A 72,089-nucleotide genomic window follows, 5' to 3' on the forward strand; every position below is an offset into this window, starting at 1 on the left:
AGAACTCCTTTGCCTTAGCCTCTTGGGTAGCAATAGGGAAGTAACTGTTGAAGAAAACCTCCCTAAAACAGCTTCAGGTAATAGCCGCAGGTTCTAACTGCTGTTCCTCCACTAGTTTTGCCGATCTCCACCACCTTTTCGCCCCCACTAATTTAAAAGTGGCATACAGCACCTTCTGCTCCTCCGTGCACTCCAGCACACCTATTATTTCCTCCATTTTCTGAACCCAATCTTTAACTATGACCGGGTTTGCTCCTTTTACAAAAATTGGCAGATTCTTTTGGGTAAACTGCTGAAAAGTGCAGCCCCGACCAATTGGTGGCTGATCCTGCTCTCTAGAGTCCCTTCGGTTCTCCTTCCTGGCGTGCCGTGCTATACTTCGCAGCACTGCTGAAGCATCCATATCATCCTCACTGGAAGTATCCACGTGATTATCCCCTCCAGCCACGATGTCCTTCCCCCTGGAATCCATCCCAAAGAGAGGATAGAAACCAACTTAGAAATTCCACATTTATCATGGTTGACGCAAGTATGGAATGAATAAGTAATATAACATATCAGTTGTAGTTAAAACAATCATTTAAACAATTCTGCCACAAAACCGTCAAGGTATCGGCCTTTAATCACAACTGTGGGACTATACACCTACTCACCCAACCTTACATTCCTACTTAAGTTTCCAAGTTCCAGTCTCTCAACTCAGAAATGAAACCATCGATGGATTTACCATGGTTTTCCTAAAATCGTCATTCCAAGAAAAACATAGAAGATCGTCAAAGGATTTCCACCTCTAAGCTTCCAGATCAAGACTTGCCTAATCTACCCATTCCTATGTTTAACTTATCTTAAACTATACTTTGGTAATTATCAACTGTCAAAGTCTGCAGAACCTAGCAAACCAAGGCTCTGATACCACCTGTAACACCCCGACCAGCCACGTGGGGCCCAAGGTGCTACTTTAGTGACGTCCATGTACCTGATCTCATATTCATTATAAAAATGCAGCGGAAATAAATGATACATTCTCCAAAACACATTACTAGAGTTCTAAACTACTAACATATATAACAGTCTTCCAATATCCATATTACAGACCATAATATAATACCAAAAATCATCTCAGCCCATACAACCCTATTACACAACCAGGGACTTTAAACATACTTAATTACATTAGAGTTCTTACAGAAACTCACAAAAATTGAAACTAGCTATCACCCTGCCTCGGAGCTTGCTAAGTTGTATCTCGAGATGGTCCTGAAAAGATAATTTGTACATTGGGGTGAGACATTTTTTAGTAAGGCAGATTAAGTTAATATCAGTGTGTGGCCAACGTGAGTTTTAGTGTATACAAAATATCATCAGTTGATAATTAACCACAGTTATAAAATCATTCTCCGACCACACACACACACACACACACACACAATTATTTATCATCGAAAGTTTCCGATGATAAGGGAGATTACACGCCCATACATATAGCTCCCCTCTGCTCTAATACGTTATGCAACCTAGTATGGCTACAATTGATACTTATCAGGGTATTCGCCTACTTAGCAACTCCTCGGGTAAAGAGTTTACCTCGCTATAAAATTTTATACATTTTAATTCATGTACAAATATTCACACCTTTACAGTTGAAAAATATGCATTTACTTCCTCAGTACAAACCAGTTCAATAAATAATAACACTGTTTACATAAATCAACAGATATGCGTAGAAGACACTCCCTGGGACTAACACACCATTTACTTTCCCCATGGTATTGGTTGTGCGGCCCAAAGGCTGGACTTATACCCTGAGGGATCAGCCTAGACACAGTCAAAGTAACCATTTGCAAGTACATCTGGAGGCATCCATAACAAAGTTACAGGTCCGCTAGTCTTACCACTTCCTGGCTCGGGTCCCCATGAAAGGTACTTCGTCCTTATGCAAGCTAAACGACGGAGACCACCCTACACCTCTTAGTACAGTGTGGTGCACCGATCTCAATATAATTCCCTAGCAACGGTGTCGTGCTCACAATACAACTGGTCCTCAGGGTTCTTAAACCATATCATGCAATTTCGGAAATAAAAACTGTAATATAAATCTCATTTCGTATAGAACCTGTCATTTAATAAAACTTGGCCCCTGACCGTTAAATAAAACCTAGCTCACAGCCATTAAATAAAACCCAGCCCTCGATCGTTAAATATAACTCGACCCCTGGCCATCAAGTAAAACCCGACCTGCAACCGTTAAATAAAACCCAGTATTTTGTAAAGGTAGTTCCAGTATATTTCACAAACAAATCAGTATTTTTCACAACCATGCCCTAATTCAGTTACACCATAACCCATACCAATTATTCACCTGCCACACAATTTCAATATTTGAATATAGCCATTTAAACAACCAAAAAAACACAGTTTGAAGTTTGTAAGATAAAACCTAATTTTCCACCATTCGTTTTATCCAAAATGTCATATCATATATCATAAATTTATAAAGAACGATTGGTTTTCCAAATAACCCTTGAGATCAAACATATATATAGCAATTTAATCGGTTCAACTTTAATAAAAGTCTGACTTAACTTAATCTCCTTACCTGTTTTCCCAAAGCTATGCTTGCAGGGATCCCAAAACTGCGCCTGCGACGCTCACACGAACCCTGAATTCATAAATCTTAGTTTAATCAACTCAACCGTAGGTAGAATACTATTTTAACATTCCCTAGGCCCACAAATTTCAAATAAATTATTAAACTCCCAAAAACATCAAATTTGCTTAATTCCCTAAATCTTACCCTAGCCTTGGAGTGGTGCTTGGAAAGCCCAGTTCAAAAATCTACTTCGTGAGACTTATAGAGAAACGCTCCTAGACCATCGTGGTGGTTTCTGATCGTCAGTTTGGTTAAAGATTTGGGAGAAATTGAGGAGAAAGAATAGGTTTACCTTATCTTAGGAGTGGTGCCTACGACGCTCCTATGATAAATTCACTCTAGTTAAAATGTCGGTGGCGGAGAATGGAACCCAGGGGTATTTTCTATTCTTCGATTGGTGCACATTTGGCCAAGAAAATCAAGGAGAGAGAGAGAGAAGGCGGAGAAGAAAGAGAGAGAGAGAGAGAGTGTGTGAAGAAATGTTCAGGGAGGGGGGGGGGCTCTCTATTCCTAATTGAATCAAAATTCAATTTCAATCAGGAAGCTTCTAGCTTCGTGATTGTTAGTTTATCTATATAATATATAATTATAATATTATATATATATATATATATATATATACACACACATATATATATATCTTATTACATTATTTATTTAATAAATTCAATTTAACAATATTTTATTAATTAATTAATTAATAATTAATTATTGTTATTATTATTATTATTATTCTACACTTCCACACATATTATTTTTTTTGGGCATTACATATAAATTGTGTGGTTGTGTCTCTAAGTGCAGGTAGCTGAAAGTTTGAGATTGAGAAAATTTTTAATTTAAGAGAGTACATTGATTAATCTTTTGCGGAAACCTTAAAGGGAGTACGTTGATTAATCGTTTGGGGAAATCATGGTTAAAAGGAAGTGCATCAATATTCATATATACATGGCTTTATTTAAACTCTAAGCCCTGTTTTGCAAACGCTGAATCAAGGAAGTGTTGCAGCTCATATAATTGGTTAAGTATCGCGTGGTTGAATGATTGGTTGATTGATTGTTATTGTTAAAGGTATTTGGCTTGTGTTAATATTGAGTGTGGATTGTGGTTGGTTTAATTAAAAATCAAATCATTCTTGTTTGTTTGCTAAACTTACAAACGATTGTGAATTTATAAAAATATTTAAAAGAAACTTTTAAAACCCAATTCACCCCACTATTGAGACTATACCTTAATTTTCAATTGTTATCAGAGCGGGGTTATAACAAATCTTAATTAAAAGCTATATAAAGATCTAAATGGCACACCTAGGCGTAGCTCCCTTTGCTGAGGGCCAATCCTCAACTAGGTCTCCTATCTTTTATGGACTTAACTATACTTATTGGAAACAAAGAATGAGAATCTACCTTCAAATCATGGACTTGAAAGTATGGAGGCTTGTCACACATGGTGATCGTATTCGTACCAAACTTGTAGATGGAAAAGAAGTTACCAAAGAAGAAAAAGACATGACCGAAATCGACCATAAGATGTTACATGTTAACTCAAGTTCTATAAATGCTTTATATTACACTCTTGACATAAATGAATTCAATAGGGTCATGGCATGCAAAACAACAAAAGAAATATGAGACAAACTAGAGATAACCTATGAAGGTACCGTTGATGTGAGAGATAATAGAATTGACATGCTTACCAACGAATATGAAGCTTTTAGGATGAATCCGGATGAATTTATTATAAATATGTATACTAGGTTCGCTCATATCATAACCTCCCTTAATGCTTTAGGAAAAACTTACTCTACTTATGAGATGATCCGAAAAATCCATAGAGGTCTTCCACTCATTTGGGAACCCAAAGTCATAGCTATAACAGAAGGAAGAAACCTTAAAAATACTTCACTGGATGAACTGATTGGATCTCTTCTTACCTATGATATGGCAATAAATGAAAGAAGTGGAAAATCTAAAGCCTAGGAATCCATTGCATTTAAAGCCTCAAACGAAAGCTCTAGTGATGAAGATGAAGAAGAGGTGGATGTAAATGAAATAGCTTTCATAATCAAGAAACTTGTAAAAATCCTTAGAAAGAAGAATAAATTTACAAGAAAAATCTGGAACTTAAAATTAGATGAAGATGAAGAAAAGGAAATCAGTAAGAAGAAAACAAAGACTGAACTTCCAACATGTTATAATTGTATGAAAGTTGGACACATAAAATCAAATTGTCCACAACTTAAGAAAGATTCCAAAAGGAAGAAGAAAAGGGCAATGAAAGCCACTACATGAGATAATATTAGTACAAGTAGTTCAGATAGTGAATCAAGTGACCAAGAGGTTGCTTGCTTTATGGCATGGAATGATGATGAAGAATAAAACTCCTCATCCAAATCATTTAATGATTATTATGATGATTCATCTAATAAATCTAATAATGAGAGTATGCCATCTTATGAAGAACTGCAAAAGGAACTATTCAAGGTTCATAAGATCCTAGTTAATATGACTAAACGATACACATCATTGAAAAATAAGAATGAAGATGTAATAAAAGAATTGGAATCTAAAAAACTTGCTGAAAGAGAAAAAGATTTAAAAATTAAGAGATTAGAAAGTAAGAATGAAAAGCTGATAAAAGAATTAGAAGATCTAAGATCCCAAACTTCCATTGATAATGAGATAGATCAATATATCTCTGAACTAGAGAACAAAATCAGCAAGATGTCTCAAGACCAAGTAAAGCTACAAGAGAAGAGTAAAAATACACAAGACTCAGAAATCAGTGATCTTAAAAGTAAAATTGAGGACCAAGCCAAAATTATCTATAATTTTACTAGAGGAAATGAGAATTTTGATAAAATGATTGGTGCACAAAGAATGTCCTTAAATAAAGAAGACATTGGATTTAATGGAGTTGAGAATACAAGGAAAAAAAACCTTTACATGGGGTATTTTACAAAAGCCTCCAAAGATTATGCTAGCACCTCTTCAAATGCTTACACACATACCACATGTTTTCTATGTAAGAAGAAAGGACACATTAAGTTTGAATGTCCATTAAAGAGAAAGGGTGTAAAAACTAGACAAGTTTGGAGAATAAAAGAAACATCGCTTGCTAATCCATCCAAACCCAAGGAAGTATGGGTACCTAGATAAAAAGGACTTCGAAGATATTAGGATTAGCTATTCATTTTTTTAAAAAAAAATAAGAAAACCACTTAATCCAATTTAATACAAGAATATTGAACTAGTTGAAATGAAGAAAACTTAAAGAAAAGCTCATGAGCTTATTTACAAACTATAATATTAAAACAAACAAATACAAAATATCATTGTTGGCAAAAAAAAAATCAAGAAAACTTGGACTGTTTGAAGCTTATCTTCAAAGATCAAGGAAGCCATATGCCTCAAAAGCCAATTTGAAAAGATACTTGAAGTTTGATAATATGATAAATCAAAAGAAGGAAGAGTTCATGTTGAGTAAAAAAGGAATTTTTAGAAAGTTGAGAGGGTCAGACGACTAAACCTAAAACCTCAGTCAACCGAACAAAAAAAAAAAGGGGGGGTCAGGCGCCTGAGCCTTCAGACCTCAGGCGATTGATGTGCTACTTCTTGCTGAAAAATTAATTTTATACATTGTCAGGCGAATGAGCCAAAACTTCAGGCGCCTGACCTGACGGGTCTTATATATTTTAAGTGCGAAAGCCCTAAACTTTTCAGACTCTAGGCTACTGACCTTTGTTCCATCACTTACCCGAGCCTCCTTCTCTTGATCTCCCTTAAATCTTAGCTCCAAATCCCTCAAATCAAAGTCTCCCAATCACTCTCCTACACCTTTTCCCACGATTTCTAGGGTTTCACTAGGCTGGATCGTTTGATCCTTCAATATCACGATGCCTCGCTCAAAAACTACAGCAAACCGAGGTCCTTCTTTAGGGAGAGATGATAATAACATAGAACAATGGCTCGAACTCCTCAATCGAAGCATTGATACCACTCTCATCTTTGTTCTACGGAACCAATTTTTGGTAAGGTCATAGATATCTTCTTTTTTGATTTAGAATTTTTGAAAATCCTGCCAATGTTTTGGAATATTGGTTGGAAGAATTTTGTAGCTTATCAATCCAAAGGCCTGTATCCAAACCTAGTGAAAATCTTCTATGCAAATATGATACATGGAGAAAATGTACTAATCAATGAAGTTAGGGGAAAGAAAATAGTTTTATCTCCACAAACTTTAGCTTATATTTTGCATGTTAGCCCAGGAGAATTTGAGTGTCCAGCATTTGCTCAAACATGGATTCTAGAGCAAGGTTTCACTCTCGAGGAATTCTTGCCACTAATTATGGTAGAGGAACCTATTTATTTTGGTCATCCTCCAATATACAAACAGTTGAATCTTCAAGTTCAAATACTTTAGAAAATTATCACAAACAATATCCTACCAAAAGCAGGATCATATGATCACCTCTCCTACGTAGATTGTTTTGTGTTATGGTGTCTGCTAAAAGGGAAGAAACTCGATCTATCTAACTTAATTCTAAAGTGGATGTGGGAAAAATTAGAGGTTATTTGAGTCACTCCTCCGTATGGTGGTATTCTAAACCTTCTCTTTGCTCACCTCAATGTTACTACCCCTACTGAATTGTTCATTAAGTGTACACGGTACGACCTTTTCAATTCCACAACCTTGAAACAAATGGGATATAAAAAGCATGAGCAGGGTTGGTTTTTGAAAGGAGGACAACCACAAAGGCCAGCAGCTATACCCCCTCCTCCTCTAGAACAGGAACAAGGACCTCCAGTTGACACTCCTTGGTTTGTACCCTTTCACCATGAATTCACTATGTTCAGCAGAGATATGTGTTCTGGTGTTCAGTCCCTTCAGGAGAATGTGTCCTCACTCCACACTACTTGCTCCTTACATGACCAACACCTTACAAGCATAAAGTAGTATAGGGCTAGCACATCTCAGAGTGTTGATCCCATGGATACCAGCTTTGCCCCTCATAATGATGCTTCATCTAATGAAGAATCTGAAGAAGGAAGTGAGGAGGGTGATGAAGAAGAAGCTGAAGCTGATGATGATAATGATGTTGATGATGATTGTTCTTTTTACTTATTGTGTTGTATTGCCATTATATCTATGGATCTTTTTTTTTTTGTTGCTTTGTTTGCTTTTTTTTTTTTTTTCTTTCTTTTCTTTTAAGTATGGCTTGTAACTCCCTTGGTTTTGACTTTTTGTATTGACTATATGCCTATGCTTTTTATGTCATACTCTAAGACTCTTTGTGACTATGCTCCTTATTTCTTTTTGCTTGATGACAAAAGGGGAGAGATATTTTAGAGAGCAAACATGAAAACATGAGTTTCATAGAGAGTATCTTAGAAAGCAAACATGAGAACATGAGAGCATGAATGACTTGACACAAGCATAAGCTATAAATATTTGAGATAATACTTTAAATAATGACTTGACAAATGATCTTAATACTAAGTATGCTAAAATTAGCTATAATACTATAATACTTGATTATGACTTATCGAGCTTTGAACGTACATTTGAATTCAACATTTTACATATTGTTTAAAGGTATGCTTATTGTAAGTGGGAGCCTTATCAAGGTTCTCATCTTTGCTCCTTATTTGTCATCATAAAAAATGGGGAGATAATTAGCTTAACATGACTTTTGAATCTTGTTTTGATGATAAAAAATAAAGGTTAATTTAACAAGTTGTTGGTTAAGTGATGATGTTTCAGGAAACCTAGTATGACAAAGTTCAAAAGGTTCAAAGAAATGAAAATTTAAGATCACAAGTACCATAAAGCTATACTTCATCAAAGTGATCAAAAGAAAAGCTCAAGAGAACTAAGATGTTCAAAACATGTGAAAGCTTAAAGAAGACTCAAGCTCAAGTCAAAGATGACTCAAAGCAAAAAAATACATGAAGACTTCAAGCTTAGAGAGTTTTTAAGTCTTTAGGAAGTCTTATGTAAATACTTCATTATAAATATCATTTTGAATGCTTTGAAGCTCATTAGGGGTTGATATGGACTTAGAGACCTTACTTTGAAAACCTTGGAAAATGCTTTTTAAATGTATTAAAGCAAGATGACTAAAGATTTTAAAAACAAACCTCAAAAACAGGTTTTATAACTGTTCAGGTGACTGAGCTTCAAACCTCAGGCGACTAAGCTTCAAACCTCAGGTGACTGAAGATTTTTCTGAACTAATTTTGAATAGGCAATGAAGGTTCAGGTGACTGACCCCTGAATCCTCAAGCGCTTGACCCTGTTTTAAACTGAAATTTTACATAGTGTTTAGAAGGTTTAGGCGATTGACCCCAAAGGGCTTAGGCAACTGGCCCTCGAACAGCTAGTTTTTTAAACATTTGTAAATTCAAATTTATGTTACTTGTGCCCCAAACTTTATATAAACTTGGGAAATACTCCATGTAACTTGGAAAACACGAATTAAACACTTTTTAAAGCCCATAAATATATGGTTTTTCAAATCAAATCAGTACTAAAAATTGAAAATCAGTTTTCAAGCCATATTACTCACTCTCTCTCAAAGCTCTCTTGCTCACATATTCTTATTGAGATTTTCTAAGATATATTGAGTCTCTGATCACTCTTTTCTAAGCTCAAACTTCTAAGTTACTGATTCATATCAAGAGAAGAATTTCGGTGATACATTCTTGAGCTTCAAATCTTATTCTCTTTGATATTTACTTTGAAGTATATTAGTGCTATAAATTGTACTAACCAACTCTATCTGAGAGCATCTCTTGTACACAATAATCTTTTCTTATTTCCTTGTTTTTTTTTTTTACAATTCAGGTTTATTGAATCGTTGTATCGAATGTGGGGTATCGCTTGGAGAGGGGGCTCCACCCTAATTGAAGGAAGGATTCTAACGGTTTGTTCCGCCCGTAAAGGAAAGCTATAATAGAATCCTTAGGTGGTCTTGCCTAAGGCGATGACGTAAGCTGGGTATAAGCCAAACCTCCTAAAAAACTAGGTCTCACTCTCTACCCTTACTCTTTAATTTTTCAGCATATATAAATTGTGTGGATGTGTTTCTAAGTGCAGATAGCTGAAAGTTTGAGATTGAGAAATCTTTTAATTTAAGAGAATACATTGATTAATCTTTTGCGGAAACTTTAAAGGGAGTACATTGATTAATCGTTTGCGGAAATCTTGGTTAAAAGGAAGTGCATCAATATTCATGTATACAGAGCTTTATTTAAACTTTAAGCTGAGTTCTGCAAACGTTGAATCAAGGAAGTGCTGCAGCTCATATAATTGGTTAAGTATCGTGGTTGAATGATTGGTTAATTGATTGTTATTGTTAAACGTATTTGGCTTGTGTTGATATTAAGTGTGGATTGTGGTTGGTTTAATTAAAAATCAAATCATTTTTGTGTGTTTGCTAAACTTACAAACGGTTGTGAATTTGTAAAAAGATTTAAAAGAAACTTTTAAAAACCCAATTCACCTCCCCTCTTGGGATTACACCTTAATTTCTATGTATGTTTATTTTTTTCATATAATTTCAAAAACACTTGTAATAATCTTTTGTTTCGATAAAAATAAATAAAATAAATTAAGTGAGAAATTTCACTTCACTCCTAAATCTCTCATTTGAATTCCAAAGAAATTTCATTGTACATTTAAATTTTTGACAAATTATTCTAAAATTTCAATATTTGGATAAATTTCAAATAATCCATTGAGATTTCAATGGAAATTATGCAAGATGGAAATCGACTACCATTTCAAATTTAAGGGTGACAGAAACCGAAAATTTGGACAGTTCCATAAAAATTTAAGACCATGCTTATTAGAAAAGTACTTTTTCAAAATTATTTTTTTTTGAGTGGAAAATAAGTAGTTTTTAAGAGTATTTTTCATTATTCCCAACTAACCTCCAATATCAATGTCCACATATTTGTTCATCTCCCATCATAGAAAATTTAATAGAAACCAAACAAACAATAAGCAATTCCAATTCTAATAAATCGGGCTTTAAAGGGACCATGCACTTGGAATAAAGTTTGACAGAGGGATAGATGACTGTCTGATAAAATTAATTTTAGAAATTGAAAAGCAAAACTATAGAAATTCAGTGGCGTGAGAGCTACGGAAAAAAAGATAGATTTTATTAAAATTCGAAGTGACATTTTCCTCTCGAATAGAGTGTTTTTTAGTAGTTTTTCCTATCTTACATGAAAGATAAGTTAGGAAATGAATGCTCACTCTTATGAAGGCTCCGGAAACGGATGCTCATTTCAAAGTTTTTTAACATTCACAATCCACAAAGGAACGATATTCTGATTAACCAAAGAAAAAAAAATTGAGATTGTACTTAGAATTCTATTGTTGACTCAATTCCTTCCAACCAAACAAGTAAAAAGTTTCACTGGATAAAATAAAAATATGTCTTGGTCCTCTTATCTTAAAAAAATTCATACTTCACCATCCTCTGAAAGTTGATTCATTAGAATGCTGTAATTTGTCATGCGTGGGGAGTAATAAATACTGTGCTAATTTGAAAATTCTCTTTATTGCTATTAGTAGGTTATGCTGGTTCATGATCCTCAATCCCCTTTGAACCAATCGGTTCGACTTCTACGACCCGTTTTCTCGGGGCTAAAATAGACCGGTTCTCTTTAACTATTTGGTTCCCGTTTGACGGCCAGCCGCACAATTTATCACTCTTTAGTTTTATTTTGTTTTTCTAGGGTTTATACGCGGCCTCCCAACCAGCTCCTACCATCCCGCTCACGCTCATACTCGTTTATCCGTATTGATTTGCTACAGATCTCGCTGCGAATTCGGGATATTTCTATCTCTTTCCAGTACGCTTTTTAATTCCTTCTGTTTTTAATTCTTTGTGTTGGATTTTCTTCGTTTTTTGGTTTTTTACTTGATTTGCAGTTGGCTGATTTATTTGGTTTCAAGTTCATTAATAAGTTCGCGTAGACATTTTTCTACGGTCTTAATGTACTGGAAGGAACCGTTCTTTTGCTGTTTTTTGTTGCCAGTTTCCGTCTCCTCTTTTTTTTTTTGGGGAGCATTTTGTGGGCCTTTTGAGTGATGCTTTGTACCGTATTTGAGAAAAATTTAAATGCAGCGCTTTTAATGAAAAAATGAAGAGTTAGGTTGGTAGTTTGCATCTGGTTGCCGACAAAATGTTAAAAAAGAAGAAAATTTAGGATTTTGAATGATAATGCTCATTAATTTGAATTGAAGAAAACATAATTTTCATTGTGGTTCATTTTTTGACAAGAAATATCCCATTAAAAGTACAATTCACCTGTCAGACGATTTTTTTCCTTAAGGACAATGGAATGCCAGAATGAGCTCTATTTAAGCTTCACTGCTAAATGTCCTTTTTAATGAATGGAGTGGTAATCCCGAAATTTTTTTCTTGAAAACTATTTTCCTTGCATTTTTTTTCATATGGGGAAAACAAATATGGCTTTGGATCATGTTTGTGAGCATTTTAGTAGTAGTCACCATAGGGACAAAGAACTGCATGTAACAATTCATTGCCACACTGACTACTAAGCCCATGAGAACTGTTTGTCTTTGTTGAGTGGAGTTGGGTCTTTTTTCAAGAAACAAAAAGAATTGGACAAAAAAAAAAAGTTCTATTTGTCTATTTCGTGGCAATTAACCAAAGAGATACGTGTATAAGTTTTCATTCATTCAATCTTTTTCACATGGTATTTAGTGTTTAAATGTATTATATTGCAGGATCAGTTCTTCATTTTACTCTTCTGATTCTCATCAGCTTCATATCTGATGCAGGGATGGAGTTGTGACACTTCGTCACACTGTATAATTTTGAAGTTTTGGTTCATAAATTTGTGCTTGTGCATATTTGATGATCCATTATGGAGATACAAACTTCAGGCAAACCAATTGATTCACTGTTAGAAAAGGTTCTTTGCATGAACATTCTTTCATCAGATTACTTCAAAGAGCTTTACAGATTGAAGACATACCATGAAGTGATTGATGAGATTTACCTTCAAGTTGATCATGTGGAACCATGGATGTCTGGAAACTGCCGGGGTCCGTCAACGGCATTTTGTCTTCTGTACAAGTTCTTTACAATGAAGCTCACTGTCAAGCAAATGCATGGGCTATTGAAGCACCCAGATTCTCCTTATATCAGAGCTGTGAGTGGAGCCTTTGCAAAACTCATTAACATTATTCCTATTGCTTTAATTTGTGATACTGCAGGGGGAAAAAAGGAAAATTCTGGGAGTGATTTTGTGTGCACATGTCTGCATGCATGTGTGTACGCATTATACATGGAGATGTATGTCGTGTTTGGACTTGAGGGATATCATCTTACTGAATACGTAGCTTACCAGAAAAAAAGTTATTGATTTGAAATGATAACATGTTACCGGCAACAAAAAATTCTTAAAAAAATTTGGAGGCCATTAGTTCAATTGTTGCAGGCCATGTAGAATTTATATCTTGAATTTATGCACTTGCCAAATGATTTTAATATGAAGTAGAGTATTATGTAAGTACTATGTTAGCAGATGTGGTCTGACGTCGCTTGAACACTTGTACAGTGAGCTGGTGGATTAGAGGCTTGTATGATTTCATAATGTCTTAAGAGGCACATAAATTTCATAATTCAGCTTAATAAGTCTATTTTTTCGATTTAAAAATATTTTGGTTGGCTATAGAGTGCAGAGCATTTATTCCGCTGTCAATATCTGATTGTTAATTTGTTATTGAACTAGAAATGAGGTCCAACATAAATTTTAAATATTAATTGTGAATTTGATGTGGTTTAATTTTTTTTCGGAGTTGGTTTTGTATGAGTGATGTTATTGGTGTAATCCCAAGAAGGGAGGGGGTGAATTAGATTTTTAAAATTTTTTAGGTCAGGTCTATTCAAATTCTATCCACAACTAGTATAACTCAACTTAGGGTCTTTTCTAAACAATTTCAATTCAACAGATGCAAAGACGTTTAGACAAGCTAGGCAGATAAGACAGTTCCAATATTTTCAAACAATCACAAATATGTATCTAAATACCAGTGCAATAAATTCAGCAGATAGCTATGAGCAAGCAATCACTAGAATGTGAAGAAAATAAAGGAACAGTGACACACGATATGTTATCAAGGTTCGACAACTGTGCCTGCGTCCCCGCTTCTAGCTAACCAGCCCGAGGATTCCACTAATGCTCACTTAAGGGTGGAGCGACACCGGTTACTACCTCCTCTCCTTACTGGGTGAGGAATATCCCAGCTCACATTCATAGGGTTGAGCCCAACCTATACAACCACTCCTTCATAGGGCAGAGGGTGTACACCCTCTTCAGGCCACGCCTGGAATACAACAATAAATAAAATGTGTGTACAATAGAGATGCTTCTTACACAAGAAGATATGTACAACAATACAACCAATGCACTCTAGTATGATAGGAGTTTAAGCTCAGTAGAGATTGTGTGATATCTCTCAAGTATGTATATGTATATATGAAATATTGTGAGAGATGCTAGTGAAGATGATCTTTGAATCAAATATGTAAAGATCACTAAATATATATATCCAAAGATCTTTAAGAACCCAAACAATAAAAATATTTTTCAAATGTGAAGTGAGAGATATTTAGGTTTAGCTTGCCAAAAGTATTTTTCCAAACCAAAGCACAATGGAAGCCTTTGAATCTTGCAATAAGTATGCAAAGATTCACTGGCCAAGGAGAGTCTTCCCAAGAAATATATATGAGTTAAATAATAAGGGAAGAACTCAAGCTTACTCTCTTGAAAATCAAATCAAAATGAGAGTGTAAGCTTCTAAATGAAATATGTAAAATTCTCAAGAATAAAAGTTCAATCAATCTATAATTTGCAATGTCTTTGCAAATGAGAAAGATGATCTTTGTGCACTCTTTCTAAAGTAAATTTGCAAAGAGAATGCAAGAAAGAGTAAGAATGTAAGCTTGTAAGTATGGGAGTATGAAAAATAGCACAAATAATTTCAAAGGATATCTTGGCTGATCAAGTTGCTAATTCAGCTAATGAATGGGGTATATATAGACCCCCCAAGAATTATAACCGTTAGGGACATGACTGGTATTTTGAAAATGTTTAATTGTAAAATTAGATGTGTTTAGTGTGTAAAAATATCGGCAACCTGAGAGGGTCGGTTGACTGACTTAAGGGTTGGTCGGCTGACCAAGCAGAAATTCAATACCAACCCAAGAGGGTCAGTTGGCAGAGTATAATGGTCGGTCGACTGACCAAGAGGCGATTTTTTGAACCTTCGTAGGTTCGGTTGACCGGGGCTATTCCTAGGTCATTTTGGCCGGTTGACTGAGTACGTCGAAGAGATAGTGTAAAACAGTCAGGCGATCGAGGAAGGTGTGTTCATTTAGGGTTGATTGGCCGAGGCTATGTAAACAGCCCAGCAAAGAAGGTCGGTCGTCTGAGGCGTTTATAACCCAAAGAGGTCGGTCGACCGAGCCCTTTGAAAAATCAAAGTATGCCCTAACTTTGACCTTATAAATTTATCCGTGTTTGTATAAGTATGGCCTTTTAGCTTGGGGGACATTTTCATGAGATTTTTGGGAACCTAAGGTCATTCTAAGGTCTTGAGCTTAATCATCCCATTATGCACGCAATGCATTATTACAGACCATATATATAATTATTACAGACCTAAAAATTGAATAAAATTACAATTGAAATTTGCTTTTCACATGTCATCCTATGGTGAGAACTTTGAGTTCCTGATAACTTCCATTGTGTCCTTACCATCCGTGCATGCTAAGAGTTAATCTTGTTCAAAAGCTCAGTGCATAGGTAAGATATAAAGTGATTTGTCATTATCAAAATGGGATCGGACTCATAGAGTCAACAATGAGAAATATGGTAGGTTCTATTTTTGTGAATCTGCTTCACCGAGAGTTGTGATCCGTTGGGGAGTTTAATTTTCGTTGATTGGTTCTTGGCCCTATTTAAACAATCTTTATAGAAATTATGCTACAGAATTCTTGGGTAACATGAAAATAGTGGAGTTTTTTATAGGATTTCGTAGAATTGCTTGTAGAATCCATAACCTTTGGAGTTGCTACCATCAAATATCAACTTAATGATAAAGTAAATGTAACTGCCAACTAAATATGGATTGTGGACAATTCTATTTGTCTTGATGCTCACGGCCTTAATATTTTATATGACAAATTTTAAGCAGAATTTGTGAGTCCCGTTCCCAAAATTTAACAAGAGATTGGAAATTTTTATACTTGTTAAGCTCTTCTTTATTAATCTATTATCTAGTTACTGAAATATTTTGGTTTTTGTTGTTCTTCATTTAAACATTGTTTTAGATTCTAACAACCTTGATATATGATTTCTTCCTGTTTGTAGTACAGTATGGTTCTAACGCTGTTGTCAATGGCTTAAAAGAGCTTGAGGTACTTTGAGGCATTGAGAAGCATTTTGACATTATTAGTGAGATGCATTCAGTTAGGTATATGCCTTTTTAAGTGGGCACCACCTTGGCCTTGATTTAAGTCAGATGAAACGGTCACTTTTCTCTATCTTCTATGGGGCTTTCATATGCTGATTCCATATCTTTGGCAAGTGCTAACTTGTTTATCTTTTTCTAATTATTACATAATCAGTCCATGGGATTTTGTATTTGTTAAATCTGCTTTTTGTTTCTTATAGAAATTTAGAATGTGGCAGTATTAAAAATGAAATTAAGAAAATATTTTGGCCATTTGAATGTTATTTTTAATTACTTTTGAAGGAGATTAGAAAAGTTGCATGATAACAAAAGCTTGGTTATCGCTAGCTGCAGAATTGATTCTTTTACTTTCACTTTGTGGCTTCCAATGTTCGGTTAGTGGCACTACAGAAATTTATGCTTTGACAATGACTTCAAAATTTGATGATAGCTTCCTTTATGTGGGGCAAATATGGGTAACTTAAACACACAAAATAAAGGTTGGAAATTTAATGTGACTGGCCAAAGTTGATTTTAGTTATAGTAATGAAAATTTGTGCATTTAGGACATTTCCTATGGTCTTGTAAGGAGAATTTCCATCATACTTGAAGGTGAATTTCCATCATACTTGTTGGAAGACCAAATTGTTAAGAATTTGATTATATATATATATATATATATATATGTAGTATGGTTTTGCGTGTATGAGCTATAACTATGATCCTGTGCATGTCTCGCATTACCTAGAACATGGAACGTTCTAGTTCGTGGAATGGGAACGAGATTGTGGTACCCATTTTTTAAATTGTGGAATGTGAGGGGTATACATAAATATATCTACTCGTGCAAAAAGTGTAATGGCACTTGTATATGTTGGAGAGGATGTTGAGGTGTTTCTAAATGAAGAAGGGATTTTCTGTTGATAAATAGATGAATAAAGGTAGATGTAGAATTAAAATGTGATGATCTCCACTTTTTGAAAAGCTATGTAAAAAATATTGAATCAAATTGGATTGTTAGATTTAGGGTTCCAGAATGAAATTGTTCCCACGTTTTTGGAACATTTTTACCAATACGTGGTTCACTAGGGTGTTAGTGTTTTTTGATAACCATGATCCGATATCATCCAATTGGCTAATGGCTAATGCTTATGCGTGTAACAACAATCTTAATAGTAGTTTAGTTTTCAAAAATGGTGCCAATCCATTTAATTATTTAACAGTAATAGACATGGCTGTTTTGGATGTTAATTAATGTATGATGGATGCTGCATTTTTGAATTTGTTCATCACATTAGCAAACTCATTAAAATTGATACATTTGCATGGTTTGACTCCAAAATCTTGCAGAGTACTAATGTCTAAAATGGTTTTTTTTTTCAAGTCAAAATTTATATCAATTTACACATAATATATATTAAAAATGTTGGATGTTATATATTTTAAGGGAAAACGCCTTTTTTTTTTGTTATAATTCACCATTTCTTTGAGTGTCAATGCAATCTAAACTAGGAAATCATAAAAATAGTGCAACATCACCCACAGAACATATTCATGTTTCATAGTTCATAGCATAATCATATTAATTTACAAATATTTAATCAAAGGACAAAAGATACGGACCAAAGACTAGAGGCCTTGTCTTTAAAAATAAGTTCTAATACTTCTCTTCCCAGTAATGGAATGGTGCTGATGTATGTCACAAATATAATTTTTATCAACAGAAGAAAAAAATTTCCAAAAGCACCTTTTGTCACCCCTGTTACGGCTGGTTTGTTACCTTCAATTAACTGAATATTAACTTGTTGGTTAGTTTTTTGAATGTATGTAGCAAATATGATGGTATATTGTTTAAATATTCTTGTTTTCAAATTTTAAAAGCTTGAAATTTTGTTCTATAAAAGTACAAAAATTTGTATAGAATAGCTGTTTTAAGCAATTTGCACTGGGGCATAACTGCCTATAGAGGATTGTAATAGCCTATAATTGACTTGTGGCACATTCAAGTGCCAGTGGGCATTGATACCATAACTCAAAGCCATTGGCAATGGGGTGGTTGGTGTACTAGGCCTGTTAATGGTCCACATGGTGTTGGCTTGTGGAAAAATATTAGTCAGGGATGGCCTTCTTTTTCTGGCCACGTTCTATATGATATTGGAAATGGGTCTAAGGTGAAATTTTGGCAAGACCATTGGTGTGGTGAGACGTCTCTTGCAGTCAGCTATCCTGATTTGTATAGATTTTGCCGAGATAAAGAAGCTAGCGTGGCTGAGCTTATGACATTTGATAATGGAGTCTTGTTTTGGGATGTAAGTTTCTTTAGGGCTATGCATCTTCAGGAATTAGAGGCCTTGACTGGTTTTATGGATACCATATATGGTGCATCGATGAAGGGGTTCGGTGAGGATAAGATATGCTGGAAAGCTGATAGAGAGAAGGGCTTCTTGGTTAAAGGTTATTATGGTATTTTAATGGGCTCCAAAGATTGTGGCTTTCCTTGGAAAAGTATTTGGAAACAGAAAATTCCGTCTAGAGTAGCTTTTTTCGTTTGGACTGCTGCTTTAGGGAAATGCTTAATGATTGACAATTTACGAAAAATAAAGGTTTGGATATTGGATTGGTGCTACATGTGCAAGTGTAATAATGAGACGGTTGATCATCTTTTTATTCGTTGTCCGGTTGCAATGGACTTGTGGGTTATGGTGTTGGGTTTGTTTGGAGTGAGCTGGGTTATGCCGCAATCTGTATTGGGACTTCTAGCATGTTGGCAAGGCAGATTTGGTTGTTATCGAAATGGGTTTATTTGGTTGATAGTTCCTCATTGTTTATTGTGGTGTCTTTGGAGGGAGAGAAATAGTAGGTGTTTGAAGATTAGGAAAGATCCATTTTAGACCTGAAGCTATTTTTCTTTACAACTTTGATGGATTGGTTGGCTGCTTTGCGAAACCAATCATTTTCTTCTGTTTTTGATTTACTAGATTCTTGTAATTTCTGTTTTTGATTTGTTTACCCCATGTACACTCCTTGTGTATTTGGTGTTAATTTTTGATATCAATAAACTTATTACTTATCAGAAAAAAAAAAGGAATCGGATTAAAGGGTGTCTTGGTTCTATTAATATGTTGGCGATTGTTAATGGTCATTCTAGGGAGTGGTTTAGGGCTTAACCAGGGGGGGGGGGGGCTTAGGCAAATGGAACCTTGGTCTCCTTTCTTGTTCACCCTAGGGTGATGGTTTAAGTAAGTTGATTTCACATGCTCTTGTTTAGGGGTGATCAGAGGCTTATCAGTTAGGGGAGAGGAGGTTGATGTGTCCCATCATTAGTTAGCATATGAAACCATATTTATTCTAGAGGGTAACATTGGCAAATTACCAAAGCTTCTAATTTTGTTAAGAGTTATTGAGAAGGGTTCTAGATCAAAGTTTATCATGTCCAAGAATGGGGCGTTGGGCATTAATTTGGATTGTATTGATTTGGAATTTTAAGTCTATGGCTGGTTCTCCAGAGGACTGAGATAAGGAGTCCCTTTGTCCCCCTTCTTGTTCATTGTGGTGATGGGGGTGTTGAGCCTCATGCTGAAAAAAGCTACCAAAGGTGGGCTCCTTAAAGGTGAGTTGGCAGGAAGTGGAGGTCCATGGATGTGTCACATCTTGTTTGTGGACGATACCATCTTTTTTTGTTTTTTTTTTTGGGTAAGGATGACCCTCTCCATATTCTCAATCTGTGATGCATTTTGGAAGGCTTTGAGGCTGTCTTCAGTTTGAGAGTTCGAAAGTAAATCTTGGAAAAAGTGAAATTATTTCGATTGCATTAGTTTGGGAGGGCCTTTCCTTGCTGGCCTTTTGGGTTGCAAGATGGGATCTTTCCCTATCAACTACCTTGGGCTATTTCTTTGTGCCAAATAAAAAGATAAATGAGTGTGGGACCCTATTATTGAGAAGTTCTAAAAAGGGTGGCAGGATGAAAAAGGAACTTTTTGTCAAAAGGTGACATGCTCGGTCTTATTAAAAGAACATTGATAAATCTTCCCATTTATTTAATGTCCCTCCTCGGCTCCTCCCAGTTTTGGCTTCTATTGCCGAGAGACTAAAGGAATTCAATGAAGGTTCCTTTTTGGGGAGCTTGGGGGGTGGAATACAAGTTCCACCTTGTCAAATGGGGCATGGTGAAGCTACCTATTTGTTCTGGAGGTTTGTGTTTGAAGTCCAAACCACCCCACCCCCACCCAACCCCACCCCCCCCCCCGCCCCCCAAATTTTTTTTTTCGATGAAGCCCTTTGGAAATTGTTGTGGAGATCCATGATAGATAAAGATCATCTTTGGCAGGGAATCATTTCCTCAAATATGGGTTTGAGCATAATGATTAGACGTCCCAGGCTAGTGGTGGATCACACGGTGTAGGGGTGTGGAAATTCCCAAGGAAAGGCTGTAATGACTTTTCTTGTGTTAGAATCCAAGTGGGGAATGGGGACAACATTTACTTTTGGCATGATGTGCGGCACAGTAGAAAATTGTGCAAAAATGTGTTTGAGTGGTTGCTAGTCAATGTTGTCCAGCTAGCATAGTGGGTTTGTTGCGTGAATGAATGCGATGTATGTAGTTCTTGATTTTTATAACACCCTTTTGGGTTGTTGACTATCTGTACTCCAGGCTGGCATCCCCTTGATGCCTTTTTATTAAATTTAATTTGCTGATTGAAAAAATAAATAAATTCTATGGCGGGTTGTGCTTCTTTGACTTGGCCTTTATCTTACCTAGGCCTCCCTTTAAGGGGCAACCCTCATTTGTTGCTTTTTGGGATCCAATGGTTCTGAAAGTGGAAAAGAGATTGGAAGGGTGGAAGTGATCCTACTTATCATATGGGTTGTATTACTCTCTTTGACGCTTCACTTTCTAATATTCTCATTTATTTTTTATCCTCTAATAGAGTTCCCATGAGTTTGGGCTTGTTTTGGAGAGAACAATGATAGACTTCTTTGGTCTACATTTGGTAGAACAAGAGAGATCATCTTGTAAATTGGGATGTGTGTGGGAGGCCCAAGTCTGATGGGTTTGGGGCTTGGAAATGCAGTATCTAAAAACATCTTTTTAATGGGAAAATGATTATGAAGGTTCCCCTGGAAGTTGACTCTATATGGCATCATGTTATCAAAAGTAAGTCTGGAATTCATTGGTTTGGGTGGGATACTGGAGGAAGTGGCAATATTTCTCATATGAGTTCTTGGGAGTTTGTTTCTCTTGTTCCTTGTTGGTCTTTCCTCTTACTTGTTTCAAGGTGGATAATGGTATTACGATTTAGTTTGTTAGGACGACATTTGGGTGGGTGAGTTGCTGGAGTTGTTGATGTTTTGTATTTTTAAATAATCCATGGTTTGTAATACACCAGATACAGAATTTTTCTTTTTTGAGGAAGGCTCTCTTTCCTTGATATTCAAGCCCTTTCTTTTATTTCGTTTCTTTAGAAGTCTCATCGAATGAGTGCTTGATGAGCTTATCAAGCTTACCTTTTTGCTGATTGTGTTGGATTCCTTCATTCCTCATAGTAGAGTTGATGTCAGGTCTAGTTAGGGGATTCTTTGGTTTCCCTTTCTTGTAGATCTTTCTTAGTTATCTTCTGAGACTTGCAAACCATAGTCCTATTCCCCTTTGTATCATATTGTTTGGAAGGCCAAGGCTCCTTCTAAAATCCGGTGTTCATTTGGACCCTGACTCCTAACAGAATTAATACGAATGACTTGTTATGGATAAGGAGACCCTATAAGGCTTTCAGCCCTAATTTATATGTCTGTTGTGTTGCCAAATGAATGAGACTGATGAACATCTCTTTTTGTCATTGCTGGGTGGTGAGACAGCTTTGGAGTTCTCTTTTCTCCTGTTTTAGTTAGGCATGGGTGGCTTCACAAAATGTGTATTAATGCTTGCTAGTCAGCTATTTGGGAAGAGTAGAAGAAGGAAGGCTTTATGGATTGTGCAGTACATGCAATTTTTTGGATGCTGTGGCTCGAGAGGAGCGCAAGGATATTAAAAGCTCAGATAGCTTCCCCTTCTATGCTCTGCAATAGAGTTATCTTTCTTGCTTCTTTCTGGGCTCATTCTTTTGTTTTCTTGGGGGAATGTCATTGTCTGATCTTTGAAGGGATTGGAGGGCAGCATTCTTGTAATTTGCAATTTGTGGAGGATGTCTTCTTCTCCATCTACTGTACCTTTGTTTAGTTTTTAATGGAATTTTGTTATTTAAGAAAAAGAACCCCTGACAATAATTCTTGGTATCTGACTTCTACCTTGTCTTGTTATAGATAAAAATTTCCCATGCTAGGGTTGGATTCCCTGTTTTCTTATTATGGTAAACCCCTAGTTTCTTGTTCTCTAATATTGTTGTTCAAGACATATTAACAGTAAGTTAGTGCAAATTATTTTTTTGCTAGATCCATTGTTATTGTTATTATATGAGGGGCCTTTGCTTGTGCTATGCACTATGCACTTTTTATTTTGTTATATATGGTTTCTGCCTCACTGCTTTGAGCTTCTAATGTACTGGTGTTGATGCTCCAAAATCATTTTTCAGGTTGGTTTTTTGTACTTGAGATATGCTGCTGATCCGAAGACTTTGTGGAACTGGTTCGAACCATATGTGAAAGATGAAGAGGTTCGTTTTTTGGCTGCTTTTGTTATTGTAATCAATTATTAGTATTTTATTCTCATATTTTGTTTGTGTTGGTTTGAACTATATTTTGAAAAAAAAAATGGCCAATGTTGACGCGGTTTTGCTTCTATTAGTGCTGTTCTTTCCAAATTTGGTTCCAATAATATTTTTCACGTGTTCCAGACCTCGAATTTCTTGTTTGTTTTCTTACCAAGGACAGCTAAGGTGCTTATAGCTTCCATAGTTAAATGGTTCCTTCATGCCCTTTTCTACAGTTCCTGTTGTATCTGAGTGTTTGGTCTTTGCCAAAACAAATTTATATTAGCGTGACGATGCTTTAACGGCCTGTTCATGGCAGAAAAATCAAAGAGTGATTATCTTTTTAAAGCTTCAAATCCTTAGCTTTTAAAAGCTCCCCAAAAAGGCTAAAAAGCTGGCTTTTTAAAAGATGAAAAATTTGTTTACCAAATGCGTTAATTAATATGCATTATTATATTTCTTAAAAATACATATTCATTTTAGTCATTTTAAATATTTTTAGGTGCCTTATAACTTTTTTACCAAACACTCAAAGCCAGCTTTTTTCTTTCTAACAGCTTTTACATGGGTGACCAAAAATTTTTTACAACGATATCAATCAGCTCCTTTTCTTTAGTTCATTTTTAAAAGGTTCTTTTAAAAAGCCACCCGGGGGGGGGGGGTTTCTTAATAGAAAAAGAAGGAAGTCATTAAGAAAGAAGAAAGTACAAAGAGGATAAGAAATCCTACAAAACAAAAGAAAATTGAAATCATAAAGCTAGATAAAACAGAAAAAAAAAAAAACTGGGCTAAAAGGACCAACCAATTACGCTGAATGTCAGAGAAGGCCATACCACCAAACCACTCTGTAGTTCCACCCACAAAGAGGCCAAAAGTCAATCATGTCTCAAATCAGATCTATAGGCTTGGCACAATGTTGGAGAATCGAAGCATTCCTCCAACCAGATTACTAAAAAAACTGCAAAGACCGCACACCACTACAAAACTTTCGCCTTCTTTTGTCTCCCAAAGCCAACATCAATCAACAATAAAACCTCCAGAGACCGAGGACAAATCCAACATTTCCTCAACAAACAAAAAATCTTAGCTCCATCAGCATCGAGCCATACATCAATGTAGAAATAAATAAGCATGATCCTCTACTAGCGTAACATATAAGCCAGTCATCAAGGGAGAGAGCCATGTACGGTCTTTGAAGCTGCAACAGATTGTTGGTGTTAACTCTATTAAGAATGGCCATCAGCACAATGGCCTTCATCGTAGAAGGAATTTTAGCTTTCTGCAGACGATTAGCAATAGGGAAAGCATGGAAAGAACAACTTAGATGAGAATTATTTGATATGCAGGAAAAATCCAGAATTTACCAAACACCATACTCTGATATCCCCAACATGAGAATTCTTAAGAGTCCAACAAAACCTAGGAGAGAGGAAAACTCTTCGCCCTCTGTCTCCCTATCATTAGGTTTCCAATCCCAAGAAAACCCAGTCCATAAACAAGGAGAGAGGTAGAAATAAGTGCATCAGGACATGAAGTAAGATGAAAGATAGAAGGGAAAATGACAAAAAACATATTCTCTTAACCAGAGGTCCTTTCAATTTTCAAAATTAAACCCTACAGCCACCTCCCACTTTATATTAAAGTCAAAAAGAAAGAAGGTACCTGAGAAAAGAATTTCCATGGGCTTTCATGAGTAGCCCTGGTTATATTATTAATATCCTGCCCATTCCGCTGCAGACCAATTTTATTTTTAATAATCCTATTTCATATAGAGTTTGTTACAAAGGGAAACACCATAACTATTTGTCCGCCAAAGAAATGTTCTCTGACAACAACTTACCTCTTTGACAACAACTTACCACCTACAAACTACCACCCAACTGAAATTTTAGTGCCCCAAGAAAAAATCAGCCTTTAGTCATGAACTAAAAATTCGCTTTTTGCAGTTAGCATGCATGATCAGATGTTCTTCAAAAGATGAATCATTGAACATATTCATTTTCCTAAATGCCTCAATCACTTTTTAAGTAAATAGTGTGCATAATTAAACATGTTTGAAAGAGGAATGACTGAACATGTTCAGTTTCAAAAACTTATTACTTGACCATCAAACAGCCCTTTTTGTTTGCTTTATCAAACGTACTTAATTGAGAATTTCTGCCTATTCATGTGGAGCAAATATTTTGAGTTTCTGGTGATTCGGTGAATATTCTATGCAAGTCATGAGATACATTCTATTTTACAAGACTTATTTGGTAATCATAATTATGATCTCATGCTTCAGGAACTATCTCCTGATTCTGCTCATCGTGTGAATACCACCATGGGTGTTTATGTTCGCGATTTACTTCTTGGACAGGTCAGTTGTCATAAAAGTTTAGCTTCTGAATGACATATAACTTGCTCGTGTCACGTCTACCTTCTGCCGTGCACATTTCTTCTTTTCATATTTTACTTCATAATTGAATATTATCTTCCATTTTGTTTTTAATCAATTGTTTGTTAGAGGTGATGGTTCTAACTTTATAGACACAATTTCTTTTCTCAATCAATCTAATTGCATGGCTGTAACTTCGTAGATATAATTTCTTTTCTAAATCTAGTTGCATAGCTCTAACTTTGTAGACATAATTTGGTTCCTTACACAAACTCATAAATGAAACCTGCAAGGTTCTACTTGAAGTTGAAATTTTACTCTGCACCGGGGTGAGAGATCTTTAATTTACTAATTTCATTTCATGGTTTAAGGTGGGTGAATGTTATCATAGTTTGTTGAAGATGAGTTACTTTTTCCAACAGTGTATGAAGCTAAGAGCAAATTGAATGTGTGAATAAGTGTTTTATTTTTTTTTTCTTTTCGAAAAAAAAAAAAAAAATGCTGGTTAGAGGCTCCAGAAGAGGGAGTGCATCCATGGTGCATGCCAAAAAAAAAAAAAAGGCAAAACTAACAGCAAAATGTATTCCTAAAAAACTTCCAGGAACCTAGTTTTGTGAACCTTATTCTATATATTGGCTTCTTCTGATCAAACACAAGACTAAGGTTTATATTCTATACAGTAATGTTAGGTTAGGAAAGGTAATAGGTGGGTTTGTTTTTACACGTTCAGAAGACTAAGTCTGTGAAAATTAATATTTTATTCATTGTTGGGGGTCAATAATAGTTCGTTAATTACATAATTAATTGTCATGTTGTGTCCGTATTTTTAATGTTCCAATATCCACATGCACACGCATGTAATCACGTATGCATATTGTTAATGGGAAGAATTGATTGAGCAAACAAGAATGATATCAATATCAACAAAATTCCTCTCCCTTCTATTCATGCATATTGACCACTACCCTTTACTCAATTCAGCTCAATTTAGGTGTTCCTTTTCTATATTTGAGAAATTAACAGTTTAGTTTAAAAGAAACTAACTAGATAGATGAGGACCATATAACATGCAAGAATTTCAGGAACACCAGCTTAGCATTAGAATTAACCTCTAATGTTTGATCTAGGGACTTTAACAAGTTTGTGAAATTACAATAGCTGAAATCATATGCCAAATTCAATATATTTGAGTGAGAGTTGCGGCCTTAAACAACTCTTCCAGCCCCCTTCCCTTAGAATTTGTTGTAGTTACTGGAAGTAACATTTAAGCATTGTTGTCAAATTGTGATTCGAAACGTGAATTGAAATCTCTATTTTATGAATCGAGAATTGAGAATTGAATAGAATCGTAAGATTTGGGACAAAATTTTAAAAATAAATTCCAAATGACTTGCATATATGCACAAGAAGTAAAATAGTAAAATACACTGAAATTTCATCAAATATGGATCATCCATGTTGGTAATTGGAATGGCGTTTGCCTTTGAAGCAGGTTTTGTAGGTGAAAATCCTATCATGATCTATTTAACTCATGCATATATTAATATAAGAGGAAAAACTAGCTCTATAAACAAGGTACATGATGATCTAACCATTCCACCTCTATCAAGTATCAAAGTAAGCTAGTTTCTATGAAACCATGACACGTTTAATGTGACTCAAAACTAAAGCACCAAGTCTAATAGTTCAGGATACAGTAAAAAGTAAGATGAGGACCTGCAAAAATTCTTAAAAATGTAACTTCATGTTTATGGTGTAATTTTACATATTTAACAATAAAAAAAATCATGTTTATGATTTCTTTATTTTTAAAAAATAAGGTGAGGAATCAAGAAAAACTTAATAAAAAATTGAACATTATGGTTTTTAAGGGAATGAATCAACAAACAACAGTAGGAATTTGAATTTTATGGTGTTTAATAAAAAAATATAAACAGAACTTATAAAAATATAAAAAAGAATGAAAATAAAAATTTAAATCCATAGGAGTGGAGAGGGCAACTTTGCCAACCAAAAGCTCACCCACCTAGTCGACTTTGGTTTTCTTCTCAGGACTGGTTTTCATCTTTTAACTCTGGTTTTCTTCTAATCTTATCTACTGGCAGAAAAGAAAGGTGCAAAATAAGAGGGCCAACAGACTTCTTTCTTTTTTCTTGGTGGACAAAGCTCATGTAAATTGCAGATAAAAGGCCACCATGAAAAAAGAGAGCAGTTTAAAAATCTTTAAGTTGGGTTTTAGAGGAGTTGCATCCGAATCTTATTATTTCGTATGATTTGATTCGATTCACCAATTCACCAATTGGATTATACGGTTCACCTTGATTCACTACCTTCTGTGATTCTCCCAGGTGATTTGAATCGATTTATATCTTTCTTGATACAAATCGTACGATTCAAGACAAGAATCATATGATTTTAAGTTTTTAATAACTATTTTATTGAAGGATGAGACCTCCTATACGCCATGCTCCATTCCACACTTGGAAACCAGTTCCACTTGCTATGTGAAGTTGGACTTTTAGATAGTTATAGCACCATCTCTTATAGAACTAGCAGCTTCACCAAAAGAGATTTTTTCCATGTCATATTGGCAACTTCTCTTTTGGAAGAGAGAGAAAATAGGATGTCACTAGGCTTCTTTGTTAGAAACGCAATGAGTGATTCGCTCCTAAGGTTGACATGAAACAATGTCTAGAAAACAGGGGGACTCATATATTGCCAATTTACCGCTTCTTGAAGCCAGATTCCCATTTCGGGTGAAGTGGTGAGAATCGGGATAAGAGGAGTGAAGTTGCCTTCATCTTTTAGGGAGGGAAAAAACAAAGAAAACCCTGACAGCCTATGAATAGAGAAATGGGTTCAGGGGTCTGATTATGCGCAAGGAAGGTGTTAGGCACGTCACCACATCTGTTTTGCGAATGGTTCCTGTCATTTGTTGAATGTTTGTCCTAAAAAAAAATATTTGGAAGGGTATTATCAAAAAAATGGGAGAGCAAATGTTACTCTTCTGCACCCTAACCAAAGTGCCAATAATGGTGTGATTTCGAGATGGGAAGGTTGGTCCAAAGAGCCATTATTGTAAAGCTTTGGAGTTTTTAAAGGGAAGTTTGAAAAAATATAAAAAAGGATGGAAAGAATGCCTTGTTTATTTAAAAATGACAAGTTAAAATGATTGGATTGAATATTGATTAGAATGGAAGCATGTTTGAAAAGATGAATCTTTGAAGTGAAAGCTCTAGGCTTGCATATCGATCAGGGATGAAAGAAGAAATTTGATATAAGATGGAATTTTTGAAAGAATTCGAGACATCATCATTGGCTAAAGTAGGAAAATTTAATGAGTTAGGAGACATCAAAGTGGCAAGGTTAAGAGCAAGATAGGAAATTTCAAGTACTAATTGGGGCTAAAGGTTTTGTGAAATCTAAGCCCCTGTGCAGTCTCTTTGTCAAAAATTATGAAAATGAAAACACAAAATTAGAAACAGAAACTAAAAAATTGAAACTAGCAACCTATTTTATTAATATTTATAATTAAAACAAATTAAAACTTGATTAAACAAATATTCATTATTGTCGTTCAATTAAATAATAACTAAAAATATGATTAAAATAATAAAAGTAAAAAAAAAGCCAAATTTAAAATAGTATAATAAAAATAAAGTTACTATAATTGTTTGCTTAATTATAATATTTCAAATTTTAATTTACAAAGAAAAAAAACACAATCTTGTTGTACATGACATTTTAAACACTAAAAATACAAAAGAAATAGTTTGTAAATTGGTTTTTTTTTTAAAAATTTTAAAAAATTTATGGACATTTTTATTTTAATTTATATTTAAATTCATATGATCATGTCATTTTAATTTTTAATTAAAAGAGTATGTATAAAATGTATGATTTAATCCAAAAAGATAATTCTTGATATTAAAATATCTTGGAAACTTGTTGTGAAAACAATTGAAAGCCATAATATTTGTTTTTTAGTTTTTTTTTGCAAACAACTGAAAACCGACAACAGAAATAGAAAGCTAGAAATGTAAAAAAATTTGTCTTCATCTATGTCTTCACAATATAGAAACGAGAACATAAAACAGAATCAATACCAAGTAGGCCCTAAAAAATGAGGAAGTGTTCAAACTCTCAAAATTTTGGTATTTTCTGGGATTTTCCCATTTTTTTTGAATTTTTTTTACAATATAAAATTCGAATATTAATGGTAAACTTATCTATCAAACTAAAGAGTAGGACAACCCCTAAAACAATTAACAATTAAAAAAAACAATAGTAGTGGTAACAACAACAACAATAATAACAACAACCACAATAATAATGATAACAACAACAACAACAACAATAATGGTAAATTTTAAAAAAATTAATCAATAAACAGCCAAAGCAGAACTATTTTTTAATGATTTAAAAAAAGTTATTTTTGAATTTTTATTAATTTTAAACTAATTAAAAAGAAAAAGGTTCATGCACGTAGGGGAGGCCTACCTCTGAATACAATTCATCGTCCCTAACCTGCAATGTTACCTGTTGCAGCTGCTCCGCAGCCAGCTCATGCCATCGCTGGGCACCGTGCAGCCTCTTGTCACCAACCGCCCCTGAAGCCACCGGTCAACAGCCTCACTGTTGTCGAAAAGTGACAGATTCTGGCATCTGCAATGCCACTTCTGCGCCAGAATTGACCAACCTCCACCCCTTTGCCAACAAACGCTGCTGCTTCCATCTGGAAACCATGTTCCTATGGCTGCTAGCCAATTGCCTTGCTGTTTCCTGAAAATTGCATGTTTGCAAGTTGCAGTGCTGATTAGGGCTTCATTGGATTCTACGTAGGATCATTGGAGGGGTCTGCAGGATCAGATCAAGGATCGTAAGATTCTACTTGCAATGTAAAATAAGTATTAAAAATTTATGTATGTGGACTTTTATGACCATTCTCAAGACTAAAACTTGGTTAGTATATGCATAAGAAGTTAAAAACACATTTTAGAAATGTAAGGAGTTGTTTGGTATCACTGTCAAAAATTAGAGAAGAGAAAACCAGAAAAGAAAACAAAAAACTAGAAACAGAAACTAAAAACTAGAAATTAGAAGCTAGTAAAGAACTTATTTGCCTTTTTTAATTAGACTGTTAAGAGTGTTTACTCCTCAATCATCACCCAAAGTATAAAAATTCAAAATTCTGAGTCTCTGACCATAAGAAGAAAAGAAGGAATGACAAGAAGAGAATCAAAGAATCAGTTAGCTGTTAGCAGTTAGCACTGCCCTTTGTATCAGAGAGAATCAAAGGAAATTCAGACTGAAGAGCTAGCTCCTGGTTGTGGGAGGTTCGACTCCAGAGCTCTACATCTGCAAGATTGCATCAAGGAACAAGAACTATGCAAGCTGATCGAACTCTAAAAGAGCTGAATTAATGATAAGTAAATCAGAGCTGATTGAACAAGAACAACAATGCAAGCTTATCGAACAAGCACTGAAAATAAAACTATTGCTGCTGTCGAGAGTTCTTTGGCAAGTTAACCTTTTTCCCTTCGTGCTGTTGAGAAAGAGGAGAGTTCTCTGCAAGCTGCTGTTACTGTGTTGTATACAAAGTAAATAAATCAAGGTGCTATTTCGCCCTATCCATAAAGGATTTGGGCCAAATGGGCCAAAGGAGCTACAACACATCGAGCCAAGAACAAGGCATCTTGGACCTTATATTTAAAGCCCAAGAACAAAAAATGACAGTCCAATTCTCTAAGTAGAATCAGTAGAATACCAAGTAGGATTGTGATTCTATAGTTGTATTTGTGATTCTACCTGATCTTGAGCCTATACACTTTCTGGATTGGTGTAGGCAAATCTGGAGATCCCACAATTCAAATCAGGATTTTGATAACCATGGATCTCATGTATAGTTTCCCAGCAGTGAGAGAATGGAAGACGAAGAAGAAGAAGCAGCTATCTCTATGTGTTGTATTTGTGGAGTTCATAGGGTTACATAGGATACATATGTGTGGCTCGAGCAGCAATGTGGATGATGGTGTCTTCATGCAAGAGTTATATATGGGATGAGTGTGCGGTGAGGTTATTTAATCAAAGGTAGCTGCATGTGTTAGAAGTGATTATGATGATGGATACATATGTATGGGGTATCCATTAATGCATGGTTGTGTGTGTGTGTGTGTGAGCATGTTGATTTGGGTGATATTTATGGAGATGATCAAGATGACAACCATAAAAGCATTGTGGACTCTACGATGAAAATATATGAAGACCATAAGCCCTAGTTTTATCCTTGCTCAATCATGGAGTACTTTTCATGGGCAAACATAAATTGTACATGCAATTAAACAAAGAAACACAAAAGGAGAAGCATGCTTTGAATCTTTAATCAAAATAGAGTCAAGAATACCCAAAAGAATATCAAGAAAACCAAAAAGTTCTTAAGCTTTCTCTTCAATATGCCATACTCTCCCCTTAGGTTTTTCCTATCCCGTTCATGCTCTCTTATTTTTACTTTTTTCCCCCTCCAAGATGTGTGTTCCTAGGTTTTTGAATGCAAATCCCCAAGGTTTTTTCCCCCTATCTTTCCCTGAGAGCCCCAAGCCTCCTTTTATGGAGTCTTAGGAGCTATAGAATTTTGCCCTACACTTACTTTTCAAAGAATGGCCCTTAAGATGCAAGGAACTTCATTCTTTGTTCAAAAGGGGTGTTTCAGTGAACCCTAGCCCTACTTTTAATAAGATAACATTAATTTGGTTAAAGATGCCCTTCTATTCCAATAAAATTTGGTTCAAACCTTAAAAATGCAAAATTGAAACTTGAACTTAATCTGCATTTGAGATATGCTCGTGAGAGTCTAGAAAGAGATGAAGAATCCTCAATTAATTTGCCCTCGATTCACTTTTTGACCATTATCTGCACAATCAGTTGAGAGTTGCCTGAACTTGATCAAATTAACCTTGGACAAACTTGGATTCTGACATGTTAGGATAACAACACTTCCCAAGCTTTATGCATTATTTTTTGTGATAATTGGGTTTTGCTTCCCAAGCTCTCTAGTTGTTTTAGCTTCTATAGAGGAGGAGGGAGGGAAACACAAGGTAAGGCCTTGCTTAGTGTTTTTCTTATGTAGCTTTTCTTCCTATCCAAAACCAAGCGTGGATCTCTTGCTCAAGTCTTGGTACTTTAAATAGGCACCAAGGATTGACTTTGGAGGGACACAAGTCATTAATGTAGAAAAATTTTTGTTTGCAAGACAAATCTCTCCACTTGTAATTTTCCTCAACTTGTTTGTGCTAATTAGTGATTGATCCCCAAGCAAAATAAATGCAAAGATTCCTTTGTTACATCTTTCAAAGGTAGCGTCCATGATTTTCAAAAATCACAGTGTCCCTACGCTTCTTGACTAAGATAATAGTTTTTATAATCTTACAATTCACGATTCAATTCATATGATTCGTATCAGTTCCACACTAAGTCAATTTGAATCTTACTAGAGAATCTAAAATCAATTGAATTGCTGCCAAATATATTGATTGATCTCGTGAATCTAGCGAATCAACCTGAATCTAACGATTCAAACAACTCTAGACCTATCTGTTAGCATCGGAGGAGTCCGTGGGTGGGCTTGATACACATGGGTGAACACCAACTTGACCAAAAGCTTAAGCCTATTGGGTCTTGGGCTCAACCATGTATATAATCAACCATCATCCACTCAATTTTTCCAATGTGAGACGAAATCACAAGTGGAATTTCTCAACAATCTCCCCCTCGCTTGTGAGTTTGTCCCACATTTGAAAAATTGAGTGGATGATGGGTGCTTATATCATGCTTAGACCTAAGATCCAATAGGCAATAGGCTTAAGCTTTTGGGTCAAGTTGGTGTTCACCCATGTGTATCAAGCCCACCCATGGACTCCTCCGGTGCTAACAAGTGGAATCAAAGCCGTGAAACTAATTCTCCTGACGTGCTAACAGTTGGAGGACCAAGTGCATGACCGAGGCCAATAAGGATCATCTAAGGTTTGTTGAAATAAAATGTTGATATGGAGAAATAAAATTGTGCGATAAAATAAAGACAAGAAAGTGACTCACAGCTTTAATGTGGTTTGGCAAATTGCCTACGTCCATGAGAGGAGAGCAGCAAGAATGATTCACTATGGAATTGAAACAATTACAGGAACATTTGTTACTAACTCACTCAAAATACCAAAACCCCTTTTACACCCTTTTTATAACACTTAGGGAAAAGCACAAAGGAGCTAACAAGAAGATTTTAACATCTTCTTCTTGTTTTTCGGATCTTCTTCTCTTCATACTTGAGAGAAATAATGACCTTTTGAAGAAGTAAAATCATGGAGGAGAAAACACGGGTGAGTGGATCTTTAATTAAAAAAAAATATCTACTACCATTATCAAATGGCAGACAAGCAAACCAACTTCACTAATTATAAAACCAATCTCCATCATTATTAAGTATAATGGGGGACAAAGTTTTATTGCTCACCCCATTATCTCCATTGTCATAATGCATCATATCGACTGTATTTGAAGAAAAAGTTGTATACTCTTCAAATGCATGGAGCAAAGTCCATAAAAAAGCACCTAGATGATTTTAACAAAACTATTCTTGATCTAAAGAATATAGATGTTAAAATCGAAGATGAAGACCAAGCAATTATTCTGTTGTGTTTCCTGCCAAATTCTTACGAACACTTCATTGATACCTTGATGTACGGTCGTGAATCTCTTACCATGGAAGAGGTCAAAGCAGCATTAAACTCGAAAGAGTTGAAGAAAAGAGTATCGGATAGCAGATTTGAAGGTTCAGCTGAAAGTCTTGTCGCAAAGGGAAGAACAGATAAAAGGAGTCAAGAAGGCGGAAAAGGCAGATTTAGGCCAAGATCCAAATTTAGGCCTAAGAAATACAAATGTTTCCATTGTCACAAGGAAGGACATCTACGAAGGGATTGTCCAGAAAGGAGAAGACTTCCGAATTTGGAGATGCGGATGTTGCAGATGGCTATGACAGTGAGGATGTTCTTACAGTCTCAGAACATGACTCAGGTGACGAGTGGATTCTTGATTTCGGGTGTTCATATCACATGTGTCCCAATAAGGATTGGTTCTCTACCTACCAATCCTTAGATGGGGGCAAGGTACTATTAGGCAATAGTGCGACTTGCAAAGTTGTCGGTGTTGGCACAGTAAGAATGAAGATGTTTGACGGGATCATAAAAACATGTCAGAAATTAACCTCCTTAAAGCTTAATTAAGTATAGAGTTTGAAATGAAGAATTTGGGAGCTGCAAAAAAAATTTTGGGAATGGAGATCTACCGAGACAGAAAAATGAGCACTTTGTTTTTGTCACAGAAAAAGTACATAGAGAAAGTGCTAGAGCGTTTTGGTATGCAAAATGCAAAGTCTGTTACAACTCCATTAGCATCTCATTTCAAACTCCCATTGGCTTTGTCACCGCACACTGAGGAGGAGGCGGAGTGCATGACTAATGTCCCTTATTTTAGTGTAGTTGGCAGTCTTATGTATGCAATGGTATGCACTATGCCATATATTTCACTAGCTGTCAGTGTTGTAAGCTGGCACATGGCAAATCCTGGAAAAGTCCATTGGCAAGTTGTAAAGTGGATTATGCGCTTCCTTAAAGGTATGACTGATGTAGGCTTGTTTTATCGAAGTATCAAAGATGCTGAAGGAAGCATCAACGGATTTGTCGACTCAGATTATGTTGGAGATCTTGATAAACGAAGGTCGCTCACCGGGTATGTGTTCACTATATGCGGATGTACTATCAGCTGGAAAGCAAATTTACAATCTATTGTTACTTTGTCAACCATTGAAGCAAAGTACATTGTCGTAACAGAAGTAGTAAAAGAAGTTATCTAGCTTCAAGGAATAGTTAGTGAGCTGGGTATACGATTGAAAGAGACAACGGTCTATTGTGATACTCAAAGTACGATTCATCTGACGAGGAATCCTATGTTTCATGAAAGAACCAAACATATTGATGTCAGGGTGCATTTTATCAGAGATGTTGTCACACAAGGAATTGTTAAAGTTGAAAAGATTTCTACAACAGATAAATCTGCAAATATGTTAACCAAGTCAGTTCCAGTTAGCAAGTTCAGGCATTGCCTTTACTTGATTGGAGTTCAAAACAAATAGGGGGACGACATAGAGGAGAGTAGCAAAGATGAATTATTGAAGCGAAAGGTGGAGATTTGTGAGCATGATAGTGACTTGTGAGCATGATGTTGACTTCCTACTCACCTTGTTTTTGTTTGGCTTCAAATGTTCAACGGTGCATTTATCACTCCCACCAACTTTTGTTGGCTTGCATTCATTTGTTTATTGGCTTTCAATTTTGATGCATGATGACAATGAAGATAATGGGGTGAGCATTAAAACTTTGTCTCCCATTATACTTAATAATGGTGGAGATTGGTTTTATAATTAGTGAAGTTGGTTTACTTATTTGCCATTTGATAATGGTAGGAAATATTTTTTTTTTAAATTAAAGATCCACTCACCCATGCTTCCTCCATGATTTTACTTCTTTAAAAGATCATTATTTCTCTCAAGGATGAAGAGAAGAAGATTTGAAGAAGAAGAAGATGTTAAAATCTTCTTCTTAGCTCCTTCGCGCTTTTCCCCGAGTGTTATAAAAAGGGTGTAAAATGGGTTTTGGTATTTTGAGTGAGTTAGTGACAAATGTTCCTGTAATTGTTTCAATTCCATAGTGAATCATTCTCGTTGCTCTCCTCTCGTGGACATAGGCAATTTGCCAAATCACGTTAAATCTGTGTCACTTTCTTGTCTTTATATTACCGCACAATTTTATTTCTCCATATCAACATTTTATTTCAACACTATTGTATCCTAAAACCCCATTTTTTTTAATTGATTTTTTTTCAAACACAATTAGCTTCCATTCCTCGTTTGCCTAAGTGTTTTGAGCTAAAAAGAGGAGAAAATGAAACTTTAGGTTTATGTTGCTTTCACAAAATCATTCTTTAGTCTTGGGGTATGGTGCTTTGCCATTGAGAAGGGACAGAACACACATCAGTTAAGGTGGTATCATGATTTGTTTTGTTGTTAAGATTCAAAAGTTGTTTTTTTTAGTATTTTTTTTTCAGTTATTATCATTTTCAAATTTAATTAGTTTTTTCTTTTAATCAAGAAAGAATATGCATGAAATGTCTTTTTTTTTTAATTGTTGATAAACACCAAAAATCAGTTTTTTAATTATTTTTTCTCAATTCCTCCCCTTAACAACAATCTGTTAAGTTTTTAATTAATATTTCTAGATTCATTCCCTTACTTTTTATTTGTTTAGGGAAAGCATACACATGAAGTGTGATATTTTTTTTGTTAGAATGTAAATGTATTGTGCCATTTTTCTATGTATGCATGTCATTTGGAATTAATTTTGGAAAATTGTACTGAATCTTACGATTCCATTCAATTTGATTCTCGATTCACGATTCCCAAAATTGGAATTTCAATTCATGATGTAAATCTCTATTTGACAACTATGACTAAGATGCACAAGCCCTCGTGGGGGCTAAGGGCACTTTGGTGATTTGCCACTTAAAGACAAAAATGTCCTCAGACCCCTAAAATATGGGAATAAATCCTTGGCTTAGTACAACTAATGCGAGGAGCTCTACTTTAAGGGAATAATGGATCTAAATGTTTATTAAAATGGCCATAAACAACTAAGTGCATTCTTCGTTTCTTCATTTTTTTTTTTCATCTAATAATTTTTTTATGATCTCAGCCAAAATGGACATCTCGTCTTTGCCTAACATCTTCATGCAAAGACATTAGCCAAAGAAGCTCGGCTGTCGATTACCATTTTGACTAAGCATGATTTTAGATCCATTTTTCCCCTTAAACTAGAGCACTAGAGGTGCTTCCATTAGTTCAACTAACTTGGGCTCTATTTCAATATTTTTGGGGTGAGGACATTTTTTCTGCTTTTAAGTGCTAGAATACCCAAATGATCCTATCCTCTATGAGTATCTATGTGCATCTTAGTCTAAAAGCATAGATTCATTATGTGATTTTTGAAAATTAGGGAGGTTACATTTGCAATAGGTTTGTACAAACAAGTGTGTGAAAATCACACAGACCCTAGACTTGTCTTGTAGACAAAATTTTGTATGCATTTATTATTTTCTCCCTCCAAAGTCAACCCTTAGTGCCTATTTAAAGCACCAAGGGTTGACTAAGAGTTTAAAGCACCAAGGGTTGACCAAGAGACTTACGCTTGGTTTTGGAGGGGAAGAGAAGCTGCCTAAGAAAAGTCCTAACTAGAGAGCAAGGCCTTACCTTTCCCTCTCTCTTCCATTGAAGCTGAAACTTGGGAGCTTGAGAAGCAAAATCCAAGTATTGGAGGAAAGAGTGCATAAAACTTGGGACATATTGGTATTCATATTTGTGGACACCCTATTTTTGTCCAAGGACAATTTGATCAAATTTGGGCAATTATGATTGATTGAGCAGATAATGATCAAAAGGTGAATTGAGGGCAATTAAGTGAAGGTTCTTTGTCTCTTTCTAGACTCTTGCGAGCATATTTCGGTTGCAGGTTAAGTTTGAGCTTCAATTTTGCAATTTTGAGGTTTGAAAAGCCCTTTGTTGGATTAGAAGGGTATTCTTAGACTAAATGATGTTCTCTTGTTGAGAATAGGGCTAGGGTTGCACCCGAACAAACATTTTGGACAAATAAGGAAGTTCCTTGCATCATAAGGGGCATTCTTGGAAAATGAGGTATTAGAACAAAACCCTAGCTCCTAAGATTCCATGTAAAGAGGCTTGAGGCTCTTTATGAAGGGGACAAAAAAAACCTAGGGGATTCACATTCAAAATCTAGGGGACACACATCTTGGGGGAGAAGAACACTTAAAAATAAGAGAGGGAGAACCATGAGGGCTGAATATGACATATTGAGGAGAAGGCTAAAGAAATTTTTGGTTTTCTTAATGTTCTCTTGAATATTCTTGAGGGAGAGAAGGTTTAATGATGCAAGGTATGTTTCTCTGTCTTTTGTTTTCTTTTGTTTGAATTGCATATATACTTTGTGTTTGTCATGAAAAGGACTCCATTGTTGAACTAGGATAAAACTATGGTTTATGGTCTTCATATTTTTTTTTTCACAGAGTTCATGATGTTTGCATGGTTATCGTTTTCATCACACCATCTCAATGAATATCACCGACACCAGCATGCTGTCATACACATAACCATGCATTCATGGTTACCCCCTTAATACATATCTATCACGATCATCACTTTTAACACATAGCCACCCTTGATTTACTAATCTCACCAGAGACTCATGCCACATCTCCTTGCATGAAGACACCATCATGCATATTGCTGCCTGAGCCACACCTGTGTGTCCCATGTTGCTCCATGAACTCTAAAAACAGCATGCATAGAGATAGCTTCTTCTTCTTTTCTTTTACTGCTGGGAAACTACATATGAGTCCCTGGATTTTAGGGAGACAGAAGGAGAGAAAGAAAGCAGAGAGAGAGTGTGTGTGAGAAAGCAGAGAGAGATCAGCTGCTTTAGGGAGGCCTATGAAGCCCTAACAGGTGCTGCAGATGGCGAGCACACAATTTTTTAGCGACGGTGAGGCCATTGGCCGGTTGATGTGGCTGTACAGTTGTTTGACGGAGGTGGTGGCTTTTGTTGGTAAAGGCGTGGCAGTTGGTCAGATTTGGTGCAGAGCAGTTCCTGCAAATGGCAGAACTTGTGACGTTCTGGCTATTGTGAGGCTGTTGGCCGGCGGCTTAAGGGGTGGTTGCAGGCTGAAGGCTGCTTGATGGTGGTGTGAGTTGGTGGCAGAGAAGCTCCTTCAAACTTTAGTGCTGATTGGGGACCATTATCCGGGGTAGAACCACCCTCCCCCCCCAAAAAAAAATCATTATTCCTGTTTGAAGATTTGATGTTGACACATCAGAATTAAGTTTTCCCCCGTCAAAACCTTTTTGCACCTCAGCACCTTTTATTGCCACTAGCTGATCGTAAAAATTTAGAGAATCCATCATGAGATTGCTGCTTTCAAGCGCCAAGGATGTCCCCTGCAGCTGCTATTGTTGTCTTAACCGCTTGGTCACAGACAACAACATTATCAACAGAATTACCATTGGAATCCTTCTGCTGTGAATCCTGTTTCTGATTCCTTTGACTGTTTGATGAACTCCTGATGAACTGAAGCTTTTGTAGATGCTGGACTGCCACTGAGCGGAGGTCATGGTCTAAAATTTTTGTAGTTTTGCAAAAATTTTAGTTGAGGCTTTGGATTTAGAGATGGCTCAAAATGAAATCAAGTTTCAATTTCTGTTCTTGCAAGACTTTGGGAATTTTGAAAATTTGGATCAATTCTGTTTCTTAGGAATTTTGGATGAAATTTTGGGTTTATCAGTTGAAATTTCAGCGGAGGGTGGGCCTTGGATCAACATTAAGGTTGCTCATTTGCGAACAGTTGGTCACGGGTTTGAGTCCAATGAAAGAGACTCTTGGCATAAAAGCAGGGGTAAGACTGTACAAAGTAACAACCCCACCCCACCTCCCCCCCCCCCCTCCCCCCCCCTCACAAAGCAGGGAGCCTTGTGGCCCGGGGATGCCCATGGACAAAGTTGAAATTTCAGGATTTTGAAAGAATTGTAAAACAAGGACCAAAATTTGGACTTGTTATTTTGTTTCTAAATTATTAACAATAGTCTATTTTACTGTTTCCCAAAATTTGCTTCATTACTTCCATTATTTATTTTAAATTTCCTGTGTTTCAATTGGTGTACAAATTTTTAATCCTTGGCTGAGATTGATTTGAGGACTCCACACAGTTGCTTTCGTGGCCACTTTGTGTGACAACCTTGTCAGCCACACCAGAACTTCAGTCAGGTGCGCATCTGCCTTACAACCCAGATTGATGCTGCTGCAAACAGACAACAATCTCGGCTGTGGCCCCTGCTTTTCGTTGAAGATGACACAGCAGAAGTGTTAGCAACATGCTCCATTAAACACTTGATTGCTTGAACTGATCATGCTACAAAAAACCTTGAGGTCTTCAGGCCCATATAACTTGACTGCTTATTTACTCAAATTTGCTGCGTCTCATTTACTGTTGGACTCAAGCTACTCAAAACTCAGTTCAGATCCAAACTAATTTTAAGCACTCCAAGCTCCATCCTTGAAAGCTCCAGGCCCAGGCCCACTTGCATTATATTTATACTTTTCATATGAAGCTGCAAACCTAACTGCTCAGTGATCTGCATACTGGCAACCTGTCCTCCTGTGTATCACACTGCAACTACAATTGTCATAACCAGTACTCCCTTTGGCATTTTCTTGGCTAAGGGAAGATTAAGCTTGGAAGCCAATATGATTTACATAGTATCCATTTGGTTCATTGTTCTTAAGTCATTCATGTTGTTTTCTTGGTTACAGCAGTAACAAATGTCACTTTAATTTACCTTTTAAATTTTGTTAGACTGTTTCTTGCATTACTCTTGCCAAGCTCTGCTTCAGCCTTCCACACCAAACAAACCCCCACCCCCACCCCATCACCGATCCACCGAAAAGAAAAAGATCATCCTATTTAAAAAAAAAAAAATTAAATGGGAGTCATTTGTTTAAAAACATTGACAAAATGTAGTTTGACATAAGGGTATAGTCTTAATTGAGTGGGGAGAGAATTTATATAACCAACTGCCGAATTGTTGGGATAAAGGTTTAGCTGCCACTGTTGTGGCCATGCTTCTTCTTCTTTCCTTTTTGTTTTTTGTTTGAAAATTTTTTTTAGTATATATTTAATTGTTGTGCTGACAGGCGGCGACATTGTTTTAAATGTTTGCTTAAATTTGATCTTCTTCCCCTTACCACAGTAAGCTTCCACTTTCCAAATTTAAGCTCTATTGTTTCAACCTTGTGCTGAAGGACTCACAGTATATGTTATGCTACTGCAGTATTACTTTGATACTCTTTTTCCCCGCATCCCTGTTCCTGTGTTGCGGCAGATTATAACGAACCTTGAGAAGATGAAGCTTCCTGGGAAACATTCTGGTGTTACTGGTGATTCTACCCGTCACGGATCTGATGATACTGCTCGTCGGCCACCTTCTGTGAAAGCTGCCCTTTCGGTCTCCTTTGGACAGCGTGCTCCCCATCGTGCATCAACCAGGGATTCATCTCCTGTTCGCCGGACCATACCACCACCGCCCTATGATAGAAACAGTAGTGATGATTTACGAAGATCTCCCGGCAGCCGTCGCAGCCAGAGTCGTGATTTGTCTGATCGAGAATATTCAGACAGGGAGAGGGGGAGGGATCGTGATCGTGATCAGGATAGAGGAAGAGACAGAGATCGGGAAAGGGACAGAGATCGAGACAGGGACAGGGACAGAGACCGGGACAGGGACAGGGATAGGGATAGGGATAGGGATAGAGACCGGGACAGGGACAGGGACAGGGACAGGGACAGAGAGAGAGACAGGGACAGAGGAAGGGAGAGGGAGCGAGATAGGGAAAGAGACTGGAGGCATGATTATGATAGAAGGTCCAAGTATGCTGAGAGAGACAGTAGCAGAAGGGATTACGGGAGGAGTAGGAGTCGAAGCCGTAGTAGGAGCAGAAGCAGAAGTAAGAGCTTGCAACCTTATAGTGCACGTAATGATCGCCTGAGCCCTCGCAAGGAAGAGAGCAAGGAGAAGACATCTGCATCTAGCAATCTGGCCAAACTTAGAGATATGTATGGTGATCTGAGCGATCAAAAAGGGGGTGGTAGTGGCTCCGAAAGGCTCCCAACTAGGGATAATGGTGGTGAAGAGGTGATTAGACTCGGTGGTTCTACATGGAAGTAGGAAAAAAATAAAAAAAGATGAGGTCTCTCATGCTTGGATAACGTTTCTGAACCGAGTTATAGAGCACCGCAGCCAGCCTGCCCAACTTGTTGCCTCTTCGTCAGTTTCATTTTTTTAACGTTATGGGTTCGTCAAGGGGGATGTGATGAATGGATGGACTCCCCATTGCATGTAATGTATTGGCAAGGCAAGGCTGCATTCGTGTATACTGTAGTTTGTTACTAAGGTACTTTTCTTGTTTGATATAATTCCATTTAGGGGGCGTGTTATTGTTCCAATTGTTTCAGTTGAGAGGACGTATCTATAAACTGATTTAATGTCGACTAATATTTTGCTGATAACAGTGATATAGCCATTCAACTCTCAACTATTTTTATTTTTATTTTGGCTGAAACCTCAACAATATACAACTCAATTTCTAGGATCTCCATTATGGGTTATCTCTTGTTTTTAAAATAGTCAATCGGTAACTATGTCTTTGGGAGCATGGAAAATTTTTAATTTGCTTGCTTAAATTTAGACAGAATTGAGTTTTTGTATCGAGTTCTTTTAATTTATAGAAATCTACATTTAAACTCATAATTTTTGCTTCCAAAAATACGTGGGATGTAAATTGTGAGATAATATTAATAATTTGGAAGGAATGGTTTCTCCATATAAGATTTGGAATCCATAAATTACAAGTTGTTATATGAAATGTTGGATCCACTAAAATGTTATGGGACTCTTTTTATTTGGGCTTACACACCAAACAATAACTTTCATTTATACGGATCTAAGTATTAACATGACATCCTAATTAGTTGATTTCAAATTTTATGAGAAACTGTTTTAAGTATTTATCCTTGAATTTTCTTTCTTTTCTGTCCTTTTCTCTGCAAAGTGAGACTAATGTGTGTAAAATTATCCATTAATACATTAAAAAGAGAAATTTGTAATCATACATCTCTCCTTAAGATATTAGACAATAATATTCTTGACTTTTGTAACAACATATTGCATCCACTAACAACTTTAAATGTTGTATCAATACTTGTTATAACTATTGCACATTAACCTAATTCTAATTCCACCTCATACTTTACTTTTATTTAACATTTTTCATGTTGATAGAGACGATTTTCATATGATTTTTTGGTCTACACCATTTAATTTTTCCTTTTAAATTTCAATTGAAAAAAGAATTTAGTAGCACACATTAGTTTAATCAAGGTCAAAATAAGTTTGATTGCCTAGGTATTAACCATTTAGTTAAAAATATTTATATCATATTTAGATAATTATATTTTGAGTTTAGATGAAACAAGATGATTCGGTCTTATAGTGAAATTTAAATTTTTTAGGATAAATGTTACATCTTTTACAATTTTTATATTAAAAAGAAGATTTATCAGTGCTATCAGTCCTATATGTAATAATATCATGTTTTGTCAATGCAAACAAAATATAATGTCTTACTTAAGTTATAAGTGTCACTATCCCAGAGCGGATGTGTACTAAGGATATGTTGGATTTATAAGGGATTTATAAGGATGATTTGGACTCCAACTATGTAAAACGTCTTTTATAGGACAAACTCGTGAGATCAGTGTGCCAAAAATAGACAATACCTCATCGGAATTAGGTTTAGAACTGTCACATTTTGTATCAAAGCTACCCTAGGGGTGCTATCATGTGGGTGGATCCTACATAGACGTGTAAGCCATTCTGACGAGCGTATCAGAGATCGGACAGGAGAACCTATCATGGTCCCACAACAGTGTGTACTAGAGAGATCTTGAGCTTATAAAGATGGTTTGGACTCCAACTATGTGAAGTGCTTTTTATAAGACAAACCTCTGAGACCAGTGGGTTAAAGCGAACAATACCTCACTAGAGTTGGGTTCAAGACCATCACAATAAGCTTAATTATGATATATAACATCACTTTATTTAGATAATATGAATTGCACCTTGAAATTGTTTGAATAAGATGTCTAGCTACTACAACTTATTTAATAAATATTTATTTATATAATTTAATGTTTAAATATTAATTAATGTAATATATTTCCTCAATTTTATCATTTTGTGATCACATACAATGCCCCTTATAAACTGACGGATGCATGAAAAATAAATGAAAATATACCCTTACTTTTGCACTGGGATTTCTATTTATTATTATTATTATTATTATTATTATTATTATTATTATTATTTTTCAATTGATTTGGACTATTTATTTTTATTCTTTTTGTTTAAAGTTTATAAAATATTATAGTAGTAAACTAAGTTGTAGGAATAAAACTTGTTGAGGCTTGGAAGAAGATCACCGCTTCAGAGGTCGATTAAGCTGAAAGTTAATGAAGTATTCTTCTCACTTCTCATCTACAAAATTAGAAGTAAGCTCTTGGGAGTTCTCAGTGTCCTCCAGGGGACCTCTCTAGTGCCTAAGTTGTAGTTTTGTCGATTCAAGTGTGTAAAAAGGAGTGAATAGAATTGTGCAAGAGTAAATCTCCTCTATTTTTGTTAACTTACCTCTTCTTTTATGGGGTAATTTAGAATCTATAATTCCCCTATGGTGGGGTCCATGTGGAGGTAGTCAAGACACTAGGGAGGTGCACCTTAGTCGTGGGGTTCGCGTGGAGGTAGTCAAGGCACCAAGGAGGTGCACCTTAGTCGTGGGGTTCGCGTGGAGGTAGTTAAGGCACCAAGGAAGTGCACCTTGGTTGTGGAGCCTATGTGAAGGTAGTTAAGGCAGTAAGGAAGTGCACTTTGGTTTTAGGGCCCACGTGGAGGTTATTGTTCAAGATGATCACCTTAATTCGTGGGGCCCACTTGGAGGTTATTGCTTAAAGTGAGAACCTCGATTGTGGGACCCATGTAGAGGTCAAACTCAAGGTGAGCACCTCAAGCATGGGGCCTATATGGTCATTGCTTAAGATTAGCACCTCGGTTGTGGGGCCCATATAGAGGTCATTGCTTAAGGTGAGCACCTTAGTTGTGAGGTTTACACGGAGGTGATTGCTCAGCATGAGCACCTCAGTCGTAGGGTCCATGTGAGGGTCATTGTTCAAAATGAGCACCTTGGTTGTGGGGTCCATATGAAGATCATTACTCAAGGTGAACACCTTGGTCATGGGGTCCACATGAAGGTCATTACTCAAGGCGAACACCTTGGTTGTGGGGCCCACATGGAAGTCATTGCTCAAGGTGAGCACCTCGGTTGTGGCACCCGTGTGGAGGTCATTGCTCAAGTGAGCACCTCAAGTATGGGACTCACATAGAGGTCATTGCTTAAGATGAACACCTCAATTACAGGGCCCATATAGAGGTCATTATTCAAGATAAGCACTTTGGTGGTGGGACCCATATAGAGGTCATTGCTCAAGGTGAGCACCTCGGTAGTTGAGCCCGTGTCAAGGTCATTGCTTAAGGTGAGCACCTATAGAGGTCATTGCTCAAGATAACACCTCGGTCATAGGGGCCCATGTGGAGGTCATTTACTCAAGGTGAGCACCTTGGTCGTGGAGCCCACATGAAGGTCATTGTTCAAAGTGAGCACCTCGATCATGGTGCCCACATGGAGGTCATTGCTTATGGTGAGCACCTCGGTCTGACTTAAGTGGAGGTCATTACTGAAGGTGAGTACCTTGGTTGTGGGGCCCATATTAAGGTCATTGCTCAAGATGAATACCACAATTGTAGGGCCCATTTGAAGGTCATTGCTTAAGGTGAGCACCTCAGTCATGGGGCACACACGGAGGACATTGCTTAAGGTGAGCAACTTGGTCATAACTTGGTTTTAGCCTTAACAGATGCCCTTTCTTCCACAACTTGGTAACTTGAACTAGGCTGCTAGAAGATAAGTGAATTTCCTCACAAGTTGTTGATTTTTGAATCTGATCCCATTTTGATAACAACAAAACACAAATATCTCATCTGTGCATTTAGTACTTGAACATGTTTATACTTCAAACATGCACACAGGGCAAAGGAAAAATGGAAGTCATAACATAAAGTTCACATACCTTGGCCCATTCTATATGAGAATTCAAGAGCAAATGAATGAAGACATAAAATTATTTCAGTTGTATTGTTTTAGATTATATTTGTATATGCATGATCACATGATATTGTTGGAAGCTCAAAAATGACCAATAGACTGACCTTAGGATGCATGTTTTTCATGAAATATTCATATGCACAAGTTCTAGGTTAGATATGCACTTTAGAGAATTAATAGGGTTGAAAGAAAAAAACTGGAGGCTCGTCGACAAATCCATGAAGGCCACTCATTGACTAATGCACGTCCTTGTCGACGAGAAAATAATGAGACCCTACTTTTCTTAGACAGACCAATCTTCGACGAATCCCCTGGTCTCGTTGACGAACAAGTGTTGAACACTCATCGACTAGTGTGTACACTCATGGATGAGTCTGTTGGGATGTCTGATGCTCCAGCACGCAACAGGTGGAATTTTTTTTAATAAAAATATTTCTTTTTGATCCAACGGCCAAAAAACACCTAGATCCCGAAAATACTTATAAATATCAAACCCTAAACCCTAGTTGAACAACTTTTGAACCTTTTTCCTGAACTTTATCGCATTCTGACATCTTTTGGGCATTCTCTCAGTTTTTCAAAGGGCTTTCATGCACACATCAAGCATCTTTTGGATTGAGGTTTGATAAAAATAAGTATTTGATTTGTGCATTCAAAGTATTTCTTTTCTCGTATTTTTAATTTTAATATTTTCTTGAGAGAGCAAGAACCCAAGCTTTTCCATATATTATTTGAAAAATATTTATGGAAAAAATTTATCCTAGGTCATAAATCTTTGAAGCATTCATATTCATATATTCATTCAAAGATTTCATATTCTATTGTGTTTACAAAAGTTATTTGAGAAAACCCTAGATCTCTAACACAAATCTTATTTGGAAAAACTAATTTTGGAAATTTATTATATTGGGTTTAGATTTTTTAGAAAACTTATCATATTCATTTTTGTATACAAAGATCATATATTTTTCATTACAAAAAAATCATACTGAGATCAACACATATTCTTTCTTGAGCTTCAAGTTATATCTTGTACGAGTGTTTAGGATTTCACTGTACACATTAGCTTGTTGAGAAGCATCTGAGTGTATCTGAATATTTCATTCATCTATTGTATTGGCGGTTCGGTGTGCGAACCGTGGTGATGAAGCTATGCCTTGAGTAAGCAACAGATTTAAAGGAGGAAGTTATGTCTCTTGTAAGCAGTGAATTAGGAGGAAATTGTGCCTCTTGTAAGCAACGAATTAGGAGAAAACTACATCTCTTGTAAGCAGCCGATTGTAAACGGGAAGCTTCGTCCCAATTTAAGGAGCGGAATAGTTGAATCCTTGGGTGTTTTGCCCAAGGCGAGAACGTAGGCCGAGTTTCGCCAAACCTCATTAAAAATTTTGTGTTTGCTCTCTCTCTCTCTCTCTCTCTCTACATTTATGAACTTATGTTCATATTCAATCTGTTGTGCATGTTTTAAATATTGTCATATCTGAATAACTAAAATATTTGAGATTAATTGGGTAATACTGAATTGGTTGAGATACCCACACATAAAATTGATAAGTTGTTTAATATTGAACAATTTGTCCCCTAGCTTGTGTGTGTGTGATTGTGCATTTTAAAAATTAGAAGTTAAAGACCAAGATTTTTTTAAAATACCCAATTCACCCCCCTCTTGGGATTACACCAAAATTCACATTTGGTATCAGAGCCTCATTGCATAGACTTAACCGTTTTTGTAAAAGATCACGATGGCTCATTTTAGTGTATCCCCAGACAAATCTCTGCAAGGCCTCCAATGTTTTATGGTTAAAATTTCACCAAGTGGAAAATAAGAATGACTATTTTTATCAAATCAATGAATTGGATGACCTGGAAAGTAATTGTTCAGGGGAACTTTGTACCTATAAAAATTGTTGATAATGTTGAAATTCCTAAATCTGATATCAGTTGAATGAGAATGACATGAAATTAATGCATATAAATTTCGATGCCATGAATATTCTATTGCTTGCTTTAGATACTAATGTCTTTCATGCAATCAAGTCATGTCAAAGTACTAAGGAGATATGGGAAGAACTCAATAGGAGATTTGGAGAGACCAAAGAAAAGAAGTCCACCACTTGGAAGATTCTTGCTCAAATGATAAGGTAGTGGAAAATTGTAGCCTAGTTGCGTTAATCGACAAAGAGGTACATTCCTCTCCTTCTACTTCTCATAATGGTTCTCAAAATGATCCATGCAATGATTGTGATAAATCTTGTGATATATATTGTAATAATTCTAGTAGTGAATCTTATGATGAATTCGATAATGATGACATGCCATCTTATGAGGAATTACAAAAGGGATTTGTTAATGCCCATAAGATTCTAACAAAGATGTCTAAAACAAAAACAATGTTGGAAAATGAAAATACAAACTTAGAAAAACAGTTAGAAGATTTTAGAGAGTCTCATACTTCTTGGGAAAAAGAAAAGATTGAAAAGGACTTAGAAATTAAGAGATTAGTAAACAAAAATGAGGCATCACTGAAGGAATTAGAATAAAAAATTCTTGTTGGAAAAGAAAAGAATTTGAAAATCATGAAATTAGAAAATAAGAATGATATGATGGCGAAAGAGTTGAAAGAGTTAAGTTCCAAAATTTCAAGTGATAATGCAAAAGATCTTCAAATTTCTAAACTTGAATGTAAAGCAAACAAAATGACCAATGAATTTGTAAAATTACAAGCTGTGTGCAAAATCTTAAAGAATTTAAAAATTCAAGACCTAAAAAGAAAGATGGAGAATCAAGCTAAGATCATCCACACATTTACTGGGGACAAAGAAAATTTTGATAAACTCTTGGGTTCTCAAAAGATAACCTTAGATAAGGAAGATATAGGTTATAATGGAATTGAAAATAGGAGAAGAAAGAACCTATACATGGGGTACTTTGTTAAAGCATCAAATTTATATACTAGTACCCCCTCCGGTCCGTATGCTCACACCTTCTATGTATTATGTAAATATAAAGGGCACATTAAATTTGATTGTCCATTTAAAAGGAAAGGTGTGAAACCTAAATAGGTCTGAAGAGTCAAAGAAAAATGGGTACCAAAAACGAACCCCAAAACTCCTCCTTAAACCTTAGGATTGAGAATTTAGTGGAGCCAACCACATAAATGAAAAAGGGTCTTGGTGACTAATAGGCTTGGGGAGTAGTATATGCTTAAAATGTAAAATCTTAGTATATGCCTTTACTATACACTATTTTGTTATTCTAAGAATCCTTAGAGTAACAAGCCAATGTGAGATTCCTTGTAATATATTTAATCTGAACTTAATACATATATATATATATATATATATATATATATATATATATCATAATTGGATAAAATGTGAAAACATTGGCTAAAGCATGTTCTAGAAAATCCACTTCCAAAATGGACAGGGCATCTTTACCTAATAAATAATCCTTAATGCTAAATTCATGCCTAAATATGAAATCAAGCTTAGTTTGTCCATTGAACTAGCTTGAGCTTTAGGGAATTCATCTTGTTACATATCATTTATCCCTAGACTCATTTTTGAACATAAAAGCCTTAATCAAATTTTAGTCATCACTTTAGCCACAAGCACTAGTAATTATAAATTTCATATCTATCAAATGCTTATTAAAAGTTCCTGTTATCATCAAATCAGGGGCATTCTCTAAGGGAATCAAATTGTTTATCAAGAAATTTTTAATAAATATTCCTTTTGTGCTTAAAATGTAAAATTCCCTAATTTTGATTTGTGATTAAGTCATCTCCTCCACAAGAAATCTTTACCATACCACGATCATATCCGGTAAAGATTCATCTATCCTTGGCTCGTAACCTTACTTAAAATTGATATCATACTTGCAGTGTACCATCCAATGGTGGGATAATCAGAAATACCCAAAGAGCAACTTTCACTTTGCCTAAGAAGTTGGATAGATTCACTTCCACGAAAATACTACGAATAATGTCTACTTCTAATAAATATTATTCTGAATTTAATGATAATTTAATTTTTAAGGGTATTTGTCCAATCTCACTTCACAAGATCTCAAACTTCAAATCAAATCTATTAGAAGTTTTTGAATATGTCAAATGGCTAAGTTATTTACAATGGGTTTCAATCTATATGAAAATGCAAATGTCTAGGAAACCTATGTGTTGAAAATCCATAAGAAAAGAGGCTATAGGCTTATGACCCTGAAGAAGAATTGTTTATGACTTTTTGGTCCTCTAAGCTAAAACATTCAATGCCAAGCTCAAATCATTGAAAATCTTAAAAAACTTGGCTATGATCTTGAAAAATGGTAAAGGCATAAGAAAGTAATAGTGCACAACTCAGGGGGAGCATTTCTATTTAAATTTTAACTCTATTAAATACTCTCATGATCATTATCATATGCCTTTATGAAAATTGCTTTGCAAATTACTATCCATAATGGACTAAATAATTATTTCCTTGATGGATAGTTTATGATTTGTTAGAGGAGCTACCTGATTGCATGCTTAACTTGAAACGTCACCTGCATGACTGATGCAGTGATGTGAATTGCATACTGGTAATGGAATTGGGTTGATGAATGTTTGAAATGATCTATTTGCTGAATACAACCATATTTCGAGTACAGGTTTTATGGGAAAAATGTCAAATTTACAGATGGCATGATACCGAAATTTCATTAAAATCTTCCCCAAAATAAAACCATGTGATAAGATGATTATGATAGAATAAATAAAATAATTTTTAAAAAATGAGTGAAAAGTAAATGAATATTAAAATTTCATCCTTACAAAATCATCGCATATTCAAGGGAGTTGTGCTCAATTCCTAGAAGTAAGAACATTAAGGACTCATTTGCATCACTTCGCTTTTGATTATTGAGGCTCTTCTGAAAACCTGGAACATCATATCCTGCTATTATAGCCCTGTGTTCAGATATGGATTGTTCTTGATTATGAACATTATTGTATGCCTTAATATGTATTCTCTGATCCATTTGTGGCCTATAGGGAAGACTGTATTGATTAGAATATAATTGATAAATATTTAGTATAGTTGGTCTAAGATATTTTAAAATGATTGCTTATACGGTTTGGAACTATTAGTGAAATTAATCTTTGATAAGTATAAGCATTTCATTTCATCTAAGCAAGTATTCAAACTCATGGGGGGGGGGGGGGGGCATCTGAAAACTAGTTCATATCTTATTATGCTCACCAATATTTTTATGCTTAGATGTGCATTAAACTTTCTGTGGCATGTACTTAATTATAATGATCTTATTGCTTTTCCACAACTTCTTTGAGTTAACCATATGATCTTATTTTAAAATGCGTTGATATAATTAGGATCTGTATGGTTAGTCTTTATGGTTATATTTCTTTTTAGAATTTACTTAAATGCATAACTAGAAAGATGTTTGCTTGCTTAAGCTTTGAATTCTAGTCTTTGTTTCAGCAAGTATCATCCCAACACTAATTGATAAATATTAAAGGGAAATCTTCTCAAATCAAAATTTTATGGCAAGGACTATTTTTACACTAAAATTCTTCTTTCTCTTACCTTATTCCTTATATATATGTTTTTGAATTGCATAAAATGATTCAGTGAATGCACATGACAATGCATGCGAATTAGTTAGATGAAAATCATGTTCAAACCTACTATTTTTCTATCATGTGTCGCATGTTTTAAATTCTAATCTTTAACGGGTGTTATGATGTAATTTTTTTTTTAAATTGAAATGATTTGTAGATATTTCTGGTCCAACTATGTTTAACATGTCATTTTAATTTTTTAATGGCTAGTTATACTATTTGTATGAGCTTAAATGCCAAAAAGGGGGGAAAGTTTTTATGAGCTAAAATAAAAACTGTTTCAAAAAGGAGGAGTTCTCTTTTTTTAAATCTAAGAAATTTTTGTTTTATACTTAACTTAACCCTTTTGCTGATGCCAAAAGAGGGAGAAGATTGTTGAGCAAAATGATATACTCCTTGCGTTTTTTAAACGAATTTTTAAATGAGATATGTGTATATGCTTTATTGCTAAATCTAAATGCATATTGAGCTGAACTTAAAATTCTCAACTTGAAATATCTCAATGTCTTCTCTTTGGATATGATTGAATTATAATGTCTATTTTGAATTTATGTATTTTGCTCTTATGTTTGTCATCATAAAAAAAAAAAAGGAGATTGTTGACTTTTTGAATCTGATCCCATTTCATAATGACAAAAAAAAAAAAAATCTCATCTGTGCATTTAGTACTTGAACAGGTTTATACTTTAAGCACACACACATGACAAAGAAAAATGGAAGCCATAGGGAACATCAAGCTCATATACCTTGGCCCATTCCATATGAGAATTCAAGAGTAAATGAGTAAAGACGTAGTTTTATTTTAGTTGTATTGTTTTAGATTATATTTGTATATGCATGATCACATGATATAGTTGGAAGCTCAAAAGTGACCAACAGATTGACCTTAGGATGCATGTTTTTCATGAAATATTCATATGCACAAGTTCTATGTTAGATATGCATTTTAGAGAATTAATAGGGTTAAAAGAAAAACACAGGAGGCTCGTCAACGAATCCCCTAGCCTTGTCAATAAATCCATGAAGGCCACTCATTGACTAATGCATGTCTTCGTTGACGAGAAAATACCAAGACCCTACTTTTATCAAACAGACCAATCGTCGACGAATCCCCTAGTCTTCTTGACAAATGAGTGTTGAGCACTCGTCGACTAGTGTGTACACTTGTTGACGAGTCTGTCGGGATGCCTGACGCTCCAGCGCGCAATAGGTAGAATTTTGTTTAATAAAAATATTTCTTTTCGATCCCACGGCCAAAAAACACCTAGATCCCAAAAATACCTATAAATATCAAACCCTAAACCCTAGTTGAACAACTTTTGAACCTCTTGCCTGCACTCTATCACATTCAAAAATCTTTTGGGCATTCTCTCAATTTTTCAAAGGGCTTTCACACACACATCTTACAAAGCATCTTTTGGATTGAGGTTTGATAAAAACAAGTATTTGATTTGTGCATTCAAAGTATTTGTTTTCTCGTATTTTTATTTTTAATATTTTATTGAGAGAACAAGAACCCAAGTTTTTCCATATATTATTTGAAAAATATTTTGGAAAAAAATTTATCCTAGGGCACAAATCTTTGAAGCATTCACATTCATATATTCATTCAAAGATTTCATATTCTATTTTGTTTACAAAAGTTATTTGAGAAAACCCTAGATCTCCAACGCACATCTTATTTGAAAAATCAATTTTTGGAGATTTATTGTATTGGGTTTAGATCTTTAAGAAAACTCATCATTTACATTTTTGTATACAAAGATCATATATTTTTCATTACAAAAAAATCATACTGAGATCAACACATATTCTTTCTTGAGCTTCAAGTTATATCTTGTGAGAGTGTTTAGGATTTCACTGTACACATTAGCTTGTTAAGAAGCATCTGATTGTATCCGAATATTTCATTCATCTATTGTATTGGCGATTCGGTGTGTGAACCGTGGTGAGGAAGTTACGCCTCGAGTAAACAACAAATTTAAAGGAGGAAGTTGTGCCTCTTGTAAGCAGCGGATTAGGAGGAAGTTGTGCCTCATGTATGCAGTAGATTAGGAGGAAGTTGTGCCTCTTGTAAGCAGCAAATTGCAAACGGGAAGCTCTGTCCCAATTTAAGGAGCGAAATAGTGGAATCCTTGGGTGTTTTTTCCAAGGTGAGGACGTAGGCCGAGTTTAGCCAAACCTCGTTAAAAATTCTATGTTTGTGCTTTCTCTCTTTATCTCTCTTTATATTTCCACACTTATGTTCATATTCGATCTGCTATGCATGTTATAAATATTGACATATCTGAATAAATAAAATACTTGAGATTAATTAGGTAATACTCAATTGGTTGAGATACCCACACATTAAATTGATAAGTTGTGTAATACTGAACAGTTTGTCCCCTAACTTGTGCGTGTGTGATTGTGCGTTTTCAAAGTTAGAACTTAAAGACCAAGATTTTTTAAAATACCCAATTCAACCCCCTCTTGGGATTACACCTAAATTCACATTTGGTATCAGAGCCTCGTTGCATAGACTTAACCATTTTTATAAAAGATCACGATGGCTCATTTTGGTGTATTCCCATTCGGTGTGGGACAAATCTCTTCAAGGCCTCCAATGTTTTATAGTGAAAATTTCACCGAGTGGAAAATAAAAATGACTATTTTTATCAAATCAATGGATTGGAGGTCTTGGAAAGTAATTGCTCAGGGGAACTTTGTACTTATAAAAATTGTTGATAATGTTGAAATTCCTAAATCTGAATATGAGCTGAATGAGAATGACATGAAATTAATGCAAATAAATTTCGGTGCCATGAATATTCTATTGCTTGCTTTATATACTAATGTCTTTCATGAAATTAAGTCATGTCAAAGTGTTAAAGAGATATGGGAAGAACTTGATAGGAGATTTGGAGAGACCAAAGGAAAGAATTCCACCACTTCTTTCTCAAGACTATGCATTTTAAAATCCTTAGGATTTTCTTATCAAAAGTTTTTGCAATAATATCATAAGATGAAATTTTTGTGTAAAATATAAACTTGAATATTTGCAAAGATTCAGACTTTAGCAAAAACCTTTATCAAATAAACTTTTCAAGTACTAAAACAAGGATTTTTCTTCTCAATAAAAATATTAGATATAAGAGTTTGAGAGATGAAAAACCTTTGATATATATATATATATATATATATATATATATATATATATATATATATATATTGAATCCACAAATAAATCACTTATTGATCAAACCTCAATCACTACGAATTGCTTGCAAGATGTGTAGATGAATGCTCTTTAAAGGAAAACTGAGATGATTTGCCCAAAGAATATGAATGCAGTAGAGTGTTGGCAAAGTCTTTGGAATGGAGGCACACTTAGCACAAGATAAGAAGATTAGTCTCTCTAAAATGTTTCTTCTTGCGTCTCTAGGGTTTAGGGTATGTTTAAATAGTGTTCTCGCTATCAGATTAATTTCTGGCCGTTGGATCATGAAGATTAAACATTAATCTATTCGTATTTGCGCTGGAACGTCGTTATGCGACGCGACCTTCGTCGACGAATGGGTATGTTCGTCAACGAGTGTACAACACTCGTTCTTAGACGAGGCCATAAGTTCATCGATGAGAGCACTGTCTAAACTTTTTGGGCTCTCGGTATTTTTTCATCGATGAGAAAAAACTATTCATCGCCGAGTGGCCTTCATACGTTCGTCGACGAGACCATGGGGTTCATTGACAAGGCCTCTAAAATTTTGCCTCTAAAAATTTATTCAACCTAGAACTAATGTAAATGAATCTTTCATGACATGCATGAGTCATAAGGTCAGTTTAGGGAATATTTGAGCTTCGAATTATATCATATGATATATGTAAATACATTCAACTCTAAATACCCATTCCCATTGAAGATCTTGAACTTGAAGTTTCTTCATCCTTTTATTCCTCTAGTTCCATGGATTGAGCCAAGTGATATGTACTTTAGGTTCCTCGTGACTTCTATATCAAGTTTATCGTTCATGCATTCTAAATTATAATCCTGTTCAAAAACTCAATTGCGCAGGTCAAATACCAAGTGATTTGTCATTAACAAAAGAGGATTGGACTAATAGTGTAAAGACCTAAAATTTTCTTCCATTTTTTTTTCTATATTAATATAATTCCTAATACCTTGCATGAGCATAGCCATCATCATCACAACATGGAGTGGGACCGTGGTAACCCGTGCATTTCATATAACACCTAAGCAGTACATACATATCCAACATATTCTAAAATACAATACCAGAGTACTATATACCTAACTATACCCATACACACCTATACATAACACTTCCCAAAAGTCACAAAAATATTGTGGGCTCCATAGAGCAGCCCAAAACTCACCCCAAAAAACTATGCCGACTCAACACCACCTATACGTTTGAGCCGGCCCTGCTCACCTCTTTGGATTACCTGAAATATTTAATAATGTTGGGGTGAGACACATCTCAGTAAGGAGAAACATGTTATTACCAATGTGTGGCATATGAGTTAGTTGGCATCATATCATTTAATTAATACTATATACAATATATATCAAGAAAACATATGTATAATAACACATGCTTATGTCATTTAGAATATGAAAATTTCTGAGTTATCTATTCGAAAGTACTTCTATCTATAATAAATAATCTTTGTTTTCTGTGTGCACACATATACATAAATCTATAAACTTCCCCCTAGATGGCTATATGTCATGACTTACCCCCTTATGAATGGGTTGTGCGGTCCGTAGGCGGGGCTAAACACTGGTTGGCCCTCCAGTGCTAGCCTAACTGTATGCATATATGTATGCCTATAGCACGAAAGGCCCGCTCCACCTGGTCCGGACACTAGGGAGCTCACAACTCCACTTGAGGGCACAATCGATTGTACCATACTCTATTTAAGACATATGGTTGCACTATTTATATTGTATAGCAACTAGGGCTGTACACGGTTCGGTTCGGTTCAGTTTTTGCCAAAACTGCCAACCGAACCGAACTCCTCGGTTTTTAAAATAACTGAACTGAAACCGAACCGTATACTGTCGGTTTATGAACAAACCAAACCGTGAACTTTGCGGTTCGATTCGGTTATTTTCGGTTTTACCAAATTTTGAACTATCAAAAGATTACTAATACTTGAGCCTGGGAGCCACAGCCCATTACGGCATTACAGAACTCCTGGGCCAAGGCTTTAATTGCAAAGCCCAAATCATGAGACATGCTAAAAGGAGGATCCATATAAAATATATAAGGTGGGATCCTAGTTCACTTCCCATTTCCAACCGATGTGGGATGGCTAGGATGTGGTTCCTGCAGCTGCATGTGCCTTCACAAATCTGCTTGCCCTCTTTGCAGTTCGCCGGTGGCCTCTCTCTCTCTCTCTCTCTCTCTCTCTCTCTCTCTCTCTCTCTCTCTCTCTCTCTCTCTCTCTCTCTCTTTCGCAAACACACACACACACAAACAGAGATGGGGGTGTGCACTGCACACCAAGATAGTGAAGAAATCTTCTCGGCAGGTGATCGAGATGTACTACTCTTGCATAGTCGCATAAGCCTGGATTTCCACACCAAGTTCTGGATTCATTTCACCAACAAGAAGATCATCCAAGAAGTGGCCATTATCCCCTCCAAGCGCCTTCGAAACAAGATCGCCGGCTTCTCCTGTTCTCCACCCACCTCATGAAACGGATCCAGAAGGTAGAAGGGTTCTGTGTTCTGTCCGTCATGTCCGAGGCATCTCTCTAAAGCTCCAAGAAGAGGAGCGCGAGCGCCGCATAGAGTCATGGACTTCGTCCCATAAATCTCCGCCATCCAGACCAACCAGAGGTGGTTTCTCGTCGGTGACTGGTGATCCAACACCAACAAGCAGCATCTATAATATAAAATTATATAATTATTTTTTATTAATTTGGTTTTCGATTTTTTCGGTTTGGTTTTGGTCCAAAACCGAAACCGAAACCGAAACTGAAATTTTTTACATTTCAAAACTACCGAAACTGCAAACCGAAAAACCAAACCAAAATGTGTTTCGATTTGGTTTCGGTCCGATTTTTGGTTTTTCGATAAATTTTGTACACCCCTAATAGCAACGGTATCGTGCTCTGTAAATTGCTGTGTTCCATCAGGGTCTGATACTATATACTAATATTTCTATATAAATCTAATTGTTTTACCGTGATTATGTATTTCCGTAATAACCAAGATTCTGTATCAACGGTATAGCCATGACGCTATAATAACTGTAAATCTATATATTATGAAACTCTGCAATTTTGTATATTATGGCTCTATGCTCTATATAATATGTATTTATGTATATCATAGTTTTATGTTCTGTATAATCATGGTACTGTATAATTACTATATAATCATGGTTCTGTAATGTGCTGTAAAGTCATGGTTCTATAAAAATACTGTATCATCATGTTCTGTAATTCACTATATAATCATGCTCTGAAACATAACATATTTAATCATGTAACAATAAATCTATAAAACTTGATATGGTCATATAAGTTGTATCTCATAACTCTGTAAAAACTATATAATCATGTTTTTGTAAATCTGTATAAATATTCTATATTACTCCAGTATTTCTCATGCCACACAATTAAATAAAACTCCATAAATATATTTGGTAAAACTGTATAATTTTCATGCTCTGATCAAATACTATGTTATACTGATAAAATGTTTAATAAAGTTGGCATAACATGTATTCCCCTTACCTAACTATCTAGTTCTAGATACTATTTTATAATCTCACGCATGCAGCGTTCATAACTTTCAACACCCTGAAATAACACCCATATAATTCCCAGTCACACAACTGAATTTACTATAATAATTATCACATTCATATTTTCCCAACTCCACATATCCAGAATTTCTAAACTATAATTTACCTGGGCTCCTGGAAAGATTCCCACTGGGGTCCTCAACCCATACCTGCAGGGTCCCAAAAACACCCTAATCCTAAAACTACAACACCCTAATGTTACTTCATAAAACTTTAGTATATCCTCATTCCATACAAAATCTAGGCTCAGATAAACCTGGTAATACTAAAGATACCCAAATAATCTACTTACCTTGGTTTTGGGATGGTGCCAAAGTTGGCCTAACTAACAATCTATTTCAGCAGACTTGAAGAGAATCTTCCCAGGAGTAACATGGCGCTTCCAATTGTTGAACCAACGAAGAATGAAACCAAAATCGTAGAGGTAAGGAGAGGAGAACGAATTTTTTAGAGAGAGAGAGAGAGAGAGAGAGAGAGAGAGAGAGAGAGAGAGAGACAGAGACAGAGAGCCTGGCATGCAATCCTCACAGAAAATGTGACTTTTGGCCTTATATAGAGTGCTTGTCCACGTGGCCTCGTCGCTAAACCACGTCATCTCATCGACGAGTCCAAGAAGGGGGTTTGTCGATGAACACCTAACCCTCGTCGACGAGTTTCAAGCCCTGAAATTAGCCCTCCTGGTAAGTTCTCGTCAACGAGACATGCATCCACATCGATGAACACAGAATATTTGTCGACGAGACCCTACTGAGTCTCCTTTGAAATTTGCTTTTTCTCTCTTTTATTTTATTATTAAATTTATATAATTATCCGGGTTACTACATTCTCCCCTTCTTATAAAATTTCGTCCTGGAAATTTATTATCTGTATTGAACACCATCCATTGAGGAAAATGAGTTACTTATTTTATTAATTACCCTCACTTATGTCGGAGGAATACCATGGTTACATAAGCAGTTCTGGGAGATTACAAATATACCCATAAAATAAAAATTTCTCCTAAAACCAAAACACTAACTACGCTATAACCTAAAATACAACTATACATTCACCACTCTGTACTGAATAAAATAAAACTATCGTTATCTAAACAATACTGACTATTACTATATCCCACTAAATACGTGTCTGATTTCCTCCTCGAGCTCCCCCGAAACTTCCTCTATGACATGATTCCTCCACATGACTTTTACTAACTAAATTTTCTTGGTGCGCAAACCCTGCTCCTTTCTATCTAGGATCTGTACTGATGCTTCCTTATATGACAGTGAATCTTTGAGGTCTATCTCCGCATAACTTATCATGTGGAAAGGGTCTGGAACGTATTTCCTTAACATGGAAACATGAAATACGTTGTGGATTCTAGACAGAGTTGGTGGTAGAGCTAGCCTGTAGGCAGTTGAACCCACTTTCTCAAGTATCTCAAAAGAGCCAATATACCTAAGGCTCAGCTTACCCTTCTTCCCAAATCTCATGACTTCTCTCAGTGGAGCTACCTTAAAAAATACCCGATCTCCCACATCAAACTCTAACTCCCGGCAACGAGTATCCGCGTAATTTTTTTGCCAACTCTGAGCTGCATTGATTTTGTCTTTAATAAGCCAAACTTTATCATATGTCTGTTGCACCAACTCTGGTCCCAATACTCACCTTTCTCCCACTTCATCCCAATATAATGGAGAACGACACCTCTTACCATATAAAGCCTTGTACGGTGTCATCCCAATACTGGCCTGATAGCTGTTATTGTACGCAAACTCGACTAGCGGCAAATATTGGGTGCAACTACCCCCGAAATTCAGCACGCACGCTTGTAGCATATTTTCAAGTATTTGGATCGTTCTCTTTGTCTGCCCATCTATCTGAGGATGAAAAGCGATGCTGAATGCTAACTGTGACCCCATAACCTCCTAAAAGCTCCTCCAAAATCGTGAAGTAAATCGAGGGTCTTAGTCTGAGACTATAGATACTGGCACACCATGGAAGCGCACTATCTCTTGAATATATAACTTTGCCAGTCTGTCCATAGTATAGTTGACTTCGATAGGGATAAAGCGAGTGGTCTTCATTAGCTGATCTATGACCACTCATAGAGCATTTTGTCCCTTCTGCGCTGGCGGTAGTCCTATCACAAAGTCGATGGAAATATGATCCCATTTCCACTTAGGGATGTAGAGTGGTTGCATCTGCCCTGCCAGTCTTTGGTGCTCAGCCTTTATCTACTAGCACGTCAAGCACTGTTTCACGAATTTAGCAATCTCCTTCTTCATCCGCTCCATCAAAAGGATTCTCGTAGATCTCGATACATTTTAGTACTACCTGGTTGCACGGTGTATAGGGATCTGTGAGCCTCCTCTAAGATCGTCCTCTTGATCCTAGCGTCTGCAGGAACGCATAGTCTAGCACGAAACCTCAAAGCTTCATCATCTGAAATACTGAACTCTTCCCCTTATCCGTTCTGTACTATATCCATCAATTCTACTAATTTTGGATCACTCCTTTGGGCGGCTTTAATTCTTTCTTGCAAAGTAGGCTGAACCACTAGGTTGGCAATGAATGCCCGATGATCACCCTTTATCAAATCCACGCCTAACCTCTCCAAATCCATCTGGATAGGGCGCTGAATCTCCACTACTAACAATACTACTCCCATAGACTTTTGGTTTAGTGCGTTAGCTACCACATTTGCTTTCCCTAGGTGGTAGCTAATAGTGCAATCATAATATTTAATGAGTTCCAACCATCTTCTTTGCCTCATATTTAGTTCTTTCTGAGTAAAGAAATATTTCAAACTTTTGTGGTCCGTAAAGATCTCATATTTTCCTCCATAAAGATAGTGTCTCCAAATCTTGAGAGCATATACCACTGCAGCTAACTCTAAATCATGCATAGGATAGTTCTTCTCATATTCTTTAAGTTGCCTGAATGCATAAGCAATAACTCTCCCATGCTGCACTAACATGCACCCGATCCACCTCTAAGACGCATCACTCTAAATGACAAATCAATCCTCTCCTGATGGAATAGTCAACACCGAGGCAGTAACTAGCCGCTGCTTTAACTCTTGGAAGCTCTGTTCACATTCATCAGACCATTCAAATCTTGCATTCTTTCTCGTGAGCAGTGTCAAGGGACCTAACAATCTAGAAAACCCATCTACAAAGCGCCGGTAATACCCTGCTAGTCCTAGAAGACTCATAATTTCTTGAATATTTCTCGGTCTCGCTCAATCTACCACTACCTCTATCTTTCCTGGGTCAACTGCTATACCATTCCCGGATATCACATGCCCTAGAAAAATGACATGCCTTAGCCAAAATACACATTTCTTAAATTTCGCGTACAACCTCCTTTCCCTCAATACCTACAACACTAGCCTCAAATGGTGTTCATGCTCCTCAAAATTTTTCGAATAGACCAGTATATCATCTATAAAAACCAAAACGAAATGGTCCAGATACTGAGGGAACACCTGATTCATCAGGTCCATAAACGTTGTTGGTGCATTCATCAGACCAAACGGCATAACGAGAAACTCGTAGTGCCCATATTTGGTCCTGAAAGCTGTCTTCGAAATGTCCTCCGCTTTAACTTTCACGTGGTGGTAACCAAATCAGAGATCAATCTTGGAATAGACCTGGGTCCCCTGGAGTTGATCAAGTAGATATTTAATTCTGGGAAGAGGGTATTTATTCTTTATCGTCACTTTATTTATTTCTTTGTAATCAATACACATCCTTATGGTCCCATCCTTCTTTTTCACGAACAAGACTGGTGCCCCCCAAGGTGACATGTTGGGCTTGATAAAACCTTTATTTGACAACTTTTGTAGCTAGTCTTTCAATTCTATTAATTCAGTTGGAGCCATTCTATAAGGCGCTTTAGATATTGATGTCGTCCCTGGAAACAAATCAATTGAAAATTCTATCTCCCGATCTGGTGGTAAGTCAGGTAACTCCTCTAAAAGACATCTGGAAATTCTCTAACCACTGAAATGTCGGCCTGTTTCAGTTCCTCCTTTGGCAACTCCTTTATGTAGGCAACAAATCCCTAGGAACCACCTAGAAGTAACCTCCTTGCCTAAATAGCTAATACTAACTATGGCAAGGCACGCACATGTGTACCCACAAATCTGTATTCTTACTCACCTAGGGGTCTAAAAATCACTTCTTTCTGATAGCAATTTATGTTGGCGTGATTAGATGCCAGCCAATCCATACCCAATTTTACATCAAATCCCTACATATATAGTATCATGAGATCAAATGGTAGTACTTTATCCTGAATGACCACTTGAAAATTCCTAAGTACCTTTCTATATCTCACTATAGATCCAGTCGGCGTGGCAACATACAATTCTACATCTAACAGTTGTGCCTCAATCCCAAATAATTTAGCATAACCTGATGATACAAATGAATGGGTGACACCTATGTCAAGAAAAACAACAACTTTATATGGTAAAGCGGTAAGGATACCTATCACGATGTCTGCGGCAATCTCATCGTCTCCTGGTGTCAAAGCATAAACCCTTGCCGGGGCTACATTCCTCTACTGGCTGCCACCCCTAGGTGCCTGATTATGTCTCTGGATCTGTCTAAGGGTTGGTGCTCTGTTCAGTGACCACTGACACTTTGTGCTATATGTCTAGGTCTACCACAACTGTAACAAACATTGCTCCCCAACTGACATGCTCTTGTATGTCTCCTACCACAAATAGGGCAAATAGAGTATGTCTGCTCGCCCCGATACCCGTGATCTGCTCTCTCTTGTCTTTGAGCAATGCCAAATCTATCTCCCCTCCAATGGCCTCATCCAGAACTTGCCTGAAATCCTAGAGGCACAAGCCTCTTTCTCGGACTCAAGGTCTCCACATCCCTCTGGCCTGATGCTCTTGCATCTTTCTACTCACTCTCCTCTGCCACAGTAGCCCTATCAACAAGCTCAGAGAAGTCCTGCAACTTTAAAACCTCCACTTGTTTATAAATATCCCTTCTCAAAACCCCTCTCAAACATCCTAGCCTTTTTCACCTCATCTGGAACAATATAAGGGGCGAAGCGTGACAACTCAATAAACTTTGCTGCGTACTGCTAGACTGCAAAATTTCCCTAAGTAAATCCCAAAAATTCTACTACCTTCGCCTCCCTGATGGTGGTGGAAAAATAGTGATCAAAGAAGATTTCTTTAAATCAGCACTAGGTCATAGCTACTAGCTAGTACCTGTCTCTGTTCCTCTAGTAATCTTGTAGCCGTCCACCACCTTCCGGCCTCACCTGTTAGTTTATAGGCAGCATAAAGAACCCTATACTAATCGGTGCAATGAAGGACAATCAGTGTTTTCTCGATCTCCTGCATCTAATTCTCGGCCACTGCAGGATCGGCTCCTTCTAAGAATGCCGAAGGATTCATCTTCGTGAACTTCTCAATAGTACAGCCTCGATATGTCGATGGTCCTCCTTGCTTTTGGAGTTACGTGCAATCTTAGTCATAACCTGCCGAGCCACACTATGCAGTATTGCGTCTGAATCACCACAGCCTACACCAAAGGGGTCTGTACCATCATCTCCACTAACATAAGCATTGCTACCCCCATGGTCGATCCTACAATAAGATTAACATAATCTGAGGACCTTGTCTATATAACATAACTAGAATATTCATCAAATTTTGAAATCTAAAAATATCAATTAATTTATCGTCCTTACCCTAAATTTAAGATTTAGTCCAGTAATTGAGGAACACAACCCGACCATAGTTTACTATATCTTTCCTGAAATCGTCACCCCAGGGAAAACATAGAAACTACAATGGAAATTTTACTTCCCGATCACTAAAAAAACCCCTAAATACTTATCTTCATTTCCCCAACATTGATTCACCAAATTCCTAATATATTCCTATACTCTGGTATTGTTTCTACTACACTCTATAGTCTACAGAACATAGCAACCTAGACTTTGATACCAAATTGTAACGACCTAAAATTTTCATCCATTTTTTTTTCTATATCAATATAATTCCTAATACCTTGCATGAGCATAGCCATCATCATCACGACCCGGAGCGGGACCGCGGTAACCTACGCATTTTATATAACACCTAAGTAGAAAAAGTACATACATATCCAACATATTCCAAAATGCAATACCATAATATTATATACCTAATTGTTCCCATACACTATACATAACACTTCCCAAAAGTCACAAAAATACTATGGGCTCCACAAACCAACCCAAAACTCACCCCAAAAACTATGCCGACTCAACACCACCTCTACCTTTGAGCCAGCCCTGCTCGCCTCTCTAGGTTACCTAAAATGTTTAATAATGTTGAGGTGAGACACCTCTCAGTAAGGAGAAACATGTTATTACCAATGTGTGACATATGAGTTAGTTGGCAACATATCATTTAATTAATACTGTATACAATATACATCAAGAAAACATCTGTATAATAACACATGCTTATGTCATTTAGAATATGAAAATTTCTAAGTTATCTATTCAAAAGTACTTCTATATATAATAAATAATCTTTGATTTCTATGTGCACTATACATATACATAAATCTGTGTACTTCCCCTTGGATGTCTATATGTCATGACTTACTCCCTCATAACTGGGTTGTGCGGCCTGTAGGCGGGGCTAAACACTGGTTAAGCCTCCAGTGCTAGCCTAACTGTATGCATATATGTATGCCTATAGCACGAAAGGCCCACTCCACCTGGTCTGGACGCCAAGGAGCTCACAATTCCACCTGAGGGCACAATCGGCTATCCCATACTCTATCTAAGACATATGGTTGCATTATCCATGCTGTATAGCAATGATACTATGCTCTGTAAATTGCTGTGTTCCATCGGGGTCTGATACTGTATACTAATATTTCTATATAAATCTAACTATTTTACCATGATTCTGTATTCTCGTGATAACCATGGTTCTATATCAACTATATAGCCATGACGCTATAATAACTGTATATCTGTATATTCTGAAACTTTATAATTCTGTATATCATGGCTCTATACTCTGTATAATCTGTATTTCTGTATATCATGGTTTTATGTTCTGTATAATCATGGTACTGTATAATTACTATATAATCATGGTTTTGTAATGTTTTGTAAAGTCATGGTTCTATAAAAATATTGTATCATCATGTTATGTAATTCACTGTATAATCATGCTCTGAAACATAACATATTTAATCATGTAACTGTAAATCTGTAAAACTTGATATGGTCGTATCCCTGTAAATAAAACTGTATAAGTTGCATCTCATAACTCTGTAAAAACTATATAATCATGTTTCTGTAAATCTGTATAGATATTCTATATTACTCTAGTATTTCTCATGCCACACAATTAAATAAAACTCTATAAATATATTTGGTAAAACTGTATAATTTTCATACTTTGATCAAATACTATGTTAAACTGATAAAATGTTTAATAAAGCTGGCATAACATGTATTCCCCTTACCTGACTATCTAGCTCTAGATACTATTTTATAATCTCATGCATGAGGCGTTCAAACTTTCAACACCTTGAAATAACACCCATATAATTCCCAGTCACACAACTGAATTTACTATAATAATTATCACATTCATATTTTCCCAACTCCACATATCCAAAATTTCTAAACTATAATTTACCTGGGCTCCTGGAAAGATTCCCATTGGGGTCCTCAACCCATACCTGCAAGGTCCCAAAAACACCCTAATCCTAAAAATACAACACCCCAATGTTACTTCACAAAACTTTAGTATATCCTCATACCATACAAAATCTAGGCTCAAATAAACTTGGTAATACTAAAGATACCCAAATAATCTACTTACCCTATTTTTGGGATGGTGCCCAAGTTGGTCTAACCAACAATCTACTCCAGCAGACTTGAAGAGAATCTTTCAAGGAGTACGTGACGGCTTCCGATCGTCGAACCGGCGAAGAACGAAGCGGAATCGTAGAGAGAAGATGAGGAGAACATATTTTAGAGAGAGAGAGAGCCTGGCATGCAATCCTCGCAGAAAATGTGATTTTTAGCCTTATATAGAGTGCTTGTCCACATGGCCTTGTCGACGAGCCACGTCATCTCGTCGACGAAGAAGGTTCGTCGATGAACACCTAACCCTCGTTGATGAGTTTCAGGCCTTGAAATCAGCCCTCTCAGTAAGTTCTCGTCGACGAGACACACACCCACATCGACGGGCCCAAGAAGACTGTTCGTCGACGAACTTGGAGCGTTTGTTGATGAGACCCTGCTGAGTCTCCTTTGAAATTTTCGTTTTCATTTTTTTTTTTATTAAATTTCTATAATTATCTGGGTTACTACACATAGAGTCAACAATCTCCCCCTTTTTTATGATGACAAACACACGAGCAAAAATGGGTTACGCCTAACAAGGCTCCCCCTAAGATAAAACATAATTTAGAATTCAGTAATATAACAATATAGTTTACACACAATGAAGTTCATACATATTGTAGAATATGCAATATTTTTGCTAGTATATACTTTTATATATTTCTCCCACTTTATTTCATTCAAAGGAAAAAAATTTTTTGCTTACTAACTTCTCCCCCTTTTTTGACATCAACAAAAAGATATATAAAAAATATTCTGACATAAATATATCTCATCTTTGGGATCCAAATACATTTCAACCTTTATGTTTCAAAATTATACTGTGGAATATATCTCCCTATTGTACACAATTTACTTCTCCCCCTTTCTAAGGTATATATGAGTTGTTGAATCAAATTTCAATGTGAACGTACACAATATTTCAATTTGCACAGACATGGAAAAGCAAATCAATCCATTAAAGTCAAAAATTTTATGTGAGCATCAACATGTGTCGTGTATCTATAAAATTTAACATGCAATAATCATTCTTTAAGTTTAACACCAAATGTAAAAAAAAAAAAAATTCCAAATGTGAAAATTTTAAATGAATGTTAATTTTAATTTAAGTTGCCCCCCCTTTAATTATGTAGTCTAATATAACTCTAGGCAACTTCTCTACTATGCATCAGACCTAATTCACGTCTAATTTGGATAAACCTATCATCCGGAAGAGGTTTCATGAATATGTCTGCCCATTGTTCATCTGTGCATACAAACTCAAGTATCACATCTCCTTTTTTCACATGATCATGAAGAAAATGATATCTAATTTCTATGTGTTTAGTTCGTAAATGTGATATAGGATTCTTTGAGATGAATATTGCACTCGTATTGTCGCATTTTATAGGAACTATGTCGTACTGTAATCTAAAATCCATAAGTTGTTGTTTCACGGAAAGCGTCTGAGCACAACAACTTCTAGTCGCTATATATTCTACCTCGGTTGTGGAAAGAGCAACTGAATTTTACTTCTTTGAAAACCAAGATACTAAAAAATGTCCTAAGAAGTGACATGTGCCACTCATACTTTTTCTATCCACTTTACTACCGACAAAATCAACATCTGAATAGCAAATAATCTCAAAGGAGGTATACTTAGGATACTATAATCCAAGTTCAATGGTTCCAATAAGGTATCTAAGTATTCTTTCGACAACTAATAAATGGGACTCTTTAGGTGCAGCCTGAAATCTTGCACATAAACATACGCTAAATATTATGTCAAGCCTGCTGACAGTCATATATAGTAAGCTGCCAATCATCCCACAATAGTGCTTAACATCTACTGGTATCCCTTGTTCGTCTTTGTCTATTTTTAAATAAGAGCTCATAGGTGCTCCTAGAATTTTACCATCTTCCATATTAAACCTTTTGAGAAAGTCTCTAATATACTTCGATTGATTTATAAAGATTCCATTTTTTGCTTGTTTGATCTGAAGTCCTAGGAAGAAGTTAAGTTCTCCCATCAAGCTCATCTCAAATTCATTTTGCATACACTTTGCAAACTCATTGCACAACTCTTCATTTATTGCTTCAAATATGATATCATCTACGTATATTTGTACTAGGAGTAAATTTTCATTTTTAGTTTTTATGAAGAGTGTCGTGTCAATCTTTCCTCTAGTAAATCCATTTTCCAGTAGAAAATCGCTTAGCCTTTTATACCAAGCTCTAGGAGCTTGCTTTAAACCATACAAGGCTTTAGTTAGTATATAAACGTGATTTGGATTCTTATGATTTTTAAAACTTGGGGGTTGTTCTACATAAACTTCCTCACTTATGTAGCCATTTAAAAATGTGCTTTTGACATCCATTTGATACAGTTTGAAATTCTTAAAAGCAACACAAGCTAACAGCATTCGAATGTCTTCCATTCTAGCTACAAGTGTGAAGGTTTCCTCAAAATCTATTCTTTCCTCCTAGTTATATCTCTAAGCTACTAGTCTTGCCTTATTTCTAACAACTATTCCATGTTCATCTTTCTTGTTCTTATATATCAATTTAATTCCAATAACCATCTTATCCTCGGGTCTAGGAACTAATGTCCAGACTTTATTTCTCTTAAACTGGTTTAATTCTTCTTGCATAGATATTATCCATGATTCATCCTCAATTGCTTCACTCACATTCTTAGGTTCTTCTTGTGATAAGAAAGCAAAATGACTAATCATATTTCTAAATGAGGATCGTGTAGTTACTCCACATGATGGTTCTCCTATAATTTGATCTATAGGATGATTCTTTATGTACTTCCATTCTCTAGGTAGTTCATTAACCTCTTTTTCTACTTAATTATCTTCAGAATATGCTTCCTTAACTTCATTCTCTTATCTGAATTATCTTCAATAGATAATTTTTCAAATTCCTAATTAATCTCAATTTCATCCTCATCAGTCTTTTGAGCAAATGGATTGGACTCATTGAATACTACGTGAATGGATTCTACAACGGTTAATGTTCATTTATTATAGACCCTGTAAGCTTTACTAAGACATATCCTAAAAAAATATCTTCATCAGATTTCACATCAAACTTTCCTAAATGTTCCTTGTCTCTAAGTACAAAACATTTGCAGCCAAATACATGGATATATGAGATGTTTAGTCTATGGCCATTCCATAATTCATAAGGAGTCTTATTTATTGATGGTCTAATCAGGACTCTATTTAGAACATAACAGGCGGTGTTCACTGCCTCAGCCCATAAGTACTTAGGTAGTTTATGTTCGTTAAGCATACTTCTGGCCATTTCTTGTATGGACTTATTCTTTCTTTCAACTACACCGTTCTGTTGTGGTGTTCTAGGAGCTAAAAATTTTCGAGATATTCCTAATGAATCACAGTATTCTTCCATACCTTGATTTTTAAATTCTCTACACCTATCACTTCAGATTTTAGTGATAGTATATCCCTTTTCATTTTGAATTTTCTTGCACAGTTTATTTAAACATTATTTTATTTTAAAAACATCTATTGCCATTAATATACTCAAGTTGGGACAAATTGTAATTTTTGAAACATCAAAGGAAGTCCATGTATGCAACAATTAAGAAACTAACTGCTGCTTTGGTATGTAGAAATGGAATGAAATCGAGGTCAGATCGAATCAAATTTATAACTTGATTTCGTCACATTTTCGACTCAAGTGTTCATTCCATTTCCTTTCTACTCTCATTCCATCCGCAAACGAAATTTCATGCCCCGAACCCGAAAATGGGCCCCAGGGTGTGATTTAGTAACATAATTCGTCCCTGTATCATACAATCATCCATGATACCATACAATGCAAGGGTCCGACCCCGTAGGGTTCACGTATACCCTATCCACAATCACATGTACCATATACGCAGTGGAATGATTCAACCTAATACATTTATAAAACCTACCAGAGTCTATACAAAATAGGATCTAACTCCCAAAATACAATACATACCACAGGTGCCTACATAACCCAAAATGACAACTCGACCAAAAATAGTACTTACACAAGTACTCCTACACAGCTAACCAACCACCACGCTCCTGATACAATAGGACACTAGTGTTGGCTACTTGAAGGACCTAAAAAATATTTGTATGATAAGGGTGAGACGCCTCTCAGTAAGGGAGAAATAGGTTATATCAGTGTGTGGATACATGAGTGTTATTTCAACAGCAAAACATACATTTCACAATACAGTATTTTCACAAACACAGTTCCAATATACATACATACGAAAGCAATACGATCAGGTGTCGTCACACCCTTCGGCCTAAGATGGACTTTCTGGTGGTCTTTCACACCCTTCAGCAAAAGTCGGACGTTTGGTGATATTTCACACCCTTCAACAAAAGCCAGTGCACCCGGTAACCTAGCATAGCCTAAGCCCCCACAGTGTTGAATCGGTGCAAGTCTACTGTTCGCACACCCTTTGGTAAAAATCGACCGATCTGGTGGTATTGTGCACCCTTCGGCAAAAGCCGGACTACAAAACCTGCAGTCTTATTCCAGCTCGGTTCAATATCGCAGCCCACAGCATTTTAATCTGGCCCGCTTTGATATATTCCCACCTGTATTATCCCACCAAGGCGTTTTCACAAAACCTGGAACATTTTGGAACTCACTTCCCTATATCACATTGGAATAATCCACATCCTGCAGTAGTTAACCGGCATGCTTTACTATAAAATACATTATTCAAATTTATCATCTCATTCCACATTCATTTGGGTAAACAAACAATCACATATCAGGTGTTTCAAAAATATAGTTTAAAATAATCAAAGGAATGGTCATCTCTATATCACAGTTTATAACAATATAAATTTTTCCAACAAAAACAGAGATGATACCCGAAACCCCTAATTTTCCTAAAAATGGTAAACCGAAAATCGTATAATTTTACCCGATAGATTTTCCCAAATAAGTAACCAAAACTTCCACAGAATCGTAAACTACAGTTTTACCTATTTAGATTACAAAAACAACTAATATAAATAGAAACCCCTTACCTTTCCCGCAAACTGAAACATGAACTTAATCGGTCCAACACAAAGACACAGGACCCCCAAAACCTAAAAATTGAAGAACTATACTTTAATATATTTACTACTACTATAGATCTACCGAGCTAGAAAGGAAATTGGACTCTTACCTCGATTTTTGGATCAAAAGCTGAAAATCCTCGAAACAAAATTTTAATCCGCTATAAACGTAGAGATTCCCCTCCTGATCCATGTGGCAATGTTGGATCGTCGATTCGGGTAACAGATAGCCCGAATCCCTAGAGAGAGAGAGAGAGGGAGAGAGAGAGAGGGAGAGAGAGAGAGAGAGAGAGAGAGAGAGAGAGAGAGAGAGAGAGAGAGAATCGAGTTCTAGAGAGAGTAAGAAATTTGAGTTTTCTTCTCAACCAAACAATGAATAGATATTTATAACTTGGTTGACCCGTCCAACCTTGTCAACGAGACGGCGTCCTCGTCCATGAGCATAAGAAGGCAGTTCGTCAACGACGGATTTGCCTCATCCACGAGCTTGAGATTTCAGAATTTCCCAAAATTCCTCAGCATCCTCTCGTCGAAAAACCTCTGAATTTCGTCATCGAG

At 36.0% G+C, this 72,089-nt stretch overlaps 1 protein-coding gene across 3 annotated transcripts; it reads left to right on the forward strand.

The window, feature by feature from the left end:
* The first annotated feature begins 11,360 nt into the window (after positions 1–11,360).
* LOC131160349 (pre-mRNA splicing factor SR-like 1) lies at positions 11,361–42,468 on the forward strand. Of its 3 annotated transcripts, none has more exons than XM_058115959.1 (5): positions 11,361–11,517; positions 12,473–12,846; positions 22,720–22,800; positions 25,121–25,195; positions 41,208–42,468. In XM_058115959.1, the coding sequence occupies exons 2-5, from the start codon at positions 12,559–12,561 to the stop codon at positions 42,099–42,101; spliced, it is 1,338 nt and encodes a 445-aa protein (XP_057971942.1). In that variant the 5' UTR covers positions 11,361–11,517; positions 12,473–12,558; the 3' UTR covers positions 42,102–42,468. The 3 variants fall into 3 exon arrangements, with proteins under 3 accessions (XP_057971942.1, XP_057971943.1, XP_057971944.1); XM_058115960.1 differs by lacking the exon at positions 41,208–42,468 and adding an exon at positions 29,762–30,153; XM_058115961.1 differs by lacking the exons at positions 22,720–22,800; positions 25,121–25,195; positions 41,208–42,468 and adding an exon at positions 16,077–16,283 and having other exon boundaries at positions 11,370–11,517.
* The last annotated feature ends 29,621 nt before the right edge of the window (positions 42,469–72,089 follow it).

The sequence above is a fragment of the Malania oleifera genome, chromosome 7, assembly GCF_029873635.1.
Source record: "Malania oleifera isolate guangnan ecotype guangnan chromosome 7, ASM2987363v1, whole genome shotgun sequence".
NCBI classification, from domain to species: domain Eukaryota; kingdom Viridiplantae; phylum Streptophyta; class Magnoliopsida; order Santalales; family Ximeniaceae; genus Malania; species Malania oleifera.

Bases quoted from the DNA above. Each gene is read 5' to 3' on its own strand.
- LOC131160349 (XM_058115959.1), top strand. From the start codon at position 12,559: ATGGAGATACAAACTTCAGGCAAACCAATTGATTCACTGTTAGAAAAG. The intron at 22,801-25,120 runs GTTCGTTTTTTG...CTCATGCTTCAG, and splicing joins CATATGTGAAAGATGAAGAG to GAACTATCTCCTGATTCTGC. The intron at 25,196-41,207 runs GTCAGTTGTCAT...ATGCTACTGCAG, and splicing joins GCGATTTACTTCTTGGACAG to TATTACTTTGATACTCTTTT.